A 72,089-nucleotide genomic window follows, 5' to 3' on the forward strand; every position below is an offset into this window, starting at 1 on the left:
AAATACGTAGGAGAATGTTTGACGTGTTCTAAGGTCAAAGCGGAGCATCAGAAACCATCAGGTCTACTTCAACAACCCGAAATCCCGGAATGAAAATGGGAAAACATTACCATGGATTTCATCACTAAATTGCCAAGGACTGCAAGTGGTTTTGATACTATTTGGGTAATAGTTGATCGTCTCACCAAATCAGCACACTTCCTGCCAATAAGAGAAGATGACAAGATGTAGAAGTTAGCACGACTGTATTTGAAGGAAGTCGTCTCCAGACATGGAATACCAATCTCTAATATCTCTGATACGGATGGCAGATTTATTTCAAGATTCTGGCAGACATTACAGCAAGCATTAGGAACTCGTCTAGACATGAGTACTGCCTATCATCCACAAACTGATGGGCAGAGCGAAAGGACGATACAAACGCTTGAAGACATGCTACGAGCATGTGTTATTGATTTCGGAAACAGTTGAGATCGACACCTTCAGTTAGCAGAATTTTCCTACAATAACAGCTACCATTCAAGCATTGAGATGGTGCCGTTTGAAGCACTTTATGGTAGAAAGTGCAGGTCTCCGATTTGTTGGAGTGAAGTGGGGGATAGACAGATTACGGGTCCGGAGATAATACAAGAAACTACTGATAAGATCATCCAAATTCAACAACGGTTGAAAACCGCCCAAAGTCGACAAAAGAGCTACGCTGACATTAAAAGAAAAGATATAGAATTCGAAATTTGAGAGATGGTCATGCTTAAAGTTGCACCTTGGAAATGTGTTGTTCGATTTAGTAAACGAGAGAAATTAAATCCAAGGTATATTGGACCATTCAAGATTATTGATCGTGTCGGACCAGTAGCTTACCGACTTGAGTTACCTCAACAACTCGCGGCTGTACATATCACTTTCCACGTCTCGAATTTGAAGAAATGTTTTGCTAAAGAAGATCTCACTATTCCGTTAGACGAAATCCAAATCAACGGAAAAACTTCAATTCATCGAAGAACCCGTCGAAATAATGGATCGTGAGGTTAAAAGACTTAAGCAAAACAAGATACCAATTGTTAAGGTTCGATGGAATGCTCGTAGGGGACCCGAGTTCACCTGGGAGCGTAAAGATTAGATGAAGAAGAAATACCCGCACCTATTTCCAGAAGATTCGTCAACACCTTCAACAGCTTAAAATTTTGGGACGGAATTTATTTAACGGGTAGGTACTGTAGTGACCCGAACTTTTCCATGTTTATATATTTATATATTAAATGAAATTGATATTTACATGATTAAATGTTTCCAACATGTTAAGCAATCAAACTTTTTAAGATTTGATTAATTGAAATAGGTTTCATATAGACAATTGACTACCCAAATTGACCGGCGATTTACGAACGTTACAAATTCGTAAAAACTACATGATGTTATATATATAGACATATATATGGTTAACATGAGATTATGATAAGTAAGTATCTCACTAACTATATTAACAATGAGTGATATACATAAAAATGAGTTTATTGAATTAAGAAACTCGAAACGATATATATAACGATTATCGTTATAACAACGTCTTACTAAATACATATGAATCATATTAAGATATTGTTACACTATGTTTAAATATGATAAATGATAAGTAAACATATCATTAAGTGTATTAACAATGAACTACATATGTAAAAACAAGACTACTAACTTAAGGGTTTCAAAACGAGACATATATGTAACGATTATCGTTGTAACGACATTTAAATGTGTGTGTATATATATATATATATATATATATATATATATATATATATATATATATATATATATATATATATATATATATATCATATTAAGATATATTAATACATCATATTATCATGATAATATAATAATTTAACATATCATTAGATATAATAAACAATGGTTTAACAACATTTAACAAGATCGTTAACTTAAAGGTTTCAAAACAACATTTACATGTAACGACTAACGATGACTTAACGACTCAGTTGAAATGTATATACATGTAGTGTTTTAATATGTATTCATACACTTTTGAAAGACTTCAAGACACTTATCAAAGTACTTCTACTTAACAAAAATGCTTACAATTACATCCTCATTCATTTTCACCAACAATTCTACTCGTATGCACTCGTATTTGTACTCGTACAATATACAGCTTCTAAACGCATTTACTATTGGTATATAGAATCCAATGATCAGCTCTTAGCAGACCATGTGAGTCACCTACCCAGATGGGGACCATCATTTAACATCTAGCATGAAATATCTCACAAAATTACAAACTAATGAACCTATATGTCAAGCCCTTCATTCACGTGAATGTGCACACATACAAACACATTTTGATCACAACTTTCATGCATCAAACAACTCTCTCTCAAGTGTTCTTTCATTTTTCTAAGTGTTCTTCATCATCTTCATCAAAATCTAGCTCAATCTAGTTCATAAATCCATACATAAACCAAGTTACAAAACAACTACTCAAGAACACACCAACAACACTTCCAAGTTTGCTAGCTTACTTCCAATCTTGCAAATCCATTTTGAGTGATCATCCAACCTCAAGAAATCCTTTGTATTTACAGTAAGATATCTTTCTAATACAAGGTAATACTAATATTCAAACTTTGATTCAATTTCTATAACTATAACAATCTTATTTTGACTAGAAATCTTACTTGAACTTGTTTTCGTGTCATGATTCTACTTCAAGAACTTTCAAGCCATCCAAGAATCCTTTGAAGCTAGATCTATTTTTCTCATTTCCAGTAGGTTTATCCACAAAACTTGAGGTATTAATGATGTTCATAACATCATTCGAATCATATATATAAAACTATCTTATTCGAAGGTTTAAACTTGTAATCACTAGAACATAGTTTAGTTAATTCTAAACTTGTTCACAAACAAAAGTTAATCCTTCTAAATTGACTTTTAAAATCAACTAGACACATGTTCTATATCTATATGATATGCTAACTTAATGATTTAAAACCTGAAAACACGAAAAACACCGTAAAACCGGACATACGCCGTTGTAGTAACACCGCGGGCTGTTTTGGGTTAGTTAATTAAAAACTATGATAAACTTTGATTTAAAAGCTATTCTATTGGGAAAATGATTTTTCTTATGAACATGAAACTATATCCAAAAATCATGGTTAAACTCAAAGTGGAAGTATGTTTTCCAAAATGGTCATCTAGACGTCATTCTTTCGACTGAAATGACTACCTTTACAAAAACGACTTGTAACCTGTATTTACAACTATAAACTTATACTTTTTATGTTTAGATTCATAAACTTAAGTTCATTATGAAACCGTAGCAACTTGAATCACTCAAAACGGATTTAAAACGAAGAAGTTATGGGTAAAACAAGATTGGATAATTTTGCTTGTTGTAGCTACATGAAATTGGTAACAAATCTATACAAATCCTAACTTAATTAACTTATATTGTATTATACATGTATTCTAACATATATTATGTAATCTTGGGATACCATAGACACGAATACAATGTTTTGACATATCATATCGACCCATATATATATATATATATATATATATATATATATATATATATATATATATATATATATATATATATATATATATATATATATATATATATATCGGAACAACCATAGACACTCTATATGCAGTAATGTTGGAGTTAGCTATACAGGGTTGAGGTTGATTCCAAAATATTATATATACTTTGAGTTGTGATCTAGCCTGAGACTTGTATACACGAGGTCGTGGATTGATTCGAGATAAAATATATTGCTTTATTTCTGTACATCTAACTGTGGACAACTAGTTGTAGGTTACTAACGAGGACTGCTGACTTAACACACTCAAATCATTAAAACGCAATAAAAAATGTTGTAATTATATTTTGATCATACTTTGATATATATGTACATATTTGTTATAGGTTCGTGAATCAACCCGTGGCCAAGTCTTACTTCCCGACGAAGTAAAAATCTGTGAAAGTGAGTTATAGTCCCACTTTTAAAATCTAATATTTTTGGGATGAGAATACATGCAGCTTTATAAATGTTTTACAAAATAGACACAAGTACATGAAACTACTTTCTATGGTTGAATGATCGAAGACGAATATGCCCCTTTTTGCTTGGTAACCTAAGAATTAGTAAACCAGTCTACTAATTGACGCGAATCCTAAAGATAGATCTATTGGGCCCAACAAAACCCATCCGTTGTAGCGGATGCTTTAGTACTTCGAGTTTTTATATCATGTTCGATGGATGTCCCGGAATGATGGGGATATTCTTATATGCATCTTGTTAATGTCGGTTACCAGGTGTTCACCATATGAATGATTTTTATCTCTATGTATGGGATGATGTTTATGAAAAATGAAAATATGAAATTTTGTGGTCTATTATTACGATTGATAAATATATAGGTTAAACCTATAACTCACCAACATTTTTGTTGACGTTTTAAGCATGTTTATTCTCAGGTAATTGTTAAGAGCTTCCGCTGTTGCATACTAAATTAAGGACAAGATTTGGAGTCCATGTTTTATATAATATTGTTTGAAAACTGCATTCGAAGACATATGTTGTTGTGTAATATTATTGTAAACCATTATGTAATGGTCGTGTGAAAACGCTATATTTTTTATTATCATTTTTAAACCTTTAACGATAAATTAAAGGTTATGCTTTGTTTTAAAATCGAATACAGTCTTTGAAAAACGTCTCATATAGAGGTCAAAACCTCGCAACGAAATCAATTAATATGGAACGTTTATAATCAATAATGAACGGGACATTTCAAATCGAACACATGACCTCTCGGTTAACCAACACACCACCAAACCATTTCGCTGTCACTAACTTTTCTGAATTAAATCACAACTTAATTCTATTAATCCTTCACTTTGTTTTCATCTTCTTCTTCTAATATCAAAATCCATAACTATTCATCGTCATCAACAATGGGTTTTGTGATGGTGGGGCTGTAAAACAGAAAAACAAGCAGCGGTGATGGTGATCTTCGAGCTGTTTTTCCGACTGAAACAGAAATGTAATAGCAGCAGCAAAAAGCTTCGATGTGTTGGGTGTTGTTGGTCGAAGAGAAACAGACTAAACAGGTAAACGTTGGTGTTGAGATCACAACAGAAACCGGAAGTAATAGAAATAGAAACATCAGCTTTCCTGTTATCGAATAAGCACAGAATAGTTGCAGTTTAAAGATGGGGTTGATGTCGTGATCGATTGGTTGTTATTACAGGTGGCGGTTTTGGTGTTGATTTTCAAACAAGAATGAGAGAGAGAAAGAGATGGAGGCGTGTAGTGGTTTATGATGGCATGAAGATGGTGGCTCGATGGAGATAGTCTCGGTGGTGGTAGTCTATGGTTGAAGAAAGAAAAAAAAATAGGATGGTGTTGGTCGATGGTTTCCAAGATGGTGGAAGTGAGGGTAGCGGTGGATTGTGTGGTGGTCGTGGAGAAGAAATGGTGGCGGGTGTGAGGAAGAAGAAAGGGATACAAGTGATGGGTGTTTGTTGGTTCGTGTAGGTGTAAGTATGCATATATCTCAAGCATATATATGCATATATGTATAAATGAGATGGTGGAGACAACCAAAAGCAAAAACAGTAATACTTTAACATTCTCGTGACATTTAATTGTTGGTATACTACCGACAGTTTTCCCCCGAAAATTATATCGTGTCCATTGCTAAACAGTTAACGTATAAAAGTGTTCTTAAAAATCCCAAATTTTTAAATTTAGTTCATTTATTTATTTTGGTCATTAAATATTTGAAACCTGATCAAAAAGGTTCGTCTAATATTTATTTGTAGTTTCAAGTAATATGTACTGGGTATTAAAATTTAAACTAAAAAAGTAAAAATATTTCTATCAAATCTAAAATCTTCGTAATCGATTTACAGTTCAACTTTCATTTTAAATCTTCATGAACTCGTATTAGATCTATATGAACACTAACGAAATGCCAATCAAGTATTACTATTTATTATTTAAGCTCGAAATCATTTATTTTTTAATATATCCTCTTTCTATATATAAACAGCTTTCAATAACAATTTCAACTACTAAAATAAATATATTATATATTTTTAAACAAATAGATTTAATTTAATTTTATATATGTACAAGCAGTATTTATATACATATTTATATATATTTATATATCAATATATTTATAATAATAGTTTTTATTACATCGCATATTATTTTACATATTTATTTCCAAAAATTAAATCCTATTTTATTTCAAATAATATTTCAAATTATTTTACATTATTAATTCCAATTAGTTAAGGTGTATTTTATTTATTTAAAAATATTACACATACTTTTATATTTTTATTTACACACAATTGTTCGTGAATCGTCGGGAATAGTCGGAGGACAAATGAATTCATGTAAACAGTTCCAAAATTTTGAGACTCAACTTTACAGACTTTGCTTATCGTGTCGAATTCATATAAAAATTAAGTTTAAATTTGGTCGAAAATTTCCGGGTCGTCATACTCTGATGATTGGTTTTGGCATGGAAATATAGGTTTCGATATCAAAGTCTGTTGCGTGATCGTCCCATAGGGTTAGCTGTATCGTGTCATCGCTGAAGATATAAAGAAAGCGGTTAGGTTTTGCTGATGTTTGGCGTCTTGGGCCAACTGGTAAAATGGCTCAAAACTGGCTGTAGCAAGACATAGCCTTTTTCCATTTTCAAATATTCTGCAATCACCAATTAGGTTAAAGGGAATCAAAATTATTGATTACGAAAAAAATTATCTGACATACTACTATAATATCTTTGTAAGCAAAAAAATTTAGGCTCTAGTGAAAATTTGAATACATGTAACAGAGCTCTTGACATGCTCAACCAAATTGACTATATTAGTTATATTTATATATTTTTACATGCTCGACCCATTACCATTAAGTAACAATTCATACGGCACGTTGTCATAAAAATGGGTTGTAATGCCATGTTGTGTTAGCTTGTAACTGGTAAAGAAACCAACAAATAAACACAAAATACCTCCCCACGTTTTATGAAGAGTGCCCGTGAATTCAAAATGGTCTCCATGATAGACCTTAACTCGCTCTGTGAATAAGTAGCAGAGCAATAGCTGCAAACACACTGATAATCAATAAGGTATTGATAAATATGTGTGACACCTACAAAAATAAAAATATAGCAGAATAATACAGTTGATAAAATTGAAAAATATTCCAATCATTTGATATTTTTGATATCAACATACATACAAAAACACAATGAAAAAAGAATACATAATTACCTTTTATTCGCGACGTTGAGGGGTTAGCAAGAACTCGTGGATGATCATTTGTCGATTTTGTGGAATTCGTAATATTCACGCTACGATTACAAACCAGAGATACTACACATGCATGTAATAACATAAAACTTCCCCATAGCATTTTTAATACAACACATCAAGTATCTTAATTTGAAGGAAAATCAATCAGTTAATCATAAGAATATGAGTCCTCGTCCTTGCCTAACTTAAAAGATTACATATATTACAATTGCAATTACTTAAGTCATAAAAGTTTACTTATTTATTCAATCTTGGCCATATACTACATAGATAGCATTAGCTAACTGATGGAGTTAATAATCCTCATATTTAGTGTTTGACTATTTCAATTTTCATAGTTGTCATTTTATCCATAAAGAAACTATGAAGGTTTTTAAGAGGTGAATTGCATCACAATCTAAAATTCTCACACCTTTTTCCTATTTGATACCATCTTGTTTGTTGTTTATCTGCTATCATTGTATGTGACATAGTTATAATTTTGTATGATTATATATGTGAAATTAGTTGCAACCAAATTCTGTTAATTTTCAGATTATAATGAATCAATGTTACATCTAATTGTATAAAATGCAAGTAACATAGAATGATCAATCCAAAGTAATCTTTGAAAATGAAAAAATAAAATAAAAATAAAAGAACGTGCTTACGTTATTGGATGACATGTTGTATCAGACTAACCTTTAGATTGATTTCTAGATGCAAGGAAAGGAGCAATTTTCCAAATCGCCCAGTATAAGCATTGTGGCTCTTTCTTTTCATTATTCAGTATAAAGCCCCTAAAGCCCCCACACCATAGAGACTCACGTATCAACTATCGTGGTTCTAATGACACTGCATATACAACTTCAAGATTTAAGATAAAGCTATTAAATGACTGTTTTTTGTTAAACGTGAGTTAGCTGAAATCTTTACAGTGGAAAATAACTATATTTAAAAAAGTTATCTGTATGTCAACAACAAAGAATCTAAAGGGCTCAAATTTAAAGTAGACTCTCAATCAAAATCAGAAGCCGCCAAAGGGGGGAAAACAAAATTACGAACAACAAATCTATACAATAATACACCTTCATCTTTTTTTCTCTGCAGCGGTAAAGCATACAAACACCTGCTTTCAACTCCATAAAACTTAACAGACTACAAATGTGAAGCATTTTAGACTATTTATTTAATATGTAGTGAAGCATTTAGTCAAACGGTAGGAGTGCAATAGGAGTATAAACTTCCATTTGTGGGTAAAAATCATTAATTGTTTACAAAAACAAAAACCTACACTAACCTTAGTAGCGATTGATCATTTGGCAGTCGATCCGCTGTAGCTCAAGCAGCAATCGTTCACCGTCGTCGTTCACCAGCAGGGCCGGCCCTAGGGTGGGGCTAGAGGGCGACCGCACCCGGGCATCACATTTTAAGAGGCATCAAATCTGAAATTCAAGTTTTTTTTAAGTACGGTTGAGTTTTTTTTATAAGTTCAGTGGAGAAAGGAGAGGAAGAAAAAAAAAAGGTTAAAAGTTGAAAAGAGAAAAAATCTTTTGTTCCTTGATATTGTAAACTTTTTTTTACTTTGTCAGGTGTGTTAATTTTATTAAAATTCAATATATCGTACAACAGATATAGCGAATTGTACAATCACTTATGAATTTTGAAATTCTACTATAGCAATAGATGTGCCATAATAATGTGAATTCATAAAATAAGTTTACTGATTTCTTAATATAATACTCCATAATACCACTTATTTTTATAACTTCCTTAATTTAATTATTTCTACAAGGAACAAAAGTTCTTTTTTGAAAGTCATATTTTATTGTGACACAAATTTTGGTATAATATAAAAATGAATCTTTTTAAGATGTCAATTTTTGAAAAAATGTTTAAGAATAAAAATGTAAACTTGATATTTTTCTTTTATAATTTACGCATTAATTAAATCACATATGAAAACAAAAAGACACTATAAATATTTTTAACTAGACTCGAAGTCATCACTTTTATTGTAGTTTATCTCTTCAAATTGTCACACTAAATTTATTTAAAAAAAATTAACGTAAAAATGAGTTATATAAGTTGATTAGCTTTCGAACACTTGTTTTATAAATAGAGTAGGGGGCATTATTTGATCGATTCGCCCCGGGCAACAGAACACTCAGGACCGGCCCTGTTCACCAGCTGTTCAAACAGGCGTCATCCACCGCCAGTTCTAGCATCGGGCGTCCAATTAGATCTACAAACGACATTAGCTAGTGCTATTTTTCTGTTCATCTTATTCTCCAAAACAAAAACCAATCATGAACTGAAGCTCATCGATCTGAATTTTAGATCAATAATATCGGGAATTCTATCGGAGTTGGGTTTGTGTTTGGGGTTTATTGATGGTAAGCGATTAAATCAAGAAGGAAGGGAAACTCGCCAGAAGTTTCTGCCCTGAACCATCGTTGGAGGTTAAAAAAATTAAAAAAAAAACAGCTACAGTATAACCGTGGTTGGGAGTGAGTTTAGCCAATGGGATTGCAGAAAATAAATATTACGGTAATTAGTGTATATATAAATGAAAACACTGTTCATCAACTCAATTTTGACTTTTTCAACCCATTTTTACGTTTTTTAAAATTAAATAAATACAAATTGTTTTCTAACTAATAATATAGTAGATGCATTGGTGGTTTGTCTAGGCATGAAGAGCTGTAGGTTCTTATTTTGAGACTATTATATGTAGCATCTTTTCTTTTCCTCCTTTCTTCAAAGGATAATGTCATCCAACAAAGGGTTGATCTAAAATGATAATTTGACTCAGCTGGGCTGGCCCAATTACATATTTGATATAAATGAAAAATATATGAATTTGAATGAGCCGCAATTATTTTGCCGGAAGTAACAGTTCTTTTGGTGTTTAGAATATGCGTAATGGAGGGGGTCTTCTTAATCTTTTCTGGTCGAGAATGTCGAGAAGCAGTGTTTCACCTTTACCTTTCGGTATTTCTTTTGATGTCCCTCTCGGCGTCTCATCACAAACGTAATAACTTTATTTCTTTTACTTTTCTTTTTGATTGAAAAATATATTTGTGTACGTACTTTAACTTTTGAACACTTAAACCAGCTATTCCACTATCGACCCCCTGTTGGCTGCATATTAATTCACAATTTGATTCCTGCCATGAAGTTCCATCTATTTGTCAGTAAAAAAATATTAATTCGAATTGAACCATGACTACTATTCTTATTGTTGTGACGTCTGAGTGGGTTTAAAAGATTTTATTGGGCCATTATTGATTGTTAGATGGGCCTGATAGATTCACGGCCCATTTAGCTAATTATAATTATCAACTGCGGCTTGTTCCCCAAGACTACATAGATTTAGATTCCTTTCTTCTTCGATCCATTTCTCCTAGGGTTCATCCAAAATCTGTAAAGCACTACTACTTCAACGATTTTTCACGCTCGTTCTCAAATTGAATACAAAATGGTACGTTTGTAACATGTTCCTCTATAATTTTGAACTCCGATTGTAATTCAAGCCACCTGTTGATTTAATGTCTTTAATTGTGTGTTATTTTACAGGAAGGAGAAAGCAGCTTGGACGCTCAAATTGAGTCGTTGTTGAATATTGAGAAGCAGATGAGACTTAATGGCGATGTTGCCGGTACAAAAAAAGCAGCGATTGATATCATTCAACTGTGTTTTGAAAAACGTGCTTGGAAGACGTTAAATGATCAGATTGTTGTGTTGTCTAAACGCCGTGGTCAATTGAAACAGGTGAATTTTATTCTCAATTTTTTTTTATTAAATTTATAGTGAAATATTTTTCAATTTTTTGGTACATGTGTTTCAATTTTGTTTAATATTGTTATTGTGTTGGTTCCACGCTCTATGCAGAAAAATTATTAGACTCTTAGGTGCTGTTTGTTTTTTAAGATGTTTTTACCTGGACCACGTCTGTAAAGAAGATGGTCTGAAGGTCTTATGCTGAATATTTAAGATTGTTTGTTTTTGTGTCTGCAAAATAACTTAATCATGTCTGCAGCAGTTAGAAGTACATTTCTAAGTCTGCGATGTTGCAGACAGAATAAGACATTATTTTATCTTATGTCTTCAGGAAAACAAACAGTAAAAATGGTTGCGGGCGCGCAGATATAAGACTTAATAAGATCTGCAGACTGAAAAACAAACGACACCTTAGTAGTTGAAACTGTCTATGGTTCTTTAGATTATAGAATTTGAATCCGGTCACATATAACTTGCTTGAATTGAGCTAATACTTGTTGGTTACTATGGATGTATGTTTAGCTGGAAGAAATTGCTTAATGCATTCTTAAAAGTCCTAATCTCAGCACTGAACAATGATAATCTCAATTTTAATTGAGCTGTTTTACAGCTTTATATAAAAGCCTTCGCATCGGAAAAATATTAGTTGTACCGAGTAAACATGAAAGAAAGATATAGGGGTTAACAACTTCCAACCTTTAGCTAAGTAGATTGAAACAACTAGACGTACTTTGTGTTCTATAAGGTTCAAATGCTCGCTTGTTTAGTTACTTATTCTTTGTATCTTTCCCTTTGTTTGGATGTGAAAAGAAACACGTTAGTGTTTTACATATGCCATTTTATTTTCTGGGAACCCGTTCTTAAACAAACTGCAAGGCCTTGTATTTTTTATTTTTAAGCCTGTTACTCTGATAGAGTAATCAATTACTAGTCTATTCTGATATTCCTTGCAGTACTTTTATTCACTGGCTAAGTAGATATATAAGGAAAGGAAGAAGAAAATAAAGTGTTTAAGTACACTATTATATTTTTAACCAGATTAATCGTTTATGTGATAATGAGCTTTGACATGGGATGTTTTCCGCTTCTATGTTTTTTCTTTTTTGTTTCAGTGTTTGTATATTACATATTACATATTTAACCTGTTTTAGATGCTAATACTTTAAAAATATGCTTTGTGCTGTTATATCAAAACCTAAGGTTGTCACTGCTGTGGTGCAACAAGCAATGCAATATATTGAGGAGACTCCAGATATTGAAACTAAGATTGAACTCATTCAAACACTTAACAGTGTATCTGCTGGAAAGGTAAGTTTTTTTGGTATAGATTTGACTGTACTTGTTGACCTGTGCTTATACATTAGCTTTCTGATCCATCTTTATTTCTTTAGATCTATGTTGAGATCGAGAGAGCTCGATTGGTTAAGAGGCTAGCTAAGATTAAGGAGGAACAGGGTCAGATAGCTGAAGCTGCTGATCTGATGCAGGAGAGTGCGGTCAGTTATTTGTATCCTCTGTACTAATATTCAGTAATATTATATTATTTTTTATTTACTTATTACTTATATCTGATTTGTATGTAACAGGTGGAAACTTTTGGTGCCATGGCAAAAACTGAGAAAATTGCTTTCATTCTTGAACAAGTAGGTGTTATTAACTTTTTGAGTAGTATTATTTGGAACGAAACTGATGCATTAAAGATGATTATGTGCAGGTCCGTTTGTGTTTAGACCGACAAGATTATGTGCGTGCACAGATACTTTCAAGAAGGATTAGTCCAAGAGTTTTTGATGCTGATACGACAAAGGAAAAGAAAAAGCCAAAAGAAGGAGAGAGCATTGTTGAAGATGCCCCTGCCGATATACCGTCATTACCCGAATTGAAGCGAATTTACTATGAACACATGATTCGGTATTTTACCTTATATCATTCCTTTTCAATATCTGCAAATACACAGGTTTTGACCAGCATCGTATCATGTGAAATATTCTTATGGTTATGACGCCGTTTTGCCATATAATTTGAAGTTTCTTAATTCTTATGTAATTGGTCTGCACGAGTTAGATTTCCTTTTCTGAAAGTTGAATTTTTTCAGCCAAAACACAATCTGATTCTGATGATAGGATAGCAACATTGGAATTCATCACCTGTAAATTGATTACCTTGTTTGTGACCTGTGTGAAAATGATAACCTGCCATTTATATGTGGGTGTGATACCTCCATTAGGCAATCTCCTAATCAAATTTGACAAAAATAATGTACGAAGTTCATCTTTTTTGTGTATGTCCTTGTACTCTGAAAATGAATGTCAAAGGAGGGCTAAAAGTAGAATTTTTTTGTCATTATAATGCATGCATTCAACACATGCCTTGTCATAACCCACAATCGTTAAGTTTAACACTATTTTTAATTACTTATTGATTTGTGCAGATACTACTCACACAGCAATGAGTATCTTGAAATAGCTCGGTGTTACAAATCAATATACGAGATCCCTTCTGTCAAAGAGGACCCTGCTAAGTGGATACCCGTAAGCAATCTTTTTTCCTTTTCTGTTTATTATTATAGTTGGAATCAAGATATTCTAAAATTGTTTTTAATGATAGTAATAAAGCATATTTATTCTTTGCATAGGTATTGAGAAAAATTTGCTGGTATTTAGTACTGGCACCACATGATCCTATGCAGTCAAGCCTTTTAAACTCTACCTTGGATGATAAGAATCTATCCGAAATTCCTCATTTCAGGTATTATTTCTACTGTAATACTATTTTTTAACCTCGTTTCAAAATGCAACCTTAAAACATTTTAATGAATCTGTGTTTTTCTACAAGGTCACTTTTAAAACAACTGATCACAATGGAGGTCGTTCAGTGGACCGCCTTATGGAACACGTTCAAAGATGAGTTCGAGAACGAAAAGAACATGCTCGGTGGCTCCTTAGGAGACAAAGCCGCTGAGGATCTAAAAGAGAGAGTTATAGAGCATAATATCCTTGTTGTCTCGAAGTACTATGCACGGATAACAGTAAAACGTCTGGCTGAGCTTCTTTGTCTTACTGTTGAGGTCTGTGTTCTACATAGTGTAATTAGAAACATATAAACATACATTGCATACTCACACATATAATTTGTTGGTATTTCAGGAAGCTGAACAACATTTGTCTGATATGGTGGTATCAAAGGCACTGGTTGCAAAGGTAGACAGACCAATGGGTGTTGTCTGCTTTCAGTCGGCCAAAGATAGCAATGACATCTTGAACTCGTGGGCCTCAAACTTGGAGAAACTACTTGACCTTGTTGAAAAAAGCTGCCATCAAATTCACAAGGAAACTATGGTTCACAAAGCTGCTTTGAAAGCATTATAATAGTGTTGTTACCACTCTCTGTACTATTTTCTTGTTCACTTATAGTTGCTAGTGTAACTTGAATGGCTTGCATGTGTTTTCGGCATCAAAGACAGAAGCATTTATATGCTACTTTTGTTCCCTTTGATTTGTTTCAGATTGGTTAAAAATTTCTAATGTGTATTATTGTTACAGTATCCTGCAGTCTTCTTTTAATCATCGTTTTGATAACTTCATATAGGGACACACTAATGATTTCGAGCTTAATGTCTTTCAAGGCGATTTCTTTTTCATCTCTCCGCTTATCATTAGCTCGAAGAGTTGGTTGTTAGGGTTGTGATATCTCATCTTTATGTAATTGGAACAGCAAATTAAAATAACAGCAAATTAAAATAACAGCATCAAAAGTGTCTGACTGTTCTAACAGGCGCTCATCTGAAAATGTATCAAATATAATTGGTGCACGTTTGTAGGCGGAAATAGGAACCTTTTTTTACATCATCAACATCAATTTTTATGGCACATGATTATGTTAGCTTCTGGTAATGTCAAACTTGCTTGATAACTCGAATACTTCATCTTAATGATCCATGAACGACAAATCTTATCATCTGAGTGTTAGTCAAATAGGTTTAACTTTCTACAGTTATCCAATTATAAAACAATATATGGACGTATTCAGTTTCGATAGTTATGGAATTATAAAACATTATATGGACGTTTTAAAACGTACTTTTAACTATGTGAAAGAACTAATAAAATGAAATATACTAACAAATTTGATTAGTTTGATTTTGGTTAATAACTCAACTCAATCCAACTCAACAATACAATGAATACCCTTAACTTGTACGATACAAGTTAAGTGGATAAATTCAATATAATAATCTCTTTATTTCGTTTCAATGATTGATGATCATAGAGTCCTTTAATCCCTTCGCCGTTATGTATAAACATGTTATTCTATTTGTAAAGATATTTTAGAGGGTGCGTTTAATGAAATAAATGACTATGCGGTTAATGGTTCAATAGTTCAAAATCTGAATAATTCAAAGGTTCATATTGAACTAGGTCCTAAACGATAATAACGTGCTTAATTATCATTATGGATAATGTGAATGAATGTACTAAAAATAAAAGAATATAATCACTTAACATCATATGTGCATTCAATGAATTATCGGTATTTTCTCGACTGTCGACACTGTTATTTTTTTCTTTTTTTTTGTGCATTTTAGGTTTTCCTTTGTTAGCGTGTTTAGACATTATATGTCTCATAGCAAAGTGTGTCTCCACCATGTTTGTGAGATTGTTTGCATTAGGTTTCTTTGTTATGTCGTTTGTTAGCCTTGCTTTGGTTTTCCTGGTGTATGTTTGCACTTGTTGATTTTCCGAATTCCTTTTGTGTGTTAATCACGGAGTACTTTTATTCGGAAAAAGAAAACTCTGAAATGAAACCCAAGAGAATACTGGGCCTAGATTTGGGCTTTTAACCCAATATAATTTCAAACCCTAGACACTATAAGTTGTCAGAAACAAATACGCTTTGCCGAAACCCTAATCTACGCCTCTTCTGTGTTTTACAAGCTCCATTTTCTGCAGCTCGTCACCATGGTAACCTCCTATAATATCTCATTTCTATTTTTCGCTAATTTATATTTTTCTGTTATTTATTTTGACTGATGCGATCATAATTGATTTTGAAATTTCTAATTCCGTTAATGTATATCTTCCTAGTTATAAAATTTAGTTGTGTTTGTGTAATTGAGAGTGATGAATTGGAAATCTGTCTACTCGCGTGTTTATATTAGGTCATCTGTTAGTTGACAAATTGTAGATGAAATCTATGGTGCTAAAAACAATTAAATTTTTTTAATTTCAAAATTGACAAGTTGTTGTTAGTATTTTCACATTTGAGTTAATATAAACACATTAAAACAATACATTTTTACATTCTAGTCACCATTTAACACTTTAAAACTAATTAACCTAATTGTTGAGCTTTGTAAATATTGTGCTTTACAAATGAAAAGTAGATTTTTATAAAGTTGCAGTGAAGTTATAAGCCCGTAGTTGAGAAATTTGCATTATAATTTATATTTTGAGCTCTAGTAATCTCTTGTTTTACCTGTTTATCCAGATCTGACATGATACATAACTGTATGTGGGCTGTGTAGATTAGCGATAGGTCTCTTATGACCATTAGGTAATGACATGTATTCTAACGTTATGCTTGAGCTTGCAAATAAGTATTAGGTTTGTAGGTTATTACATGAGATGGACTTGAAGATGGTTGAAGATTATTGATATTTCTGTTATGACGATTAAGTGTTAACATGTAGTTTGACTTTAAGCTTGAGCTTGGAATTATGTATTAGATGTATGTTCTGAATGTTCGTTTATACTATGGCTAATACTTTGTTTAACTTGAATATGCTTATCTTGTATGTGTGAATCATAACATGCAATTTATTACTGTACCTCTTACCTCATGGTTATGGTGTGTAGGTTAACGTTCCTAAGACGAAGAAGACATACTGCAAGAACAAAGAGTGCAAGAAACACACTTTGCACAAGGTTACACAGTATAAGAAAGGAAAAGATAGCTTGGCTGCTCAGGGAAAGCGTCGTTATGATCGAAAACAGTCGGGTTATGGTGGACAAACTAAACCCGTGTTTCACAAAAAGGTGCGAGCGTACATCATCTTTCTTTATTTATCTAGTTAAACTTTTTGCTTTTTTATTTGAATATTTGAAGTCTCATTTTTGCTGTGTTAATAATATTCCACCAATGATCAGGCAAAAACCACCAAGAAAATTGTGCTGAGGTTGCAATGCCAAAGTTGCAAACATATGTCCCAACACCCAATTAAGGTTTGCTCTTGATTCATACTTTTGTACACGTGTATATTACTATACGTCTATACACATAGCTGTAATTGATGTGTTGTTAATCTTAATCTTTCAGAGGTGCAAGCATTTTGAGATCGGTGGAGACAAGAAGGGCAAGGGAACTTCTCTTTTCTAAGCAGTTATGATTTGAATTATGAGTGTTCTCTGTTTAAGGTTTACAATGAAAACATGCATCAACTTTGCAGATTCTGCTTTTACTTCTTTTTTTGCTGAACATGATACTCTTACAAGTAATGCAAATCTTTGTCTGAGTTTGTTTCAATTTTTATGTGTTTTTTTTTTCACATTAAACATGGTTGGTGCACGTTTTTGTGTAAGATTAAGCTCAAATGTTCTTTTGAAGAACATAATATACAAGCTCTACTTTTTCAATTGGTTCCCTTTTTTATCAGCAAATTTTTTTTTTTGACCTCAGTTACATTAAGTAGCAAAGTAAGTGGACAGACTATAGATATCCTATCCGGATCTGATCTGTTTGAAAAATCCAGACCTGGACATAACGAAAACCGGACACGACAAAATCTGAAGCCGGATATTGGATCCGATCGGATCTCATTTTTTTCAAACGCGTTGTGTTGCTCGTATTATAAATTTGGGAATTCAAGATTGTTTAAGTTTTTATGGTCGATTAAAAATTAAATTTAGAAGATTATTACAGTAGTAACGTTTTATCGTACGAGCGACATCATAGCTATAAAGTTTCGTTAAAAATTGTAATGACGCTTGGTTATATCTTTATTTTGATAATAATATACTAGATTGAATTTTACTTGTAAAATGTTCGAAAATATTTCACGACAAAAAGATTTGTTAATCGGTTTTAACGTTGTTTACCCTCGCTTCGCGCCGGGGGTTCGGTTTTCAATGTATTTTATTGCGTTTAGTTTAACGATAATGTCGTTGAAGCGCAACTCGAGTCGAACTAAAAGTTATAACCCGTCAAAGATTTAAATGTTATTTTAAATTAACAATATAGGTGCATCTCTGCGGGTGGAGAAAAATATAAAGGAAACCAAAAAAGAAAAAAAGAAAAAAAAATTGTTACAACGGGTAGAGAAAAATATAAAGGAAACAATCGGTACTATTCATATTTTTTGCCTAATAGATATTTGCTGCTCCTAATTATAAAGAAACCATCGGTACTATTCATATTTTTTGTCTAATAGATATTTGATGCGGGTGAAGAAAAATATAAAGGAAACCAAAAAAGAAAAAAAATGGAAAAAAAACTGTTACAAAAAAAAAAAAAAAATTGCTACAGTACCGTGAATGGTACTGTTCACGTGAATAGTACTGTTGGTTGCACACCGATCAACAATGGTTGTACATCGGTCACTATTCCCGTGAACAGTATTGTTCACGTGAATAGTACTGTTCACGGGAATAGTGAACGGTGTGCAACCATTGTTGACCGGTGTACAACCATTGTTGCGCGGTGTACAAGTGATTAAAGCGTGCGAATAGTGCTATTCATAAATTTTGTCTGTTAGTATATATGTAAATAATAGACTACTTAGAAATAGATATTTCGAACCAAAAATTGAAGACCGTAATGGGATGACATGGAATCATAAACTAGTTTTGTAAGAGGCAACGATAAAATTATCGGGTGCTTATTATCCAACTAGTGTACTAGTTTTACACCAATTTTATATAATGACGAAAAAAATATGTGAATTTGCGAACTCAAATAATATTATTTTTAGACAAGCCATTTTCATATAAGAGAAAAAAACTAAAAAAATATATTTGGGACCTATACAGAAGGTTTTTTTATGTGTTAGAAGGCCCCGAGACCTCAATATAAGTCATTTTAAACTAGTACGTGAAACCCTCAAGTGAGTTGAGAAATTATAAAATTGCAAACTTTGCACTACACATGGAGAGCGATCAATTTCACAACATTGACGTTTTAAATTGGTGGCAATCTAAAGAAACATATTCAATATTGTCTGTTGTAGTCTGTGACTTATTTGTCGTTCAAGCTACAACCGTAACTTTCGAATCGGTCTTTTCTTTTCGTGGTCGAGTTATATGAGATAGAAGGTCAAGACTTACTCCCAAGTCGTGCAAGTATGTTTATGCTTGAAGGATTATTTGGACGCGGGAGATAGGATACAAAATCAAACGTCAATAGAATGTCAGATAATGACGTTGAAGAATGTATAGAGATGGAAGAAAATGAAGCCAGATTATCACATACATCAACCGAAGAGAATACCGAGATCGAATTGGAAGAAAGTGAGTATGAAGCCAATTTGTCGGATGAATATGTAGCAATTTACCAACAAACTCTGCTCAAGTTAATGACCTCGTATTTGAAGAATACGAACGAAGGCAAAACGCTTCTCGACAAAACATCTCATTGACGACTAATGTATAACGGGTGATGACAATGCCGAAGCTCGGTATACTTTATTCGTAATACATTTGTAGGTGATGGTCATGCCAAAGCTCGAAATGTATTAACTTTTGTATTATAATTATATGGTCCGAATAGAAGTGTTGTTATATATATATATATATATATATATATATATATATATATATATATATATATATATATATATATATATATATATAGAGAGAGAGAGAGAGAGAGAGAGAGAGTGTGTGTGAGATTTAATCAAGAGGGAAGCACTTTTTTGGCGGGAAGTAATTTTTTTTCCGTTTTTTTCGAATTTTTTTTTTCAGGCATCAAGATCACATGAAAATCTGAACATTTAAAAAGGACACTTTGTGATAATGTTATTATTTTTACGGTAAAACGCTCGAAGAAAAAAATAAAACATTCAATGCATTGAATTTTTCGATTCTGAGTTTTTTTTAAGAGGTTAGAAATTAGGGGGTTAAAAATTAGAGTTTAGCTATTAGGGTTTAGAAATTAGGGTTTTGGGTTTATAAATTAGAGTTTAGATTGAATATTTTAACATGAACGGTTTAGAGTTTAGGGTTTAGGGACTAAACCCAAAACACTACACCATAAACCCTAAATTGGGCTAAATTTCGAAAAAAAAACACTTCACACATGAAATGTCTCGTTCATATCGATTATAAACATTCCATATTAATTGATTTCGTTGCAAGATTTTGACCTCTATATGAGACGTTTTTTCAAAGACTGCATATAGAATATCCCCATCATTCCGGGACTCCCTTCGGACATGATAAAATCGAAGTACTAAAGCAGTTCAAATTCTCTGACTGGGGCTTGTTAGTGCCCATAGATCTATCTTTAGGATTCGCGTCAATTAGGGTGTCTGTTCCCTAATTCTTAGATTACCAGACTAAAAAGGGGCATATTCGGTTTAATAAATTCAACCATAGAATGTAGTTTCACGTACTTGTGTCTATTTTGTAAAACATGTATAAAACTGCATGTATTCTCATCCCAAAAAATATTAGATTTTAAAAGTGAGACTATAACTCACTTTCACAGATTTTTACTTCGTCGGGAAGTAAGACTTGGCCACGGGTTGATTCACGAACCTATAACAAATGTATACATATATATCAAAGTATGATCGAAATATATTCACAACATTTTTTTATTACGTTTTAACGATTTAAGTTTGTTAAGTTAGCAGTCCAACGTTAGTAATCTACAACTAGTTGTCCACAGTTAGATGTACAGAAATAAATCAATATATAGTATCTCGAATCAATCTACGACCCAGTGTATACAAGTCTCAGGCTAGATCACAACTCAAAGTATATATATTATTTTGGGATCAACCTCAACCTTGTATAGCTAACTCGAGCATTACTGCATATAGAGTGTCTATGGTTGTTCCCAAATAATATATATAGATGGGTCGATATGATATGTCAAAACATTGTATACGTGTCTATGGTATCCCAAGATTACATAATATATGTTAGAATACATGTATAATACAATATAAGTTAGTTAAGTTATGATTTGTATAGATATTTTACAAATTTCACGTAGCTACAACAAGCAAAATTATCCAATCTTGTTTTACCCATAACTTCTTCGTTTTAAATCCGTTTTGAGTGATTCAAGTTGCTATGGTTTCATAATGAGCTGAAATTTATGAAACCAAATAAAAAAAGTATAAGTTTATAGTCCGAAATACAGGTTACAAGTCAATATTGTAAGAGGTAGTCATTTCAGTCGAAAGAACGACGTCTTGATGACCATTTTTGAAAAACATACTTCCACTTTGAGTTTAACCATGATTTTTGGATATAGTTTCATGTTAATAAGAAAAATCATGTTCCCAGAAGAACAACTTTTAAATCAAAGTTTATCATAGTTTTTAATTATCAAACCCAAAACAGTCCGCGGTTTTATTACGACGGCGTATGTCCGGTTTTACGGTGTTCATCGTGTTTTCAGGTTTTAAATCATTAAGTTAGCATATCATATAGATATATAACATGTGTTTAGTTAATTTTAAAAGTAAAGTTAGAAGGATTAACTTTGTTTGCGAACAAGTTTAGAATTAACTAAACTATGTTCTAATGATTACAAGTTTAAATCTTCGAATAAGATAGTTATATATATATGAATCGAATGATGTTACGAACATCATTACTACCTCAAGTTTAGTAGGTAAACCTACTGAAAGTGACAAAAATTGATCTAGCTTCAAATGATCTTGGATGGCTTGAAAGTTCTTGAAGTAGAATCATGACACGAAAACAAGTTCAAGTAAGATTATCACTCGAATTAAGATTGTTATAGTTATAAAAATTGGATCAAAGTTTGAATATGAGTATTATCTTGATTTAGAAAGATAACCTACTGTAAATAACAAAGATTTTTTGAGATTGGATGATCACTTGAAATGGAATTGCAAGATTGGAAGTAAGCTAGTAACCTTGAAAGTGTTCTTGATATGTTCTTGAGTAGTTGTTTGTAAGTTGATCTATGTATGGATTTTTGAGCTAGATTGAGCTAGATTTTAATGAAGATGATGAAGAACACTTAGAACACTAAGAGAGTAATTGAGAGAGAGTAATTTGATGCATAAAAGTTGAGATGGAAATGTGTTTGGAGTAGTTCATTGTTAATACACTTATTGATATAATTAATTATCATTTTACCATGTTAAATATAGTGTAACAATATCTTAATATGATACATATGTATTTAGTAAGACGTTGTTATAACGATAATCGTTATATATATATCGTTTCGAGTTTCTTAACTTAGTAGTCTCATTTTTATGTATATAACTTATTGTTAATATACCTAGTGAGATACTTACTTATCATAATATCATGTTAACTATATATATATATATATATATATATATATATATATATATATATATATATATATATATATATATATATATATATATATATATATATATATATATATGTATGTATATATATATATATATATATATATATATATGTATGTATGTATATATATATATATATGTATATATATATATATGTATATATATATATATATGTATATATATATATGTATATATATATATATATATATATATATATATATATGTATATATATATATATATATATATATATATATATATATATATATATAGTTTTTTTCAAGTTTTAACGTTAGTGAATCGCCGGTCAACTTGGGTGGTCAATTGTCTATATGAAACCTATTTCAATTAATCAAGTCTTAACAAGTTTGATTGCTTAACATGTTGGAAACATTTAATCATGTAAATATAGTTTTCATTTAATATATAATCATGGAAAAATTCGGGTCACTACAACACAAGATGAAAACAAAACGATACAAATAAACTCAGAATCAAAACATTCACTGCATTGAATGTTTTCATTTTTTTTCTTCGGGCGTTTTACCGCCAAAATAATAATATTCGTCACAAAGTGTCTTTTTTAAATGTTCATATTTTTACCTAATTTTGATGTCTGAATTTTTTTTTTTGAAAAAAAACCAAAATTTAAAAAAAAAAATTAGTTCCCCCCAATTCCCCCAAAAAAAGTGCTTCCCTCTTGATGATGACCCTGTATATATATATATATATATATATATATATATATATATATATATATATATATATATATATATATATATATATATATATATATATATATATATACACCTAGTGAGATACTTACTGTGACGCCCCGTACTAAATCATCATGTACGGACCATCAACAACAGGATCATTACAAGGTTAAGTACTATATGCGTTTTCAAAACAGAGTTTACATTCATAAATAAAAGTAACGTCATAACATACGTCAATTGTTTTACAATCAAAAGTATGCTTCGCTAAGTAGAAGCATTAAATAAGTGTACGTGACCATAATGGTCGTTACATAACATAAGTTCATAAGTAAAAAGTTTGAATGCAACATAAGTAGTCATGCGATAACAACTCTAGGCAGCGGGTTCTACAGCACGACTAGTAAGATAGCGGAAGCGACTTCAAGCACCTGAGAAAATACATGCTTAAAAGGTCAACACAAAGGTTGGTGAGCTATAGTTTAAGTATAACAGTAATGTAAGTAGGCCACGAGATTTCAGTGCTACAACGAGCGTTTCAAAAGTATGTAAAAGTATATGCTTAACCGTGGGCACCCGGTAACTAACTTAACGTTTAATGTACCCCCTTAAAGTGCACTTGGCAAGTGCGTATAACCTCGAAGTATTAAACACTCGTTAAATGCTAGCGCTACTAGCCCGAGTGGGGATGTCAAACCCTATGGATCCATATCTAAGATTCGCGTTCACGGTTCAAAAACCAATGATTAAACGTTACCGAGCTAAAGGGAATGTTTCTGCCGTTATATAACCCACACATATATAAACTTTAAGTACTCGTGCCTAGTATGTAAAACATAAAATCCGCATGTATTCTCAGTTCCCAAAATAAGTTAAAGTAAAAAGGGAATGCTATAACTCACAATGATTAGTAGTAATGGAAAGGTAGTAGTCGGAAAGTGGTGTGCAAGTAACGGTCCGAAGTCCTCAACCTAAGTCAAATAGCACTAAGTCAATAAGTCGTCTCAAAAGGTTTACAAGTACATAATTAAGGTCATAAGGGTCATCATCAATCATCATTAAACAAAAGGTAACAAGTAAGACTCGTTTATGAAAGTCGTTTAAAACAAAGGCTGACTTCGGTCAGTCACCACGGCCTCTACCCTTACTGAATTAAGGTGAGACCAGTGGTCATGGCTCCGTCTATGAGTCCCTTAAGTGTGGTAAAATTTACAGAAGCAAACTCGTCTTGGTTTGACCGTGGCGACGGTCTAAGTGCGAGTAGGTCAGAAATTTCTGCACAACGTTAAAGGACATGGTAACGATCGGAGGGCCATAAATCCTAAACCGTAACTCGGATTAAGACGAGTCCTATATGAAAAGTTATCTACTCGAAAAGTTCTATCTAAAAATCAAGGTTAGAACAGCCCAGGTCTACTGGTCTGTTCCAGAAATAGCTGAACAGAAACTTTTGGACAGAAACAGTGGGTTTTGGAGAGTTCCGGTTGTCTCGGTGCTTGATGTTCATCACGGTTCTCATCCTTGATGCGTATAGCTTCAAGTGTACAACTCGTTGATGTGTTAACATCATTTTGACCAAGGTTTGTCCATCATAACTCAAGTGCAAGTGTTGTAAGTGTTTTGATGAACCAAAGTTACATCAAAGTCTTGGATTTAACACCTACATGAAATGTAAAGGTAATATAGAACTACAAACTTGAATGTAAACTAACTAATCAAGATCTTAAGATGTAGAACATAGTTCTTAGTTAGATCTTGAAGATCCAAGACCCAAAGGTCTAGATCTAAAGTCATTAAGTTAAACCCTAAGTAATCAACACTTGCATCTTTACTTTCGTGAAACCATAAGTTACAAAACTTAGATTTTCAACTAGTAAAGTGTATGTAAGCTTTCAAGCTTTTGTTTATGACAAAATAAGTAGACCATAAGCTATAGAACTTAGATCCATCACAAGTATATGAAGTTATAACTAAGGAGTTACACTTCCATGTTCTTGAAACTTTAAGGTTAACTTTTAGTTCCAAGAATTATGAGATCAAAGTTAACTAGTAACATTTGACCAATAATAACCAACAAACATGAATTTAAAGTGCATGAAATGAAGAATTAAACTAAGTAAACAAGTAACAAATTCATGGTGTTCATACTTTAAAGATTCAAACCAAAGTTTGATCTTTAAGAAAGTAAACTTTTAAGTTTACAAACATGATTTACAAGTATGATTTACAACACATGAACTTTAAATCTTTGAAACAATAAATGTAGAATCATAAACTAGTGAGTTTATGTTCTTAAGTGTTCTTGTAAAACAAGATGAAATGAAGAATCAAACTAAAGAGTTTGAATCTTGATAACAAGTAAGTAAGTAACAACAATAACTACAAGTAAGTAAACAATTAATCAAGACAAGTAATTTTAAACAAAAGAATGATGATGATGAAGGGTGGCCACGGTTTGGGACAAGGAAGAAAGAAGAAAAATAGTTCAAGTCACTTACAATCTAGAGAGAATTGAGAGAAACTTTGCAAGTAAGATGAAGTGTGTGTGTGAGGAATGAATGAAAGCAAGTGTAAGTAAATAAAAAAAGATTTTGAGCTCTCTCCTAGCCATGAAAGGCCACGGCATTTGCAGCCCCAAGAGGGATGGGTGAGTTGTTTCATGGTTATTAGCATGTAAAGCTTCAAAAGGTGGATATAAGGTGTGTTTTTATGGGAACTAGTTGTAAGTGCCATGTAACTTGATTCTATAAGGGTTTAATCCATTTAGTTAAGATGTAAGTAATACTTACATGAATCATGGGCTAGTTAAATCCAATAAGGTGTAGGGTGGGCTCTTAAAGTCCACTAACCATTAATCAAGGCCCAAGTTCAAGTAATTAATAAGTAAAAGTCCAATAACACTAATAAAGGCCCAAGTAACTAACTAACCATTATAGTTAACCTAAATGATTAATAAAATTAATCATGAATGTAAATAATACTTGAAAATATTATTCGTGCAAGTTCCGGGTGTCACCAAGACGTTTCGGGCATTTAAAGTTCAAGTACGGGCAATTAAAGCAACATGTAAAAGTAATAACATACATTCGTTTAATCAAGCGCATTAATAATAATAATTATTAATAAATAACGTTGGAAAAACCAGGGTCGTTACATTACCCACCTGTTAAAGAAAATTTCGTCCCGAAATTTAAGCTGAAGTAGATGAAGGAGTCGGGAAAAGATGAGGATACTTTCGCATCATTTGATCCTCTCGCTCCCAAGTAAACTCAGGTCCTCGTTTGGCATTCCATCGTACTCGTACAATCGGAATCTTGTTGCGTTTTAAAGTTTTGATCTCACGATCCATAATCTCAACAGGTTCCTCCACAAAGTGGAGTTTGTCATCAATAGTAAGTTCTTCCAATGGTATGATGAGTTCGGGTGCAGCAAGACACTTCTTCAAGTTTGACACATGGAAGGTAGGGTGAACTGAGCTCAATTGTGCTGGAAGATCAAGACGATAAGCAACGGGTCCAACACGTTCCAAAATTTCAAATGGACCAATGTACCGCGGGTTTAACTTTCCGCGTTTCCCAAAACGAATCACACCCTTCCAAGGTGCAACCTTCAACATAACACGATCACCAACGTTGAATTCAAAGTCTTTACGTTTAAGATCAGCATAACTCTTTTGGCGATCACGGGCTACCTTGAGTCTGTTTTGAATCTGAGCAATCTTTTCCGAGGTTTCATGGACTATCTCGGGCCCGGTGAGTTGCACTTCACCTAGCTCGGCCCAACAAATAGGAGATCGGCACTTACGACCATACAATGCTTCAAAAGGTGCAGCATTAATGCTTGAGTGATAACTGTTGTTGTACGAGAATTCGGCGAGTGGCAAATGCCTTTCCCAGGCCTTTCCAAAATCAATGACACATGCACGCAGCATGTCCTCCAAGGTCTGAATCGTTCGTTCACTTTGCCCGTCAGTCTGAGGATGATAAGCAGTACTCATGTCAAGACGAGTTCCCATGGCTTCTTGCAAAGAACGCCAAAATCTGGAAGCAAAACGGGGATCGCGATCGGAGATGATTGATATAGGTACACCATGACGAGATACAACCTCTTTGATGTACAGCTGAGCAAGTCTTTCCATTGTATCAGTTTCCTTCATCGCTAGGAAGTGTGCAGATTTGGTGAGGCGGTCAACAATAACCCAAATAGTATCGCATCCGCCCACCGTCTTCGGCAGCTTAGTAATGAAATCCATTGTGATCCTTTCCCACTTCCATTGTGGGATTTCCGGCTGTTGAAGTAACCCAGAAGGTCTCTGATGTTCGGCCTTAACTTTCGAACAAGTCAAACACTTCCCAACATAAGTTGCAACGTCCTTCTTAAGATTCGGCCACCAATACTGTTCTTTAAGGTCGTGGTACATTTTACCTGCACCGGGGTGAATCGAATATCTCGATTTGTGTGCTTCATCAAGTATCAGGCTTCGTAGATCTCCATAGTAAGGTACCCAAATTCTTCCGGCATAACATCGGAGTCCAGACTCTCTAACCTCGAATCGAGAGACAAGTATGTTCAAATGCTCGTGAGATATGTTCTCCTCCTTGAGAGCCTCAACTTGGGCTACTCTGATCTGGTTGTTGAGGTTCGAATGGATGGTGATGTTCAGAGCCCTAACACGGAGAGGTGCCGTCCTCTCCTTTCGGCTTAAAGCGTCAGCTACAACATTGGCCTTGCCAGGGTGATAACGGAGTTCACAATCGTAGTCGTTGAGCGTCTCGATCCATCGACGCTGTCTCATATTTAGTTGCTTCTGATCAAAGATGTGCTGGAGACTCTTGTGGTCGGTGAAGATAGTGCTCTTAGTTCCATACAGATAATGTCTCCACAATTTGAGTGCAAAGACAACGGCTCCAAGTTCAAGATCATGTGTAGTGTAGTTCCGCTCGTGAATCTTCAATTGGCGGGAGGCATAGGCAATAACCTTTGATCGTTGCATCAATACACAACCAAAACCACTCTTCGATGCATCGCAATAAACAACAAAGTCGTCACTGCCTTCAGGAAGTGATAGGATAGGTGCGGAGGTTAACTTCTTCTTCAAAGTTTGGAATGCTGATTCGTGTGTGGGTTCCCAAATGAACTTCTTGCCCTTGTGAGTCAGTGCGGTCAAAGGACGCGCAATCAGAGAAAATCCTTCGATAAACCTTCGATAATAACCGGCGAGACCTAGAAATTGGCGAATATGCGTTGGAGTAGTGGGGGTCTCCCACTTGCTGATGGCTTCAATCTTGGCGGGATCAACTTTGATACCCTGGTCGCTCACAACATGACCCAAAAACTGTACTTCCTTCAACCAAAATTCGCACTTGGAGAATTTGGCGTAAAGTTGCTCTTGTCTTAAGAGTTCAAGCACAAGCCGAAGGTGTTGCTCATGTTCTTCTTCGCTCTTAGAGTAGATGAGGATATCATCTATGAAGACGATAACAAACTTATCCAAGTAAGGCTTGCAGACACGATTCATGAGATCCATGAACACGGCAGGGGCATTTGTCAAACCGAATGGCATCACGAGGAACTCATAATGACCATAACGGGTCCTGAATGCAGTTTTCATCACGTCACTTTCCTTCACCCTCAGCTGGTGATATCCGGATCGTAAATCGATCTTTGAATAAACGCTCGATCCTTGTAGTTGATCAAAAAGGTCATCAATTCGTGGAAGAGGATATCGATTCTTGATAGTCAATTTGTTGAGTTCACGGTAGTCGATACACATACGGAAGGATCCATCCTTCTTCTTTACAAACAACACAGGTGCGCCCCAAGGTGAGAAGCTTGGTTGGATAAACCCTCGATCTAATAGCTCTTGTAGTTGACTCTGTAATTCTTGCATCTCGGAGGGTGCGAGTCTATAAGGTGCGCGAGCTACAGGTGCAGCTCCTGGCACTAAGTCAATCTGAAACTCTACTGCCCTCGGTGGCGGTAATCCAGGCAGTTCTTCGGGAAAGACATCGGAAAACTCGTTCACAATACGCACATCGTTCACGTTCTTCACCTCAGTTTCTACCGCTTTCACATGTGCTAGGACAGCAAAGCGTCCCTTCTTCATAATCTTTTGTGCTTTCACGCAACTAATGAGGTTCAACTTCGAGGTACATCTCTCTCCATAGATAACCAGTGGTTCGCCATCTCCTTGTGGTATGCGAAGTGCTTTATCTCCACAGATAACATCGGCCTTTATCTTGCTCAACCAATCCATACCGACGATCGCGTCAAAACTTCCCAGTTTGATGGGTATCAAATCAATTTCGAAATCTGCACCAGCTATGTTGATAATAGCTCCACGACTAATATGGTCAACCTTTTCAAGTTTTCCATTTGCGACCTCGACAAGCATACTTTCCTTCAAAGGAACTAACGACCAATCTAACTTATCACAAAAATGTCTACACACATAGCTCCTATCGGCACCAGTATCAAATAGGACAGAAGCTAAAAGATTGTTGATCTTGAATATACCTGTCACCAAGTCGGGGTTGTCGCGAGCGTCCCTTGCATTAACATTGAAGGCTCTAGCACGCGGTGGTCCGCCATCCTTACGCTTGTTAGGACACTCGTTTCTGAAATGGCCCGTCTTTCCACATTCATAACACTTCTTAGGCCCATTGTTGTTGTGGTTTGGCTTTACATTCAAAGTGGTAACCTTGCAATCCTTGCCAACATGTCCAGATCGTTGGCACTTCTCACAGATAACATTGCAATACCCAGTGTGGTGCTTGTAGCACCTATTGCATTGTGGTAAGGTTCCTTTGTATTTCGGATTGGTGCGGTTGTTGTTGTTGGGGTTGGTGTTGTTGTTGTGCATGTTGTTGTTTTGCCTGAACCCTTCATGTCGTTTTGCCGGGTTTTGATCATAGTTCCTTCCCCTGTTGTTGTTGTGGTTGTTGTCCCATTTCTTCTTTTCACCGCTAACAGTTTCAAACTTAGCCTTCTCCGGCTCGTCAAGGATGATTTGATTCAAGAGAGTATGCGCCATGCGCATTGCTTCGGGAACACTTGGTGGCTTGGATGAGGTAACATTACCCTTGATGGACTTAGGAAGTCCCGAGAAGTATTTCTCCAAACGCTTAAATTCGGGGGTGACCATGGTTGGACACATAAGAGCCAATTCCAAAAACCTACGGTTGTAGCTGTTAAGGTCGTTCCCTACAGTTTTCAATTGCATAAATTCGATTTCCATCTTTTGAATCTCGGTTCTCGGACAGTATTCCTCGATCATAGCACATTTAAATTCTTCCCAAGGCGTAGCATACGCCTCATCAATTCCTTTCGCTTGGGCCATGGTATTCCACCATGTGAGCGCGCCATCAGACAGCGTGCAAGATGCAAATTTCGTTTTGTTAGCCTCAGAACAATTGCTAACCCTGAATACCGATTCCAACTTTTCGAACCATCTGGTGAGACCGACGGGTCCCTCAGTGCCACTGAAGTAGTGTGGCTTGCAGTTTTGAAATTCCTTGTAAGTACACCCATCTCGAACGACAGGTGGATTGACAGGCGGTGGTGGTGGAACTTGGGGTTGTCTTTCAGCTAGTGCAGCAGCGACTCGCTCGTTAATCATCTCCTCGATTTGTGCCGCGGTGGGGATAGATCTCCCGTTGGCCATGATGTTCTATACAAACATTTTGACTCAAGTCAAAATCCATTATGCAAATAATAATAATATAGTATATAACAACCAACATGAAAACAGCACAACACATGTTGATTAGGTAATGCAAGCATATATAAGTACCACAAAACCATGATATGATAACGTAAATAGAACACTTGCGCAAGAAGTAAGCAACACAAATTTCATTCATTAATGATAATAAGTTCATACATTACAATAAGTTCGTACATTACATAAGTGAAATATGAAATTACAAAAGAAATTACAATACAGAATCTAGTACAAAGTCCTACGGCGATGGTGGGTACAAGATGTCCAAAACATGAGTCATCTGCTCCTCGAGCTCAGTAACTCGAGTCTGGAGAATCTCAATCTCCCGCCTCATTTCCTCATTAGAGGAAGATGGTGGGGCAGGTGGTGCTGGCGGTGCAGGTGGAGCCGGTGGTGCTGAAGTGGATGGTCCGGCTCTGGGTGGAGACGGTAATATCAGTGGGTCGGCGGGGTACGGCACCAGCCGTTTACGAGCAGTGATCCTACGACGCCGACCATAAGCGTCAGTGACAGTACGACCAGGAATTATGCCAGCGAAGCGATACCGCTTCTTCGGTGGGGTAGAAGGTGCCTGAATCGGTCGGTCAGCGGGATCCTCCTCATCACTAGAGTCGTCAGATGAGGTGTCGTCTGAATAAGCATCGGTGGAAGAACCGTCGTCTGAATCATGCGGTGGTGGTGCGGGTGGCTCAACATATCCGAAAGCGGCCAACATCTGTCGGTGTCGGCCTGGCGTGATCACGGCTAAGCGGCCGTCGGCAGTGCGTCGGCAAGGTGTGCGAAAGTGATTACGGAAGGGTCCTTCCCCGAACTCCGGGGGGATCTCCATGCCACCAATGCGAGCCAGTTGCCTCAGGGGTCTGGAAGAAGACGCCGGGATAGGCACACTAGAGCTAGCTCCAGAACTAGAGGCGCCGGGGTCGCCAGTGGGTGTCGGGGCCGGAATGTCAGCAGCAGCAGCAGCAGCAACAGGTGCAGCAGTGGGTGGAACAACGGGGCCTGAGCCGCTCGGGATGTCAGTAGGTGGAACGTCCGACATCTGAACAAGGAAAAATAAATTTTCCATGTCAGTATGTCATAAAGCAAGCAAATAATAGGCCAACAGTTTAAATCATGTATAACAATAAGTAGCATGGCAATATCAGTAATCGTACGAAACTAGCATGCAATCGAAAGCAAGTAATAGCATGCAGTAGTGAAATCACGTAGTAGCATACGGCATATAGCAGTAACAGTAAGCAGCAGCATGCAGTAAGTTCAGCGGAAACAAGTAAACTAACAAGTTGTAGATTAGCCCTATTAGTGAATCCTACTCGGGTCGGTCTTAGACTCACTAATGCATCCTAATTCCCTACAACCAATGCTCTGATACCAAATGTGACGCCCCGTACTAAATCATCATGTACGGACCATCAACAACAGGATCATTACAAGGTTAAGTACTATATGCGTTTTCAAAACAGAGTTTACATTCATAAATAAAAGTAACGTCATAACATACGTCAATTGTTTTACAATCAAAAGTATGCTTCGCTAAGTAGAAGCATTAAATAAGTGTACGTGACCATAATGGTCGTTACATAACATAAGTTCATAAGTAAAAAGTTTGAATGCAACATAAGTAGTCATGCGATAACAACTCTAGGCAGCGGGTTCTACAGCACGACTAGTAAGATAGCGGAAGCGACTTCAAGCACCTGAGAAAATACATGCTTAAAAGGTCAACACAAAGGTTGGTGAGCTATAGTTTAAGTATAACAGTAATGTAAGTAGGCCACGAGATTTCAGTGCTACAACGAGCGTTTCAAAAGTATGTAAAAGTATATGCTTAACCGTGGGCACCCGGTAACTAACTTAACGTTTAATGTACCCCCTTAAAGTGCACTTGGCAAGTGCGTATAACCTCGAAGTATTAAACACTCGTTAAATGCTAGCGCTACTAGCCCGAGTGGGGATGTCAAACCCTATGGATCCATATCTAAGATTCGCGTTCACGGTTCAAAAACCAATGATTAAACGTTACCGAGCTAAAGGGAATGTTTCTGCCGTTATATAACCCACACATATATAAACTTTAAGTACTCGTGCCTAGTATGTAAAACATAAAATCCGCATGTATTCTCAGTTCCCAAAATAAGTTAAAGTAAAAAGGGAATGCTATAACTCACAATGATTAGTAGTAATGGAAAGGTAGTAGTCGGAAAGTGGTGTGCAAGTAACGGTCCGAAGTCCTCAACCTAAGTCAAATAGCACTAAGTCAATAAGTCGTCTCAAAAGGTTTACAAGTACATAATTAAGGTCATAAGGGTCATCATCAATCATCATTAAACAAAAGGTAACAAGTAAGACTCGTTTATGAAAGTCGTTTAAAACAAAGGCTGACTTCGGTCAGTCACCACGGCCTCTACCCTTACTGAATTAAGGTGAGACCAGTGGTCATGGCTCCGTCTATGAGTCCCTTAAGTGTGGTAAAATTTACAGAAGCAAACTCGTCTTGGTTTGACCGTGGCGACGGTCTAAGTGCGAGTAGGTCAGAAATTTCTGCACAACGTTAAAGGACATGGTAACGATCGGAGGGCCATAAATCCTAAACCGTAACTCGGATTAAGACGAGTCCTATATGAAAAGTTATCTACTCGAAAAGTTCTATCTAAAAATCAAGGTTAGAACAGCCCAGGTCTACTGGTCTGTTCCAGAAATAGCTGAACAGAAACTTTTGGACAGAAACAGTGGGTTTTGGAGAGTTCCGGTTGTCTCGGTGCTTGATGTTCATCACGGTTCTCATCCTTGATGCGTATAGCTTCAAGTGTACAACTCGTTGATGTGTTAACATCATTTTGACCAAGGTTTGTCCATCATAACTCAAGTGCAAGTGTTGTAAGTGTTTTGATGAACCAAAGTTACATCAAAGTCTTGGATTTAACACCTACATGAAATGTAAAGGTAATATAGAACTACAAACTTGAATGTAAACTAACTAATCAAGATCTTAAGATGTAGAACATAGTTCTTAGTTAGATCTTGAAGATCCAAGACCCAAAGGTCTAGATCTAAAGTCATTAAGTTAAACCCTAAGTAATCAACACTTGCATCTTTACTTTCGTGAAACCATAAGTTACAAAACTTAGATTTTCAACTAGTAAAGTGTATGTAAGCTTTCAAGCTTTTGTTTATGACAAAATAAGTAGACCATAAGCTATAGAACTTAGATCCATCACAAGTATATGAAGTTATAACTAAGGAGTTACACTTCCATGTTCTTGAAACTTTAAGGTTAACTTTTAGTTCCAAGAATTATGAGATCAAAGTTAACTAGTAACATTTGACCAATAATAACCAACAAACATGAATTTAAAGTGCATGAAATGAAGAATTAAACTAAGTAAACAAGTAACAAATTCATGGTGTTCATACTTTAAAGATTCAAACCAAAGTTTGATCTTTAAGAAAGTAAACTTTTAAGTTTACAAACATGATTTACAAGTATGATTTACAACACATGAACTTTAAATCTTTGAAACAATAAATGTAGAATCATAAACTAGTGAGTTTATGTTCTTAAGTGTTCTTGTAAAACAAGATGAAATGAAGAATCAAACTAAAGAGTTTGAATCTTGATAACAAGTAAGTAAGTAACAACAATAACTACAAGTAAGTAAACAATTAATCAAGACAAGTAATTTTAAACAAAAGAATGATGATGATGAAGGGTGGCCACGGTTTGGGACAAGGAAGAAAGAAGAAAAATAGTTCAAGTCACTTACAATCTAGAGAGAATTGAGAGAAACTTTGCAAGTAAGATGAAGTGTGTGTGTGAGGAATGAATGAAAGCAAGTGTAAGTAAATAAAAAAAGATTTTGAGCTCTCTCCTAGCCATGAAAGGCCACGGCATTTGCAGCCCCAAGAGGGATGGGTGAGTTGTTTCATGGTTATTAGCATGTAAAGCTTCAAAAGGTGGATATAAGGTGTGTTTTTATGGGAACTAGTTGTAAGTGCCATGTAACTTGATTCTATAAGGGTTTAATCCATTTAGTTAAGATGTAAGTAATACTTACATGAATCATGGGCTAGTTAAATCCAATAAGGTGTAGGGTGGGCTCTTAAAGTCCACTAACCATTAATCAAGGCCCAAGTTCAAGTAATTAATAAGTAAAAGTCCAATAACACTAATAAAGGCCCAAGTAACTAACTAACCATTATAGTTAACCTAAATGATTAATAAAATTAATCATGAATGTAAATAATACTTGAAAATATTATTCGTGCAAGTTCCGGGTGTCACCAAGACGTTTCGGGCATTTAAAGTTCAAGTACGGGCAATTAAAGCAACATGTAAAAGTAATAACATACATTCGTTTAATCAAGCGCATTAATAATAATAATTATTAATAAATAACGTTGGAAAAACCAGGGTCGTTACACTTACTTATCATAATATCATGTTAACTATATATATATATATATATATATATATATATATATATATATATATATATATCATCATATAGTTTTTTTTTCAAGTTTTAACATTCGTGAATCGCCGGTCAATTTGGGTGGTCAATTGTCTATATGAAACCTATTTCAATTAATCAAGTCTTAACAAGTTTGATTGCTTAACATGTTGGAAACATTTAATCATGTAAATATAGTTTTCATTTAATATATAATCATGGAAAAATTCGGGTCACTACAACACAAGATGAAAACAAAACGATACAAATAAACTCAGAATCAAAACATTCACTGCATTGAATGTTTTCATTTTTTTTTTCTTCGGGCGTTTTACCGCCAAAATAATAATATTCGTCACAAAGTGTCTTTTTTAAATGTTCATATTTTTACCTAATTTTGATGTCTGAATTTTTTTTTTGAAAAAAACCAAAATTAAAAAAAAAAAATTAGTTCCCCCCAATTCCCCCAAAAAAAAGTGCTTCCCTCTTGATGATGACCATGTATATATATATATATATATATATATATATATATATATATACCTAGTGAGATACTTACTTATCATAATATCATGTTAACTATATATATATATATATATATATATATATATATATATATATATATATATATATATATATATATATATATATATATATATATATATATATATATATATATATATATATATATATATATATATATATCATATAGTTTTTTTCAAGTTTTAACGTTCGTGAATCGTCGGTCAACTTGGGTGGTCAATTGTCTATATGAAACCTATTTCAATTAATCAAGTCTTAACAAGTTTGATTGCTTAACATGTTGGAAACATTTAATCATGTAAATATAGTTTTCATTTAATATATAATCATGGAAAAATTCGGGTCACTACAACACAAGATGAAAACAAAACGATACAAATAAATTCAGAATCAAAACATTCACTGCATTGAATGTTTTCATTTTTTTTCTTCGGGCGTTTTACAGCCAAAATAATAATATTCGTCACAAAGTGTCTTTTTTAAATGTTCATATTTTTACCTAATTTTGATGCCTGATTTTTTTTTTGAAAAAAACCAAAATTTAAAAAAAAAAAAATTAGTTCCTCCCAATTCTCCCCAAAAAAGTGTTTCCCTCTTGATGATGACCATGTATATATATATATATATATATATATATATATATATATATATATATATATATATATATATATATATATATAGGGGCAGGATCAATGGGGATGTAACCAATCGGGGGGAAGAGGGGGGAAGCAAAATTTTTTTTTTTTCCGAATTTTTTGGAATTTTTTTTCCGGCATCAAGATCACACGAAAATATGAACATGTAGAAGAGACACTTCGTGATGAATGTTATTATTTAGGAGGAAAAACGATCGACAAAAATAACATTCAAGATAATATTGTTCGTGAAGAATATGATCGTTTTTTTTCCATGTTTTGTGAAGTAAAATTTAGCCCGATTTAGAGTTTAGGGTTTAGGGTTTGGTGTTTTGGATTTATTCCATAAACCCAAAACACCAAACCCTAAGCTCTAAACCCTAAACTCTAAACCGTTCGTGTTAAAAACTCAATCTAAATCCTAAATCTAAACCCTAAACCCTAAATTTCTAAACCCTAATATCTAAACCCTATAAACCCTAATATCTAAACCCTAATATTTAAACCTCAATAGCTAAAACCTCAACATATGCTCGAAAAACACGATAATTGTTATATATTATTTCTTCGAGCTTTTTCCCGCCAAAATAAAAATATTTTTCACAAAGTGTCTCAACTAAATGTTCATATTTTCATCACATCTATAATGTTCGTGAACAAAGTTTTTTCAAAAAACGAAAAAAAAAAGTTTTTGCTTCCCTCCGATTGGTTACTTCCCTCTTGATCCTACCAATATATATATATATATATATATATATATATATATATATATATATATATATATATATATATATATATATATATATATATATATATATATATATATATATATATATATATATATATATATATATATATATATATGTATTGATCATAGTTATAAATTAAGATGTTATTTATATTAGTTATTGTATTAAGCGTTTTAACTTTTGTGTATATATTGATCATATTACTGTTGTTCAAATGTTAAAAAATTGAACTGGTAAAAGTATAACCAATAAAATCGAATCCTAGTCCAGAAAAAATCGAAAAAACCCGTCGAGAACCGAAAAATAACCGTTTCAGAAAAAAAATATTCCGAAAAAACCGACACCAAGAACCGGAACCGTATCCTGAACCGAATCTGAAAAACCCGAACAACAAAATCTGTTTTTTTTTCCGGATCCTTGACTCATTGAGATAACTAAACTCCATTTAGCTACATGTACATATAATTATATTTTAATCACACAAGCAAATACAAAAATAAAAATAAAAATTAAAAAAAAAAAAAAAAAAACTAGCCACTCAAACATACAAACCATACAAAGTGAAACTACAATCAAATAACTTGAGCAAATAAAATAAATCATTGCAATGATAAAACTAAATGTACCATTTGCTAGTTAAATCAAGATCCACAGGACCACAAGATGAGAAATAACAAACCACGGGATTTGAAGGATGAACCCTCCACTTTCGTCAGCCTCCACCGACCCAAGAAGAATAATTATTGTTAATAAGACTAAATCCTAATGAAACTTAAACTAATTGATAATCCCCTATGAAAACAAATGGAAGGCTATAGAGATATCGCAAACTAATTAATAATCCCATATGAAAACAAATGGAAGGCTATAGAGATATCGCAATTTTAAACGTATGTAATAAGATATACAGTTGTATAAATTAGTATTTAATAAACATTCATATTAATACTTATCAATGTGTAATACAATTACAATGAAAAAAATTCCTTTTTAGTGATAGCTTTTAGATAGAAATCATTAGTATTGAATACTCACACATAAATTATGAGTCCGTCTGTTGAAATCGTTTTAGCTTTAGTTGACATATAATCAATAAAACATCAAAAATGAGCCCGTAAAAAGTTGCTTTAAAATTGATCGTTAAAAATAATTTATATATACATCTCTAATTATATATGCATCTATTACACACTACTTTCATTATATAAAAATCTCAAACGAAAAACTTAACTATGCTACAGAGCATACATTAATAAAACTCATAATCTCATAAGAATGAGAATTGTATTCATCACACTTTTACATATCATTAGATATCCTTTAATCATTACCAATAGTAGATTGTAATAATGGAGTCATGGGTTATACAGAATGTAATTTTTTTTTTTTTTTTTAATAATCGAGGAACCCCTACTATGAACGAGCATATTGATCCCCGCAGCGGATAAAACTCGGGACATCGGGAACCCAGGTGAAAGGACCCGTTCATATACAATATAAACGATTCACAATAGTTAATTACATTGCGAGGTATTTGACCTCTATATGATACATTTTACAAACATTGCATTCGTTTTTAAAAGACAAACTTTCTTTACATCGAAAATTGACAGGCATGCATACCATTTCATAATATCCACTATCCAACTATAAATTGATTTAATAATAATCTTTGATGAACTCAATGACTCGAATGCAACGTTCTTCGAAATATGCTATGAAAGACTCCAAATAATATCTTTAAAATGAGCAAATGCACAGCGGAAGATTTCTTTAACATCTGAGAATAAACATGCTTTAAAGTGTCAACCAAAAGGTTGGTGAGTTCATAAGTTTATCGTAAACAATAAAATTTATCATTTTGATAGACCACAAGATTTAAATCATGCATGGTACAAATGGGCCCGAATCCTATACCCACCTGTAATGTACATGCGATATCTTTTAAATACATTACACCTTTCTCGTGTACGAAACCATTTTAACAAATCTTTGTAACCGTACACATATCTCGTGTACAAAATATCATACACATAACCTGTGTATAAAATCATTCTCTCGATATATAACATTCACTTCAATTGGTGGCCATTATCATGTCCACATAATTCAATGGTGGCAATTATCATGTCTACATAATTCAATGGTGGCAATTATCATGTTCACATAATTCAATGGTGGCAATTATCATGTCCACATAATTCAATAATAATCCGCAGAACTTCTGTCTGCATAATAATTCATTCGAGGAATGTTTTGCTTGTGTCTATCTCGTCAAACATTTATAAAAGCATTTCATGTATTCGCAGTTCAAAATATATTTCAAAAGCATTTAATAAAGCAATTGTAAAAACAGCGCATGTATTCTCAGTCCCAAAAATGTAAAGAGTAAAAGGGAGCAAATGAACTCACCGTACTGTATTTCGTAGTAAAAATGCATATAACGTCATTGAACAAGTGCAAGGTTGGCCTCGGATTCACGAACCTAAATTAATTATATATATTTATGTGTTGGTCAATATTTGTCTAACAAATTATGTCAAGTCATAGTGTACCACAATCCTAATGCTCGAGACTAATATGCAAAAGTCAACAAAAGTAAATTTGACTCAAAATAATTTCCAAAAATCTATACATGATTAATATATAGTTTAAATATCGTCGTTTTATATTTTTAAAATATTTTTAAAAGATTTATTAGAGTAAATAATATAATTTATTTATTAATAAATAAAATTTTATATTAAATTTATATAATAAAATATACTTTTATATATATTAAGTAATAAAATTTATAGGGTTCATTTAATATCATAAAGATAATATGATAGGTATTATTAAAGTAAGTTATTACACGTAGTAAAATATGTTTGTATCACATATTTATTTGATAAAATAATATCTATAATGATAGTAAGTATAAGTTGTATTATTTTGTAATAATAATTATTATTATAAAAATATCAATATTTATAATTACTAAGATGACATTATGATAAAACGATAATTCTAATTATGATATCTTTAATATTTACGATAATTTTTAATATTATCTTTAAAATAATAATTCTATTTAAAATAATAATAATAATGATATTTTATAGTAACAATGACATTTCTATTAAAATGATAATTTTTGTTAAAATGATAGTTTTAATACTAACGATACTTTTAATAATAATAGTAATGATAAAAATAATAAGAACGATAATTTTTATCTAAATAAATATCTTATAATATTTTAATTTCATCATGATACTCTTACCCATTATTTCCTAATCGTTTCGTTTAATAGATTTTAATCGTCTTTTATATCGTGTTCATAATAATGATAATAATAGTAATCAAAATAATTAGGTGTTACACATATTTGTTTTAATTACACTAATATTAATAATGATAGTTACTATAACATTATTAACAATAATACTAATAATTATCTTAATGATAATATAGTAATAATAATAATAACAATAACAATAACCATTTTTAAATAATGATATATATATTAATAATGATAATAATAATAATACCAATAATAATAATAATAATAATAATAATTGGATAATAATAATAATACTAATTATAACTTTAACGATAATAACGATAGTAATAATAAAAAAAAATAACAATTTTTAATGATAAATCCCTTTTATTGATAAAGATAATAATAATGATAATAATAAGATAAAACTAGAACGACGATAAAAACGACGATAATAATAATCATTTTTAATAAAAATATCGAAAATTCAATTGATTATAACTTCTAATCCGTTCATCGAAACCATTCGATATCTAAAGGAAAAGTTCTTAATTTTTCGCTAGCTTTCCAAGGACATGCATATCTTATACCTTATCTCAACCGCAAGTATAACTAATTCAAGATTCAACATAACCTGTCTAAGGGCAATATCAAAAGTACAAGCATGCATAATCCTAAATACTCGAGCACTAGTCAGGGATACACTATTAGTATGTAAAGGTTAAATTATGAGTACTCACGTATCAATATTGAGATTCAATATTGCAGGAAAGGTACGTAGACGCAACGGAAATGATAAACACTATATTGACCTCGCGAGCATACCCATGAACCATACTCAATCACCTCCATAGCTATAACCCATAATTTCCTTAATCCTATCCTACTCGAAAAATAATTTCGAAACCACTCGGACAGCACTCCGTCGTAATATTTTATGTATACTAATAATATCTTGAAATAATACGGAGTAAATATATATATGTAAATCGATTGAGAGAGTTTAGAGAAAAATATTTTCAAGTTTCTATGAAATAATGAAACCTATTGAATTCTATTTATAATAGATTTTTGAATTATTAAAGTGAATTATTAAAGTATGAATTATTAAAGTGAATTATTAAAGTATGAATTATTAAAGTGAATTATTAAAGTATGAATTATTAAAGTGAATTATTAAAGTATGAATTATTAAAGTGAATTATTAAAGTTAAAGTAAAGTAAAAATAAAGTAAAGGTAAAGTTTAAGTATAGTAAAAGTATAAAACTATGTACGTATAATACGCGTATAAATATATATAATATTAATTTAAATCGTTATATATATTTAATAAAATAAAATATAAATATCGTTATCTTTATCATACTAGTTAAGTAATGAGTTGTCAAAAGTGGTTCTAGATATTTATAAAAGTTATATACGTTTTAATAATAAAGTTCTTTTTAAACTGAAAACGTTTTTGTACGTTTGAAACTAAATAGATCAATCGAGTCTTTATGAGATTCAATCTTCCACTATCCTTTGTCTAGTTCTCAATGATTGACAATTTGTTCTTATTTATAAATCACTTTACCATTTTCCGAATATTGTTAAAATGGAAAGATTTCTCAAATCAACGTGGGCCTTTCAACAGAGACTTGTAATCATAATTCAATATATCTGATAATTCAATCATTTGATCTTATCTTCTAATTCCATTGATAAACATTTTGAAACAGATACAATCATATAAAGTATTTAATCTAATATTTTGTTTACGTTTCAAGTTATAATATATATACACATATACATATATAATCATATTCGTTTAATGGTTCGTGAATCGTTGGAACTTGGTCGAGGTTGAATGAATGTATGAACATAGTTTAAATTTCTTGAAATTTAACTTAACAAATATTGTTTATCATGTCGGAAACATATAAAGATTAAAGTTTAAATTTGATTGGAAATTTCCGGGTTGTCACAGTACCTACCCGTTAAAGAAATTTCGTCCCGAAATTTGAGTGGAAAGGTCGTGAATGATAATAAGTATATTTTCATGATGCATACGGGCTGAAAATTAGAGTTTTATCATCAGCGAATAATTTGGATAAACAATCCATTTATATGAAGAGTACGAATGAAGCTAACATAGAAGAGTGAAATGAGTAAGTGTAGATTCATCGTATCATTTGACGTAGATATGATTGATTCCCAGATTTCAAGTGATTTGAAGAAAATCTTCTTAATAAGATTTGACTCTCCGGTAATCAAGGGAATTAGGATCCGCTTTAAATGCGATCGTCCATTTTAATTGTTCTGTCGGAGATTTTCTTATAAATTCACCTCCTTCGTTTCTTACAACTCACACCTTCTGTTGATGCATTTTATGCAAGTCCCTAGACATCTACCCACGTCCATTGCATGTACAACAGTTTACAGGCCACCATGATTGCTCGTTATTATACTATCCGTGTTTGTATGTGGTTACAGGAACTGCAGGAACGAGATTTAGATGTTTGACTATGTTAGACTTAGTCAGACGTACGAGTGAAGCCTCACTAGTACGGCTGACAGGCTCATACGCACTGTTGATGCTGAGCTAAGTCACAATTATAACCTAAATGAGAAGACACGAGTGAGTGATCACCCGTACGGCTGATGAAGCCAACTCGTACTTGTGATGAATGAATCGTATGGGTGAGTCAACAGCAGGGGTATATAAAGTCTTATGTTCTTCATTTTAGGTTAAGCCTCTCATTTGTTACACACACTCAGATCTAGTGAGCTCCTCCAATTCTCTCTCAGTCCAAATCACCCAGGTGGTGAATAATAGCTCTAGGTGTTGATCTAATCACACTTGATTTAGTTGTGGTTTGACTAAATTAATCAAAAAAAAAAAAAAAAAAAAAACTTAACCTATTCACTAGAGGGTTTGATTCACTTATTCTGCCATTGTGTGAGTTAAATCTGTTGATTTCTAAGTTCCTAGTCATGTTTCATCACCTTCTATTCTTTCCCCCTCAACTCATATTTTAAAGTATTCATCAATATGCTCCATACAGTTCTGATTCTCGATATACTTCTAACTTTCATATCGGTCATTCTTCTTTTTCATCTACCGCCGGAAGAATCTATTTACTTCTACTATACTCTTGGGTTTATAGTGTTTCTAGTTCTCCCGTGTCTTTATATTGCTATATGCATCGATATATATGGTTTATAATTTCTGGTTTGTCGTTGAGCTTTATATGTTCCCTTATATTTCAAAGTCTCTGCTTCTGTATTCTATAATCATTATCATTCACAGTTAATGCTCTCTTTTATTTGCTGCAATTTATACCCCAATTTCTATTTCGGAGTTTTGTCCTTTTGTTTCTTCTTCTTGCGATTAAGCACCGCTTGTAATGGTCCAGAATTCACAGATATGAATTTCGGAATGAACATTGTTAATGTTCTAGGAAGAAAATTGTGATGGCACGATCTTGACTTGTCAAATTACTAGAATACCTTGGAAAAGGCCGAATCATCAAGAAATATTTTCTTGATATTTTAGAGGTTAAATAGAATACAAGAGTCGTATAACATAGCACATGATGATGTTATGATCTGTGAATCATCACGTTCTATTTAGAAACTCAGCATGACTTACTGTAATATAATCACGTTGATCAAGTGTCATTATATTATACTAATTCATGCTTCAGTTGCCAACACTACTTCAAAATATTCCTATTTTAAACTTGAATGTTTCAGAATTTAGAAACTAAAATAGTTTCTTTTATGATGTAATACAGATAACGCGAAGAGGTAAATAATTTCAAATAAGAAAAATTAAGAAAATATCTTCAGAAATATGGAGAATATTTATAATGAAAGATATGATGATATTTTAGAATTTCTAATATCAGAGGATGATGAAGAATATTGTCCGCAGGGGTTTAGAGTCAGGAGCAAGGTATTCGTTAATGACTTCAGCAGGTACTGAATCATTTGGATCCTTTGAAGTCAGGTTCAGTCTTTATAATTTGTCCACAGCCTCCTTCCTACTTTGCTCAATCCGTTTTCCAGTTCCAAAACTTCTCTTTTTCTGCGCTTTGCCAGCACACTTCATCATTATCATCCAGCTTTTACCGTTTAAAGTCGTTTATAGTTTTTGCTGCTTCATCAGCATTTTTTCCATTTTCGGAGAACCAATTCGTAGTTCGGAGTGTTTTTCAGAAACTTCACATTCAAATTAAGTCCAGAAGATAGGCGCTATATATACACATATAACTGTTGGCGTAGACATGCTGCGAGATTTCAAAATACTGATTGCTAATTCCCAATGATTCGTATGACAATTCTCATTACAAGATGCGAATGAGTAAATGATGGGGTTTCAATAAATAATTACAATGACTTTTTGGAGAGGCTAAAGTCAAAGGGTAATGAAGTTGTTGGTACATCTGCTAATAATGTGGTGGAATGTAAAATGTTCCCTGGTAACGATGGTGTATATTTCAAGGTTATAATAAGGTTAGTCTGACTGAAAAGTCGAAGTTGACTTGCTGGAGCTGTGACAAAACTGGCTACTTTGAATAGGAGGCGCAAAGTTATTTTTGCTAATAAATGCCAAAGAATCTGACGCGGACACGTTGTTTAAACTTTTACTTTGGTTTCAAGAGTTTTTCGGGTACATAACTGTGGGTAACATGTGGTTGGATCATCATCTCGATTGCTCATCATTCGAAGTGTCTTCAGAAATTTTCGAAGGGTTTGAACACAGATTGTAATCGTTAACATACATTTGATGTTCTAACACAGTTTTGAAGTCAAAATATAGCTTATGAAAGATGTAAGGATCTAAGAGTGGTGATTTTTGGTCATATCTCGAGTTGAATTTTGAGATTTCAAAATCAGAATATGTAATTAAATTTTGAATGAGTATGGTTGTTTTGATTTCTATAAAAGAATGTATATTGTTGTGAAAGTAGGGAGTATAATGGATGATTTGCTGAATCAGATTCGAAGAATGTAACATATTATTTGTGAATTTATATATCTCTCGGGTATTACCTACCCGTTAAAAAAAATTTCACAATTAATATTTTGTACAAAAGAATTTTATTACAGTCTTTATGAAAATATATATATGTATATTTTCTTCAGATGTAACATAGATTTAATGAGTTAATGTTAAATTAAACTCATTTGATTTACGGTTGAAACAAGAATTGAATAATCCCTAAAGGCTTTAAAAAATACATAACTTTTACGCAGTATTTCTTTAATGACATTGAAATTATGAATCAATACTTTGTTATTTGTTGATGTATAATGTTCGGTTCGTGGAATTCTTGTGAATTTTGCAAAGTACGAATGATGTTATCTGAAAAGTTTCGGGTACATCGATGATGAAAGTGTAAAATCAAATATATACTTGATTTATTATGAATTGGAATTTGTTGAATTGCAACAGAGATTGTAGTTAACGCTGGTTAAGTTGCAGCCGAAGGACGTACATTATTGCATATTTGTAATATGAATTAACCGAGTAGTTAAGATTCACACACAATAGCTTAGCACGAAAAGATTTATTTCAATATATATATATATATATATATATATATATATATATATATATATATATATATATATATATATATATATATATATATATATATAATATACATATAATTTCTTCAGATGGAATGAGTTAATTCTTCATAACTCTTTGATACCATATACACGTTATTCATTCGTAATGATGTCCACAGTGATTCTTGAACTGACGGAGTTTGTGATGTTATCTGTGTTGTTGATTCGGATGTTGACTGTACTGACGATGCTGGTAACGCTGACGGTACTGTTGATGCTGTTGGTAAAGCAAGTTTAGCTTGTTAATCACACACCATTTTTGTCAGGGTTTCTACTCTTCCTTCTATCATTTTGGTTCGCTTAACTGATTTATGGTTAGGGCTAGATTAGATAATCTCTAAGACTTTAGAGATTACATAATCGCCGCGGAATGTTTCTCCAATGAAGTTATGAATTAATACTTCATCAGTTATTGTTGTTGGTACTCCTTGGTATCTATGGTGCGTATGACGTTGATGCTTGTGGGACAGATTGTGAAGTTGAGGTTTACGACGCGGTTGTGGTTGGAGGTGGTAATGGTACTGTTGGCGTTGATGATGGTGGTACTGGTTATGCTGCTGATGCTGCTGCTGGTGTTTGTAATCTCTGCACCATATTCTCCAAACCACTACCCGAGCGCGAAGCTCGTTGACTTCTTCTATTACACCGGAGTGATTGTCGGTTCGGACGAGTGGATAAATAAAATCTAAAATTTGATGTAATATATAATCGTGACGAGATACTCTGGAAATGAGCGAGAAAATGGTGTTTCGGACAGGTTCGCCGGTAAGCGCTTCAGGTTCTTCGTCAAGAGGGCAATGTGGTGGATGGAAGGGATCACCTTCTTCTTATCTCCAATGATTGAGGAGGCTACGAACCCATCCCCAATTCATCCAGAATAGGTGATGACTGATTGGTTGATCTATTCCGGTCACACTGCTTTCAGAGCTTGAATGGGATTCCATTTCGGAATCTGAGTGACTTGAACTGATGACGAATTCCATTTCGTACGATTGGATAAAGGATTTTTTTTCAATATGAAATGATTTTGGCTAACGGATGGTATTCTAATTACATAGAATATATATATATATATATATATATATATATATATATATATATATATATATATATATATATATATATATATATATATATATATATATATATATATATATATATATATATATATATATATATATATATATATATATATATATATTTCAAAAGATTTCGTAGATTACGGAGGACTTTGCGGGATATGTCAGGAAAAGTTTAAAGTAACAGATACGATAAGATATGATTTAGCAGATATGCTAAGATATGAATTTTTGTCTATACACTATTCATGCAATCAATACAGCAAGACGTGTCTTAGACTAAAAATGATAAGCAGGTAATTTTCTGAGGAAGATAAGTAGTTAATTTTTGACATAAAATGATAAGCAAAACTTTTGACATGTAGGCACGGTCGAAGTCCAGACTCACTAATGCATCCTATCGACTTATCAGTTAGACACACTAATGCAGACCTGGTTCGCTAAGACCACCGCTCTGATACCAACTGAAAGGACCCGTTCATATACAATATAAACGATTCACAATAGTTGATTACATTGCGAGGTATTTGACCTCTATATGATACATTTTACAAACATTGCATTCGTTTTTAAAAGACAAACTTTCTTTACATCGAAAATTGACAGGCATGCATACCATTTCATAATATCCACTATCCAACTATAAATTGATTTAATAATAATCTTTGATGAACTCAATGACTCGAATGCAACGTTCTTCGAAATATGCTATGAAAGACTCCAAGTAATATCTTTAAAATGAGCAAATGCACAGCGGAAGATTTCTTTAACACCTGAGAATAAACATGCTTTAAAGTGTCAACCAAAAGATTGGTGAGTTCATAAGTTTATCGTAAACAATAAAATTTATCATTTTGATAGACCACAAGATTTAAATCATGCATGGTACAAATGGGCCCGAATCCTATACCCACCTGTAATGTACATGCGATATCTTTTAAATACAGTACACCTTTCTCGTGTACGAAACCATTTTAATAAATCTTTGTAACCGTACACATATCTCGTGTACAAAATATCATACACATAACCTGTGTATAAAATCATTCTCTCGATATATAACATTCACTTCAATTGGTGGCCATTATCATGTCCACATAATTCAATGGTGGCAATTATCATGTCCACATAATTCAATGGTGGCAATTATCATGTCCACATAATTCAATGGTGGCAATTATCATGTCCACATAATTCAATAATAATCCGCAGAACTTCTGTCTGCATAATAATTCATTCGAGGAATGTTTTGCTTGTGTCTATCTCGTCAAACATTTATAAAAGCATTTCATGTATTCGCAGTTCAAAATATATTTCAAAAGCATTTAATAAATCAATTGTAAAAACAGCTCATGTATTCTCAGTTCCAAAAATGTAAAGAGTAAAAGGGAGCAAATGAACTCACCGTACTGTATTTCGTAGTAAAAATACATATAACGTCATTGAACAAGTGCAAGGTTGGCCTCGGATTCACGAATCTAAATTAATTATATATATTTATGTGTTGGTCAATATTTGTCTAACAAATTATGTCAAGTCATAGTGTACCACAATCCTAATGCTCGAGACTAATATGCAAAAGTCAACAAAAGTAAATTTGACTCAAAATAATTTCCAAAAATCTATACATGATTAATATATAGTTTAAATATTGTCGTTTTATATTTTTAAAATATTTTTAAAAGATTTATTAGAGTAAATAATATAATTTATTTATTAATAAATAAAATTTTATATTAAATTTATATAATAAAATATACTTTTATATATATTAAGTAATAAAATTTATAGGGTTCATTTAATATCATAAAGATAATATGATAGGTATTATTAAAGTAAGTTATTACACGTAGTAAAATATGTTTGTATCACATATTAATTTGATAAAATAATATCTATAATGATAGTAAGTATAAGTTGTATTATTTTGTAATAATAATTATTATTATAAAAATATCAATATTTATAATTACTAAGATGACATTATGATAAAACGATAATTCTAATTATGATATCTTTAATATTTACGATAATTTTTAATATTATCTTTAAAATAATAATTCTATTTAAAATAATAATAATAATGATATTTTATAGTAACAATGACATTTCTATTAAAATGATAATTTTTGTTAAAATGATAGTTTTAATACTAACGATACTTTTAATAATAATAGTAATGATAAAAATAATAAGAACGATAATTTTTATCTAAATCAATATCTTATAATATTTTAATTTTATCATGATACTCTTACCCATTATTTCCTAATCATTTCATTTAATAGATTTTAATCGTCTTTTATATCGTGTTCATAATAATGATAATAATAGTAATCAAAATAATTAGGTGTTACAAATATTTGTTTTAATTACACTAATATTAATAATGATAGTTACTATAACATTATTAACAATAATACTAATAATTATCTTAATGATAATATAGTAATAATAATAATAACAATCACAATAACCATTTTTAAATAATGATATATATATTAATAATGATAATAATAATAATAATACCAATAATAATTATAATAATAATAATTGGATAATAATAATAATACTAATTATAACTTTAACGATAATAACGATAGTAATAATAAAAAAAATAACAATTTTTAATGATAAATCCCTTTTATTGATAAAGATAATAATAATGATAATAATAAGATAAAACAAGAACGACGATAAAAACGACGATAATAATAATCATTTTTAATAAAAATATCGAAAATTCAATTGATTATAACTTCTAATCCGTTCATCGAAACCATTCGATATCTAAAGGAAAAGTTCTTAATTTTTCGCTAGCTTTCCAAGGACATGCATATCTTATACCTTATCTCAACCTCAAGTGTAACTAATTCAAGATTCAACATAACCTGTCTAAGGGCAATATCAAAAGTACAAGCATGCGTAATCCTAAATACTCGAGCACTAGTCTAGGATACACTATTAGTATGTAAAAGTTAAATTATGAGTACTCACGTATCAATATTGAGATTCAATATTGCAGGAAAGGTACGTAGACGCAACGGAAATGATAAACACTATATTGACCTCGAGAGCATACCCATGAACCATACTCAATCACCTCCATAGCTATAACCCATAATTTCCTTAATCCTATCCTACTCGAAAAATAATTTCGAAACCACTCGGACAGCACTCCGTCGTAATATTTTATGTATACTAATAATATCTTGAAATAATACGGAGTAAATATAAATATGTAAATCGATTGAGAGAGTTTAGAGAAAAATATTTTCAAGTTTCTATGAAATAATGAAACCTATTGAATTCTATTTATAATAGATTTTTGAATTATTAAAGTGAATTATTAAAGTATGAATTATTAAAGTGAATTATTAAAGTATGAATTATTAAAGTGAATTATTAAAGTATGAATTATTAAAGTGAATTATTAAAGTATGAATTATTAAAGTTAAAGTAAAGTAAAAATAAAGTAAAGGTAAAGTTTAAGTATAGTAAAAGTATAAAACTATGTACGTATAATACGCGTATAAATATATATAATATTAATTTAAATCGTTATATATATTTAATAAAATAAAATATAAATATCGTTATCTTTATCATACTAGTTAAGTAATGAGTTGTCAAAAGTGGTTCTAGATATTTATAAAAGTTATATACGTTTTAATAATAAAGTTCTTTTTAAACTAAAAACGTTTTTGTACGTTTGAAACTAAATAGATCAATCGAGTCTTTATGAGATTCAATCTTCCACTATCCTTTGTCTAGTTCTTAATGATTGACAATTTGTTCTTATTTATAAATCACTTTACCATTTTTCGAATATTGTTAAAATGGAAAGATTTCTCAAATCAACGTGGGCCTTTCAACAGAGACTTGTAATCACAATTCAATATATCTGATAATTCAATCATTTGATCTTATCTTCTAATTCCATTGATAAACATTTTGAAACAGATACAATCATATAAAGTATTTAATCTAATATTTTGTTTACATTTCCAGTTATAATATATATACACATATACATATATAATCATATTCGTTTAATGGTTCGTGAATCGTTGGAACTTGGTCGAGGTTGAATGAATGTATGAACATAGTTTAAAATTCTTGAAATTTAACTTAACAAATATTGTTTATCGTGTCGGAAACATATAAAGATTAAAGTTTAAATTTGGTTGGAAATTTCCGGGTTGTCACACCAGGTGTCACCCTAATGTCAGGAAAAGCACTCTCTAGTCAAAGGTCACTATTAAGTTCGTCCATTTTGCCAGCGGCTGGATTCGATCCCGTGATCTCTCGCTTCATTGGGGACTTGATGGCCATCCACGCTATGGCTGGATGGTTAATGTTATTTATATTTGGTTTGTAAGGAGTATGATTGTATGATTTTTTGCATTTAAAAAAAATGATCACTGTTTAATTTTTATTTATATTAATTTTTTTTTTAAAAGGTAAAACTCACACACATACCTAATACTAACATTGTAACGACCCTGAATTTTCCAACGTTTAATTAATAATTTTTATTATTAATGCTTGTGTTTTGATAAACGTGTTCTTATACGTGTTACTTGTTACCGTATTTAACTTTTCATGGCCTGACTTATCTTTGTGACGCACGTACTTTTCGCGAATAATATTTTAGAATATTATTTACATTCATGATTAATTATTATTAGTCATTTTTAATTAACTAAGGTTACTAGTTAATTACATGGGCTTATTTATTTAATTTGTTACATACTTGGTCTTTTATTAATGGACTCATGATTAATGGACTCATGATTAATGGACTTAGAAGCCCACCCTACTCTCTTAATGGATTAATTAGGAGCCCATTTTGCTACAAGTATTTCATTTAGTCTTAAACTAGCTTAGTTGGTGAATGAAAGACTAGTTACAAGTATCCTTACAACACTTTTCCACACTATTTAACCTTATTACCAATTTGAGCCAAATACATGCAAGTGACTAGTGGGCATTCTCCTCTTTTGGCACCCCATGGAGCCGTCGGCTTTGATGGGTAAAAGGGAGGTTCCCTTTTTTTTTTTTTTTGTGATACATACTCACTAGTTTACTTCACTTCTCACTCACACACTTACTTGCATCTCATTTTCTCTCATTTTTCTCTCAAGACTTGTAAGTAACAAGCTTACTTTTCTCTTCTTTTTCTTCATAAAAACCGAAACCATACATACATCATCATCATCATCATTTGCTTGTTTTAATACTTGTTCTTTGTTGTTGCTTAACTTACTAGTTGTTTGTTGTTTACTTACTAATAGTTAAGAATCAAACTTGTTAGTTTATTCTTCATATCATCTTGTTCATACAAGAACATACAAGAACCTAAACTTTCTAGTTTATGGTTCTACACTTAATGTTTTAAAAAGATTGAAAGTTCATGAGTTAAAATCATACTCGTATTCATGTTTGTAAACTTAAGGTTTACTTTCTTAAAGATCAAAGCCTTGGCTTAAATCTTTAAAGTATGAACAACCATGAACTTGTTACTTGTAGATTTAACTTATTTCTTCATTTTATGTACTTTAAAGTTGTGATGTTGTTAGTTTGGTCAAGTATTACTAGTTAATCTTGATCTCATATTTCTTGAAACTAAAAGTTAACTTTATAAGTTCAAGAACATAGAAGTATAACTTTCTAGTTATAACTTTATATAACTAGTGAAATGACCCGTGGAATCACGGGTTTGTTTAAACGAAACAGTTTAATGATATATTTTAGGAATTAAGTGAACGTAAATGTCAAAGTCATTTAGTTTAATGACCCGTGGAATCACATAGTCCGACTAAGAAACTCGTAAGCTGAACATTTCATCAAACACCTAAAATGCATATTAAACAATCCACATCCAATCATAAGAGATAATATTGACTGTCGTTTTATTTTAAAAGTGTAAATTAAAATATAAATTTAAAAGGGGTTCCTTTTGCCTAGCTTTTATATCTTCTTGTACGCAATTAAAATTAATTAATTAAAATAATTCAAAATTATTTAATTTTAATAGTTATTAATAAGATTTGATAATAATAATTAATTAATAAGATTTAATTTTAGTTTAAAATTATTTAGATTAATAACATTACTCACCATGTTTAGATTTTTTTCTTTTTATTTTTAATTTTTTCTTAACAAAGAAATTAGCCTAATAATGACATCATGATTATAGGATTTTAATATTAACTATAGATACATTCAGTTCATAAATAAGATGAGCACAAGCTAAATTTAGTGGCCAAGTAGGTTTCTTTAGAAATTGGTTAATATGTTTTAATGAAGTTGTATATAACCATACACATAGCGTTAACTCAACTAAGAAAATAGATTGATGATTTATAGTTTTAAAATACTTTTTAAAAGATGGTGAAATCTTACATTTTGCTAAAATAGATCATCTTACATTTTGCAAAGATAAGTGTGTGAGATAAACATGAAAATCAATGGATGATATTATATGATAATGCCTATGAAGTTATGTTTGTTAAGATCTGTACCTTACTCTAGAGACTCGAATGTGAAAGAGACGATGGATTTGGGTTATTCACCCCACCAGCCTACTTAATACATACCAAGTAAACAGTTAATGGGTCAAACACAGTTTAGTTGCACAAAATCACACAGATTGAGATAGTTTTGTACATCTTTTTTTTTTTCTTTCTGAAAAGCAAATAGTTTAAAACTGTACATCTAACTGAAGTAAGTAAAGACATGCTGCTAAAACTTGAACAAAACCTTATTAAACCTTTTAGCTCTCATTATATGTCCAATTTTGTCCTACTCAAATACATAAAATATTAAAGCAGCAATAACATAATACAACTATTTACATCAGCAAACATCATAATCTGATCTTTAAGTCAACATTATAATTGAAATAAGACATTCACATGATATTGAAAGAGGGATTGAAAACATCCGAGACCTTCAACCTTCACAATGAAACGTCTGAAAATGAATGATACAAATGTGAAAATTATTATAATAAAACATCTGACACCTTCAACCTTCACCTAATACATATTACAAAACACCTCCATAAAAGTTTTATCTTTTAAAATGACAAATTCATGCTGTTACATATAAATGTGTTGATAAAAAGGTTGAACTTTAAGGAAAATATGTAAGATGTATATGACTGAAGGCAAATATGTTCTAATATGAAATGTTCTATTATGAAAGGTTATAATTTTGATAACAACAAAAGGTTATATGCTTGCCCGTTGATATGATACAGTAGCAATGTAATTATGTATATGTATTGCCACTTCAGTTGTACTATAATTCCTACCAAAAACTACTCGAAACAAATATAAATTGCAAACAACACTTAGCAAAGTAAACAACACTTACCAAGAACTACTTTCATTCACTTACCAAGAACTACTTTCATTATTTTTGTAATAAACCTAAGAAGTTAAAATCATGATTGAAATAAGCACAAAGGAAATGGGAAACACCTCATTGACTACAATTTAGATTCAACATACTATTGTATCTTCTTTCAGAATTTTCACGAACACCTTATGTGCATAAAAACTTAGAACCAAATGTAATGAATCTAGCTCCCTTTTGAAATGTCCCGTTCTTATTGATTAAAAACGTTCCATATTAATTGATTTCGTTGCGAGGTTTTGACCTCTATATGAGACGTTTTTCAAAGACTGCATTCATTTTTAAAACAAACCATAACCTTTATTTCATAAATAAAGGTTTAAAAAGCTTTACGTAGATTATCAAATAATGATAATCTAAAATATCCTGTTTACACACGACCATTTCATAATGGTTTACAATACAAATATGTTACATCGAAATCAGTTTCTTGAATGCAGTTTTTACACAATATCATACAAACATGGACTCCAAATCTTGTCCTTATTTTAGTATGCAACAGCGGAAGCTCTTAATATTCACCTGAGAATAAACATGCTTTAAACGTCAACAAAAATGTTGGTGAGTTATAGGTTTAACCTATATATATCAAATCGTAACAATAGACCACAAGATTTCATATTTCAATACACATCCCATACATAGAGATAAAAATCATTCATATGGTGAACACCTGGTAACCGACATTAACAAGATGCATATATAAGAATATCCCCATCATTCCGGGACACCCTTCGGATATGATATAAATTTCGAAGTACTAAAGCATCCGGTACTTTGGATGGGGTTTGTTAGGCCCAATAGATCTATCTTTAGGATTCGCGTCAATTAGGGTGTCTGTTCCCTAATTCTTAGATTACCAGACTTAATAAAAAGGGGCATATTCGATTTCGATAATTCAACCATAGAATGTAGTTTCACGTACTTGTGTCTATTTTGTAAATCATTTATAAAACCTGCATGTATTCTCATCCCAAAAATATTAGATTTTAAAAGTGGGACTATAACTCACTTTCACAGATTTTTACTTCGTCGGGAAGTAAGACTTGGCCACTGGTTGATTCACGAACCTATAACAATATATACATATATATCAAAGTATGTTCAAAATATATTTACAACACTTTTAATATATTTTGATGTTTTAAGTTTATTAAGTCAGCTGTCCTCGTTAGTAACCTACAACTAGTTGTCCACAGTTAGATGTACAGAAATAAATCGACAAATATTATCTTGAATCAATCCACGACCCAGTGTATACGTATCTCAGTATTGATCACAACTCAAACTATATATATTTTGGAATCAACCTCAACCCTGTATAGCTAACTCCAACATTCACATATAGAGTGTCTATGGTTGTTCCGAAATATATATAGATGTGTCGACATGATAGGTCGAAACATTGTATACGTGTCTATGGTATCTCAAGATTACATAATATACAATACAAGTTGATTAAGTTATGGTTGGAATAGATTTGTTACCAATTTTCACGTAGCTAAAATGAGAAAAATTATCCAATCTTGTTTTACCCATAACTTCTTCATTTTAAATCCGTTTTGAGTGAATCAAATTGCTATGGTTTCATATTGAACTCTATTTTATGAATCTAAACAGAAAAGTATAGGTTTATAGTCGGAAAAATAAGTTACAAGTCATTTTTGTAAAGGTAGTCATTTCAGTCGAAAGAACGACGTCTAGATGACCATTTTAGAAAACATACTTCCACTTTAAGTTTAATCATAATTTTTGGATATAGTTTCATGTTCATAATAAAAATCATTTTCTCAGAATAACAACTTTAAAATCAAAGTTTATCATAGTTTTTAATTAACTAACCCAAAACAGCCCGCGGTGTTACTACGACGGCGTAAATCCGGTTTTACGGTGTTTTTCGTGTTTCCAGGTTTTAAATCATTAAGTTAGCATATCATATAGATATAGAACATGTGTTTAGTTGATTTTAAAAGTCAAGTTAGAAGGATTAACTTTTGTTTGCGAACAAGTTTAGAATTAACTAAACTATGTTCTAGTGATTACAAATTTAAACCTTCGAATAAGATAGCTTTATATGTATGAATCGAATGATGTTATGAACATCATTACTACCTTAAGTTCCTTGGATAAACCTACTGGAAAAGAGAAAAATGGATCTAGCTTCAATGGATCCTTGGATGGCTCGAAGTTCTTGAAGCAGAATCATGACACGAAAACAAGTTCAAGTAAGATCATCACTTGAAATAAGATTGTTATAGTTATAGAAATTGAACCAAAGTTTGAATATGATTATTACCTTGTATTAGAATGATAACCTACTGTAAGAAACAAAGATTTCTTGAGGTTGGATGATCACCTTACAAAATTGGAAGTGAGCTAGCAAACTTGAAAGTATTCTTGATTTTATGAAACTAGAACTTTTGGAATTTATGAAGAACACTTAGAACTTGAAGATAGAACTTGAGAGAGATCAATTAGATGAAGAAAATTGAAGAATGAAAGTGTTTGTAGGTGTTTTTGGTCGTTGGTGTATGGATTAGATATAAAGGATATGTAATTTTGTTTTCATGTAAATAAGTCATGAATGATTACTCATATTTTTGTAATTTTATGAGATATTTCATGCTAGTTGCCAAATGATGGTTCCCACATGTGTTAGGTGACTCACATGGGCTGCTAAGAGCTGATCATTGGAGTGTATATACCAATAGTACATACATCTAAAAGTTGTGTATTGTACGAGTACGAATACGGGTGCATACGAGTAGAATTGTTGATGAAACTGAACGAGGATGTAATTGTAAGCATTTTTGTTAAGTAGAAGTATTTTGATAAGTGTATTGAAGTCTTTCAAAAGTGTATAAATACATATTAAAACACTACATGTATATACATTTTAACTGAGTCGTTAAGTCATCGTTAGTCGTTACATGTAAGTGTTGTTTTGAAACCTTTAGGTTAACGATCTTGTTAAATGTTGTTAACCCAATGTTTATAATATCAAATGAGATTTTAAATTATTATATTATCATGATATTATCATGTATGAATATCTCTTAATATGATATATATACATTAAATGTCTTTACAACGATAATCGTTACATATATGTCTCGTTTAAAAATCATTAAGTTAGTAGTCTTGTTTTTACATATGTAGTTCATTGTTAATATACTTAATGATATGTTTACTTATCATAGTATCATGTTAACTATATATATATCCATATATATGTCATCATATAGTTTTTACAAGTTTTAACGTTCGTGAATCACCGGTCAACTTGGGTGGTCAATTGTCTATATGAAACATATTTCAATTAATCAAGTCTTAACAAGTTTGATTGCTTAACATGTTGGAAACATTTAATCATGTAAATATCAATCTCAATTAATATATATAAACATGGAAAAGTTCGGGTCACTACAGTACCTACCCGTTAAATAAATTTCGTCCCGAAATTTTAAGCTGTTGAAGGTGTTGACGAATCTTCTGGAAATAGATGCGGGTATTTCTTCTTCATCTGATCTTCACGCTCCCAGGTGAACTCAGGTCCTCTACGAGCATTCCATCGAACCTTAACAATTGGTATCTTGTTTTGCTTAAGTCTTTTAACCTCACGATCCATTATTTCGACGGGTTCTTCGATGAATTGAAGTTTTTCGTTGATTTGGATTTCATCTAATGGAATAGTGAGATCTTCTTTAGCAAAACATTTCTTTAAATTCGAGACGTGGAAAGTGTTATGTACAGCCGCGAGTTGTTGAGGTAACTCTAGTCGGTAAGCTACTGGTCCGATACGATCAATAATCTTGAATGGTCCAATATACCTTGGATTTAATTTCCCTCGTTTACCAAATCGAACAACGCCTTTCCAAGGTGCAACTTTAAGCATGACCATCTCTCCAATTTCAAATTCTATATCTTTTCTTTTAATGTCAGCGTAGCTCTTTTGTCGACTTTGGGCGGTTTTCAACCGTTGTTGAATTTGGATGATCTTCTTGGTAGTTTCTTGTATAATCTCCGGACCCGTAATCTGTCTATCCCCCACTTCACTCCAACAAATTGGAGACCTGCACTTTCTACCATAAAGTGCTTCAAACGGCGCCATCTCAATGCTTGAATGGTAGCTGTTGTTGTAGGAAAATTCTGCTAACGGTAGATGTCGATCCCAACTGTTTCCGAAATCAATAACACATGCTCGTAGCATGTCTTCAAGCGTTTGTATCGTCCTTTCGCTCTGCCCATCAGTTTGTGGATGATAGGCAGTACTCATGTCTAGACGAGTTCCTAATGCTTGCTGTAATGTCTGCCAGAATCTTGAAATAAATCTGCCATCCCTATCAGAGATAATAGAGATTGGTATTCCATGTCTGGAGATGACTTCCTTCAAATACAGTCGTGCTAACTTCTCCATCTTGTCATCTTCTCTTATTGGCAAGAAGTGTGCTGATTTGGTGAGACGGTCAACTATTACCCAAATAGTATCAAAACCACTTGCAGTCCTTGGCAATTTAGTGATGAAATCCATGGTAATGTTTTCCCATTTCCATTCCGGGATTTCGGGTTGTTGAAGTAGACCTGATGGTTTCTGATGCTCAGCTTTGACCTTAGAACACGTCAAACATTCTCCTACATATTTAGCAACATCGGCTTTCATACCCGGCCACCAAAAATGTTTCTTGAGATCCTTGTACATCTTTCCCGTTCCAGGATGTATTGAGTATCTGGTTTTATGAGCTTCTCTAAGTACCATTTCTCTCATATCTCCAAATTTTGGTACCCAAATCCTTTCAGCCCTATACCGGGTTCCGTCTTCCCGAATATTAAGATGCTTCTCCGATCCTTTGGGTATTTCATCCTTTAAATTTCCCTCCTTTAAAACTCCTTGTTGCGCCTCCTTTATTTGAGTAGTAATGTTATTATGAATCATTATATTCATAGATTTTACTCGAATGGGTTCTCTGTCCTTCCTGCTCAAGGCATCGGCTACCACATTTGCCTTCCCCGGGTGGTAACGAATCTCAAAGTCGTAATCATTCAATAATTCAATCCACCTACGCTGCCTCATATTCAGTTGTTTCTGATTAAATATGTGTTGAAGACTTTTGTGGTCGGTATATATAATACTTTTGACCCCATATAAGTAGTGCCTCCAAGTCTTTAATGCAAAAACAACCGCGCCTAATTCCAAATCATGCGTCGTATAATTTTGTTCGTGAATCTTCAATTGTCTAGACGCATAAGCAATCACCTTCGTTCGTTGCATTAATACACAACCGAGACCTTGCTTTGATGCATCACAATAAATCACAAAATCATCATTCCCTTCAGGCAATGACAATATAGGTGCCGTAGTTAGCTTTTTCTTTAATAACTGAAACGCTTTCTCTTGTTCATCATTCCATTCAAATTTCTTCCCTTTATGCGTTAATGCAGTCAAGGGTTTTGCTATTCTGGAAAAGTCTTGGATGAACCTTCTGTAGTAACCAGCTAGTCCTAAAAACTGGCGTATGTGTTTCGGAGTTTTCGGGGTTTCCCACTTTTCAACAGTTTCTATCTTTGCCGGATCCACCTTAATACCTTCTTTGTTCACTATGTGACCGAGGAATTGAACTTCTTCCAACCAAAATGCACACTTTGAAAACTTAGCGTACAATTCTTCCTTCCTCAATACTTCTAACACCTTTCTCAAATGTTCACCGTGTTCTTGGTCATTCTTTGAGTAAATAAGTATGTCATCAATGAAAACAATGACAAACTTGTCAAGGTATGGTCCACACACTCGGTTCATAAGGTCCATGAACACAGCTGGTGCATTAGTTAAACCAAACGGCATGACCATAAACTCGTAATGACCGTAACGTGTTCTGAAAGCATTCTTTGGAATATCATCTTCTTTCACCCGCATTTGATGATACCCGGAACGTAAGTCAATCTTTGAATAAACAGACGAGCCTTGTAGTTGATCAAATAAGTCATCGATTCTCGGTAGTGGGTAGCGGTTCTTGATGGTAAGTTTGTTCAACTCTCGGTAGTCGATACACAACCTGAATGTACCATCTTTCTTCTTGACAAAAAAAACAGGAGCTCCCCACGGTGATGTGCTTGGTCGAATGAAACCACGCTCTAAAAGTTCTTGTAATTGGCTTTGTAGTTCTTTCATCTCGCTGGGTGCGAGTCTGTAAGGAGCACGAGCTATTGGTGCAGCTCCTGGTACAAGATCTATTTGAAATTCAACGGATCGATGTGGGGGTAATCCCGGTAATTCTTTCGGAAATACATCAGGAAATTCTTTTGCGACGGGAACATCATTGATGCTCTTTTCTTCAGTTTGTACTTTCTCGACGTGTGCTAGAACAGCATAGCAACCTTTTCTTATTAGTTTTTGTGCCTTCAAATTACTAATAAGATGTAGCTTCGTGTTGCCCTTTTCTCCGTACACCATTAAGGGTTTTCCTTTTTCTCGTATAATGCGAATTGCATTTTTGTAACAAACGATCTCCGCTTTCACTTCTTTCAACCAGTCCATACCGATTATCACATCAAAACTCCCTAACTCTACTGGTATCAAATCAATCTTAAATGTTTCGCTAACCAGTTTAATTTCTCGATTCCGACATATATTATCTACTGAAATTAATTTACCATTTGCTAATTCGAGTAAAAATTTACTATCCAAAGGCGTCAATGGACAACTTAATTTAGCACAAAAATCTCTACTCATATAGCTTCTATCCGCACCCGAATCAAATAAAACGTAAGCAGATTTATTGTCAATAAGAAACGTACCCGTAACAAGCTCCGGGTCTTCCTGTGCCTCTACCGCATTAATATTGAAAACTCTTCCACGGCCTTGTCCATTCGTGTTCTCCTGGTTCGGGCAATTTCTAATAATGTGGCCCGGTTTTCCACATTTATAACAAACTACATTGGCATAACTTGCTCCGACACTACTTGCTCCGCCATTACTCGTTCCGACACCATTTGTTCCTTTCGTTCTATTAACCCCTGGTCCGTAGACCTCACACTTCGCCGCGCTATGACCATTTCTTTTACACTTGTTGCAAAATTTGGTGCAGAACCCCGAGTGATTCTTTTCACACCTTTGGCATAGCTGCTTTTGATTGTTGTTGTTATTGCGGTTATTATTGTTGTTGGGATGATTGTTGTAGTTGCTGTTGTTGTTGTTGTTGTTGTTGGGCCGTTTGTTGTAGTTGCGATTGATGTTGCGATTGTTGGGATAATTGTTGCGATTATTGTTGTAATTGCTGTTGTTGTTGTATTGGTGATTCTTATCACCGTTTTCCTCCCACTTTCTTTTGACTTGCTTCACATTGGCCTCTTCAGCAGTCTGTTCTTTAATTCTTTCTTCAATTTGGTTCACGAGTTTGTGAGCCATTCTACATGCCTGTTGTATGGAGGCGGGCTCGTGTGAACTTATATCTTCTTGGATTCTTTCCGGTAATCCTTTCACAAACGCGTCGATCTTCTCTTCCTCATCTTCGAATGCTCCCGGACACAATAGGCACAATTCTGTGAATCGTCTTTCGTACGTGGTAATATCAAATCCTTGGGTTCGTAACCCTCTAAGTTCTGTCTTGAGCTTATTGACCTCGGTTCTGGGACGGTACTTCTCGTTCATCAAGTGCTTGAATGCTGACCACGGTAGTGCGTACGCATCGTCTTGTCCCACTTGCTCTAGATAGGTATTCCACCATGTTAACGCAGAACCTGTGAAGGTATGCGTAGCGTACTTTACTTTGTCCTCTTCAGTACACTTACTTATGGCAAACACCGATTCGACCTTCTCGGTCCACCGTTTTAATCCGATCGGTCCTTCGGTTCCATCAAATTCCAAAGGTTTGCAGGCAGTGAATTCTTTGTAGGTGCATCCTACACGATTTCCTGTACTGCTAGATCCAAGGTTATTGTTGGTATGTAGCGCAGCCTGTACTGCGGCTATGTTTGAAGCTAGAAAAGTACGGAATTCCTCTTCATTCATATTCACGGTGTGTCGAGTAGTCGGTGCCATTTCCTTCAAAATAGTTAAATGGAACAAGTTAATCATACAGAATATTAAGAGTAGTTAATGGTATTTCGTAGCATAATATGAACTCATTTATAAAAGCTTTTTCTTTATATTAGCGTTTTATAAGTTTAAATTCGGGTAGTACCTACCCGTTAAGTTCATACTTAGTAGCTAATATACAATTCAACTACTACAATTCTATATGAAAAACTGATTATAATAATATTTCACGTTCAAACTTTTATACAATATTTTACAAACTTACAATACCGCTTATTTTACATAAAGCATGAAATATAGCACATAATAACTTTGATACAAGATAGTTGTGAAGATAATTCTAGCTAGTACACAAGTCGTTCAGCAAAGGCAATAAAGACACGTAATTCATACGTCCAGAAACAAGTCATGCATTCTGGTTTTACTAGGACTACTTCCCATCCTTGGTCTTGTGCAACATAACCGTTATGGCCGTTGATAAGACAGCGTGTTGTAAAGTCGTCAAAGGGACGAGGGTTACGTAATGTCCAACAGTCCCGTAATAATCTAAAAACCTCATTTCTTACCCCAATTACCGACTCCGTCACTTGTGGAAACGTTTTGTTTAATAGTTGTAGCCCGATGTTCTTGTTCTCACTTTGGTGAGAAGCGAACATTACTAATCCGTAAGCATAACATGCTTCTTTATGTTGCATGTTAGCCGCTTTTTCTAAATCACGAAGTCCAATATTCGGATATATTGAGTCAAAATAATTTCTTAACCCGTTGCGTAAAATAGCATTTGGGTTCCCCGCAATATATGCGTCAAAGTAAACACATCGTAACTTATGGGTTTCCCAATGTGATATCCCCCATCTTTCAAACGAAAGTCTCTTATAAACCAAGACATTCTTGGAACGTTCTTCGAATGTCTTACAAACTGATCTCGCCTTAAATAGTTGTGCCGAGGAATTTTGGCCGACTCTAGACAAGATTTCATCAATCATGTCTCCAGGTAGGTCTCTTAAAATATTGGGTTGTCTATCCATTTTGTGTTTTTAAACTGTAAAATAGACAAGAGTTAGATTCATAAAAAAATACTTATTAATACAAGCAATTTTTACATATATCATAAAGCATAAGAACACTATATTACATATATTACACCACACGAATACAACTATCTTATTCCGACTCGCTCGTTTCTTCTTCTTCGGTTTTGGTTCGTTTTGCCAAGTTTCTAGGGATATATGATGTTCCCCTAATACGAGCCGTCGTTGTCCACATTGGTTTAGAAAAACCTGGTGGTTTAGAGGTTCCCGGGTCATTGTTACAACTTAAGGACTTCGGGCGTTGACGATACATATAAAGTTCATCGGGGTTGGAATTAGATTTCTCTATTTTTATGCCCTTTCCCTTATTATTTTCTTTTGCCTTTTTAAATTCAGTTGGGGTAATTTCTATAACATCATCGGAATTCTCGTCGGAATCCGATTCATCGGAGAATTGGTAATCCTCCCAATATTTTGCTTCCTTGGCGGAAACACCATTGACCATAATTAACCTTGGTCGGTTGGTTGAGGATTTTCTTTTACTTAACCGTTTTATTATTTCCCCCACCGGTTCTATTTCTTCATCCGGTTCCGATTCTTCTTCCGGTTCCGACTCTTCTTCCGGTTCCTCTTTGGGAACTTGTGAATCAGTCCACGAATCATTCCAATTTACATTTGACTCTTCATTATTATTAGGTGAGTCAATGGGACTTGTTCTAGAGGTAGACATCTATCACATAATATCAAACGCATTAAGAGATTAATATATCACATAATATTCACATGTTAAAAATATATAGTTTCCAACAAAATTTGTTAAGCAATCATTTTTCAAGTAAACACGGTCGAAGTCCAGACTCACTAATGCATCCTAACAAACTCGATAAGACACACTAATGCAAAATTCTGGTTCTCTAAGACCAACGCTCGGATACCAACTGAAATGTCCCGTTCTTATTGATTAAAAACGTTCCATATTAATTGATTTCGTTGCGAGGTTTTGACCTCTATATGAGACGTTTTTCAAAGACTGCATTCATTTTTAAAACAAACCATAACCTTTATTTCATAAATAAAGGTTTAAAAAGCTTTACGTAGATTATCAAATAATGATAATCTAAAATATCCTGTTTACACACGACCATTTCATAATGGTTTACAATACAAATATGTTACATCGAAATCAGTTTCTTGAATGCAGTTTTTACACAATATCATACAAACATGGACTCCAAATCTTGTCCTTATTTTAGTATGCAACAGCGGAAGCTCTTAATATTCACCTGAGAATAAACATGCTTTAAACGTCAACAAAAATGTTGGTGAGTTATAGGTTTAACCTATATATATCAAATCGTAACAATAGACCACAAGATTTCATATTTCAATACACATCCCATACATAGAGATAAAAATCATTCATATGGTGAACACCTGGTAACCGACATTAACAAGATGCATATATAAGAATATCCCCATCATTCCGGGACACCCTTCGGATATGATATAAATTTCGAAGTACTAAAGCATCCGGTACTTTGGATGGGGTTTGTTAGGCCCAATAGATCTATCTTTAGGATTCGCGTCAATTAGGGTGTCTGTTCCCTAATTCTTAGATTACCAGACTTAATAAAAAGGGGCATATTCGATTTCGATAATTCAACCATAGAATGTAGTTTCACGTACTTGTATCTATTTTGTAAATCATTTATAAAACCTGCATGTATTCTCATCCCAAAAATATTAGATTTTAAAAGTGGGACTATAACTCACTTTCACAGATTTTTACTTCGTCGGGAAGTAAAACTTGGCCACTGGTTGATTCACGAACCTATAACAATATATACATATATATCAAAGTATGTTCAAAATATATTTACAACACTTTTAATATATTTTGATGTTTTAAGTTTATTAAGTCAGTTGTCCTCGTTAGTAACCTACAACTAGTTGTCCACAGTTAGATGTATAGAAATAAATCGACAAATATTATCTTGAATCAATCCACGACCCAGTGTATACGTATCTCAGTATTGATCACAACTCAAACTATATATATTTTGGAATCAACCTCAACCCTGTATAGCTAACTCCAACATTCACATATAGAGTGTCTATGGTTGTTCCGAAATATATATAGATGTGTCGACATGATAGGTCGAAACATTGTATACGTGTCTATGGTATCTCAAGATTACATAATATACAATACAAGTTGATTAAGTTATGGTTGGAATAGATTTGTTACCAATTTTCACGTAGCTAAAATGAGAAAAATTATCCAATCTTGTTTTACCCATAACTTCTTCATTTTAAATCCGTTTTGAGTGAATCAAATTGCTATGGTTTCATATTGAACTCTATTTTATGAATCTAAACAGAAAAGTATAGGTTTATAGTCGGAAAAATAAGTTACAAGTCGTTTTTGTAAAGGTAGTCATTTCAGTCGAAAGAACGACGTCTAGATGACCATTTTAGAAAACATACTTCCACTTTAAGTTTAATCATAATTTTTGGATATAGTTTCATGTTCATAATAAAAATCATTTTCTCAGAATAACAACTTTAAAATCAAAGTTTATCATAGTTTTTAATTAACTAACCCAAAACAGCCCGCGGTGTTACTACGACGGCGTAAATCCGTTTTTACGGTGTTTTTCGTGTTTCCAGGTTTTAAATCATTAAGTTAGCATATCATATAGATATAGAACATGTGTTTAGTTGATTTTAAAAGTCAAGTTAGAAGGATTAACTTTTGTTTGCGAACAAGTTTAGAATTAACTAAACTATGTTCTAGTGATTACAAATTTAAACCTTCGAATAAGATAGCTTTATATGTATGAATCGAATGATGTTATGAACATCATTACTACCTTAAGTTCCTTGGATAAACCTACTGGAAAAGAGAAAAATGGATCTAGCTTCAATGGATCCTTGGATGGCTCGAAGTTCTTGAAGCAGAATCATGACACGAAAACAAGTTCAAGTAAGATCATCACTTGAAATAAGATTGTTATAGTTATAGAAATTGAACCAAAGTTTGAATATGATTATTACCTTGTATTAGAATGATAACCTACTGTAAGAAACAAAGATTTCTTGAGGTTGGATGATCACCTTACAAAATTGGAAGTGTGCTAGCAAACTTGAAAGTATTCTTGATTTTATGAAACTAGAACTTTTGGAATTTATGAAGAACACTTAGAACTTGAAGATAGAACTTGAGAGAGATCAATTAGATGAAGAAAATTGAAGAATGAAAGTGTTTGTAGGTGTTTTTGGTCGTTGGTGTATGGATTAGATATAAAGGATATGTAATTTTGTTTTCATGTAAATAAGTCATGAATGATTACTCATATTTTTGTAATTTTATGAGATATTTCATGCTAGTTGCCAAATGATGGTTCCCACATGTGTTAGGTGACTCACATGGGCTGCTAAGAGCTGATCATTGGAGTGTATATACCAATAGTACATACATCTAAAAGTTGTGTATTGTACGAGTACGAATACGGGTGCATACGAGTAGAATTGTTGATGAAACTGAACGAGGATGTAATTGTAAGTATTTTTGTTAAGTAGAAGTATTTTGATAAGTGTATTGAAGTCTTTCAAAAGTGTATAAATACATATTAAAACACTACATGTATATACATTTTAACTGAGTCGTTAAGTCATCGTTAGTCGTTACATGTAAGTGTTGTTTTGAAACCTTTAGGTTAACGATCTTGTTAAATGTTGTTAACCCAATGTTTATAATATCAAATGAGATTTTAAATTATTATATTATCATGATATTATCATGTATGAATATCTCTTAATATGATATATATACATTAAATGTCTTTACAACGATAATCGTTACATATATGTCTCGTTTAAAAATCATTAAGTTAGTAGTCTTGTTTTTACATATGTAGTTCATTGTTAATATACTTAATGATATGTTTACTTATCATAGTATCATGTTAACTATATATATATCCATATATATGTCATCATATAGTTTTTACAAGTTTTAACGTTCGTGAATCACCGGTCAACTTGGGTGGTCAATTGTCTATATGAAACATATTTCAATTAATCAAGTCTTAACAAGTTTGATTGCTTAACATGTTGGAAACATTTAATCATGTAAATATCAATCTCAATTAATATATATAAACATGGAAAAGTTCGGGTCACTACACCTTTCAATCCAGTTCATAAAGTTTACTTCAATATGAAATAATCAGCACACAAACACATTCGGAAAAAAAACGTAATAGAAATTTGTTTTCAAAGAAATTGACATGAACAGAATGGATCATACAGTCATCATCAAAAATCATAATTCATTAAGCAATTTGACCCAAGAACTAAAAGAAGCCAAATGATGTGCCAAGAATCTACACACAAAAAACATATAACATTAAACCCCGTCGCTAACAAAATCTTTTGAGTTTCACATCTAAATTATCGTTACTCCGTTTCTGACAATCCGTTACTCCGTTTCTGACCATCGATGTTCTACTCCGTTTCTGACCTATATATGAAAAATACTCTTGTTTCGGTACACCAACCTGATGATGAAACCAAAACGAATTTGTCCGAGAAATATTTGATGAGGTTGAAGATATAGCAGGTGAATGAGCATTTGAATGATAAATACTGTCTAAAAGATTAAATTCTTAATAATAGAGAAGTTGATTCAGAGGCGTGATGTAAACAGGTTAGAAAAAGGAGTGAATTTCTTGAACAGTGTAATATTTTGAGAAGTGCAAGGCGTGATTTTTAAGTAGGTACTCCGTATTTTATAAATTTGTAATTACTTAATTTGTTTTTTACTTCTTAAAATTATAATTTAATTATACATTTTAATGATGTCATTAGTTTTCCTAATTTACTGCCAGCTGTCCTAATCTTCTTTTTAATACTTCTTTGAAGCTGTTTTATGACATCATCACAATAGACAAATATAAGATAGTATAGATTATGTTGGATCTAAGTTTATATAACTTATGGTCTACTTATTTTGTTGTAAACAAGAGGTTACAAGCTTACATACACTTTATGAAATGTCTCGTTCTTATTGATTAAAAACGTTCCATATTAATTGATTTCGTTGCGAGGTTTTGACCTCTATATGAGACGTTTTTCAAAGACTGCATTCATTTTAAAACAAACCATAACCTTTATTTCATCAATAAAGGTTTAAAAAGCTTTACGTAGATTATCAAATAATGATAATCTAAAATATCCTGTTTACACACGACCATTACATAATGGTTTACAATACAAATATGTTACAACAAAATAAGTTTCTTGAATGCAGTTTTTACACAATATCATACAAGCATGGACTCCAAATCTCGTCCTTATTTAAGTATGCGACAGCGGAAGCTCTTAATAATCACCTGAGAATAAACATGCTTAAAACGTCAAAAAAAATGTTGGTGAGTTATAGGTTTAACCTATATATATCAAATCATAATAATAGACCACAAGATTTCATATTTCAATACACATCCCATACATAGAGATAAAAATCATTCATATGGTGAACACCTGGTAACCGACATTAACAAGATGCATATATAAGAATATCCCCATCATTCCGGGACACCCTTCGGATATGATATAAATTTCGAAGTACTAAAGCATCCAGTTCTTTGGATGGGGTTTGTTAGGCCCAATAGATCTATCTTTAGGATTCGCGTCAATTAGGGTGTCTGTTCCCTAATTCTTAGATTACCAGACTTAATAAAAAGGGGCATATTCGATTTCGATAATTCAACCATAGAATGTAGTTTCACGTACTTGTGTCTACTTTGTAAATCATTTATAAAACCTGCATGTATTCTCATCCCAAAAATATTAGATTTTAAAAGTGGGACTATAACTCACTTTCACAGATTTTTACTTCGTCGGGAAGTAAGACTTGACCACTGGTTGATTCACGAACCTATAACAATATATACATATATATCAAAGTATGTTCAAAATATATTTACAACACTTTTAATATATTTTGATGTTTTAAGGTTATTAAGTCAGCTGTCCTCGTTAGTAACCTACAACTAGTTGTCCACAGTTAGATGTACATAAATAAATTGATAAATATTATCTTGAATCAATCCACGACCCAGTGTATACGTATCTCAGTATTGATCACAACTCAAACTATATATATTTTGGAATCAACCTCAACCCTGTATAGCTAACTCCAACATTCACATATAGAGTGTCTATGGTTGTTCCGAAATATATATAGATGTGTCGACATGATAGGTCGAAACATTATATACGTGTCTATGGTATCTCAAGATTACATAATATACAATACAAGTTGATTAAGTTATGGTTGGAATAGATTTGTTACCAATTTTCACGTAGCTAAAATGAGAAAAATTATCCAATCTTGTTTTACCCATAACTTCTTCATTTTAAATCCGTTTTGAGTGAATCAAATTGCTATGGTTTCATATTGAACTCTATTTTATGTATCTAAATAGAAAAATTATAGGTTTATAGTCGGAAAAATAAGTTACAAGTCGTTTTTTTAAAGTTAGTCATTTCAGTCGAAAGAACGACGTCTAGATGACCATTTTAGAAAACATACTTCCACTTTGAGTTTAACCACAATTTTTGGATATAGTTTCATGTTCATAATAAAAATCATTTTCTCAGAATAACAACTTTTAAATCAAAGTTTATCATAGTTTTTAATTAACTAACCCAAAGCAGCCCGCGGTGTTACTACGACGGCGTAAATCCGGTTTTACTGTGTTTTTCGTGTTTCCAGGTTTTAAATCATTAAGTTAGCATATCATATAGATATAGAACATGTGTTTAGTTGATTTTAAAAGTCAAGTTAGAAGGATTAACTTTTGTTTGCGAACAAGTTTAGAATTAACTAAACTATGTTCTAGTGATTACAAGTTTAAACCTTCGAATAAGATAGCTTTATATGTATGAATTGAATGATGTTATGAACATCATTACTACCTTAAGTTTCTTGGATAAACCTACTGGAAAAGAGAAAAATGGATCTAGCTTCAACGGATCCTTGGATGGCTCGAAGTTCTTGAAGCAGAATCATGACACGAAAACAAGTTCAAGTAAGATCATCACTTGAAATAAGATTGTTATAGTTATAGAAATTGAACCAAAGTTTGAATATGATTATTACCTTGTATTAGAATGATAACCTACTGTAAGAAACAAAGATTTCTTGAGGTTGGATGATCACCTTACAAGATTGGAAGTGAGCTAGCAAACTTGAAAGTATTCTTGATTTTATGAAACTAGAACTTTTGGAATTTATGAAGAACACTTAGAACTTGAAGATAGAACTTGAGAGAGATCAATTAGATGAAGAAAATTGAAGAATGAAAGTGTTTGTAGGTGTTTTTGGTCGTTGGTGTATGGATTAGATATAAAGGATATGTAATTTTGTTTTCATGTAAATAAGTCATGAATGATTACTCATATTTTTATAATTTTATGAGATATTTCATGCTAGTTGCCAAATGATGGTTCCCAAATGTGTTAGGTGACTCACATGGGCTGCTAAGAGCTGATCATTGGAGTGTATATACCAATAGTACATACATCTAAAAGCTGTGTGTTGTACGAGTATGAATACGGGTGCATACGAGTAGAATTGTTGATGAAACTGAACGAGGATGTAATTGTAAGCATTTTTGTTAAGTAGAAGTATTTTGATAAGTGTCTTGAAGTCTTTCAAAAGTCTATGAATACATATTAAAACACTACATGTATATACATTTTAACTGAGTCGTTAAGTCATCGTTAGTCGTTACATGTAAATATTGTTTTGAAACCTTTAGGTTAACGATCTTGTTAAATGTTGTTAACCCAATGTTTATAATATCAAAAGAGATTTTAAATTATTATATTATCATGATATTATGATGTACGAATATCTCTTAATATGATATATATACATTAAATGTCGTTACAACGATAATCGTTACATATATGTCTCGTTTCAAAATCATTAAGTTAGTAGTCTTGTTTTTACATATGTAGTTCATTGTTAATATACTTAATGATATGTTTACTTATCATAATATCATGTTAACTATATATATATAACCATATATATGTCATCATATAGTTTTTACAAGTTTTAACGTTCGTGAATCACCGG

The 72,089-nt window shown here is 32.6% G+C and overlaps 2 protein-coding genes and 1 long non-coding RNA gene across 3 annotated transcripts; 2 read left to right on the forward strand and 1 right to left on the reverse strand.

The window, feature by feature from the left end:
• Window positions 1-6,378: 6,378 nt before the first annotated feature.
• On the reverse strand, window positions 6,379-8,723 carry LOC139852840 (uncharacterized). The gene is made up of 3 exons (XR_011761199.1): window positions 8,649-8,723; window positions 7,066-8,203; window positions 6,379-6,758 (listed from the first exon to the last, which is right to left on the reverse strand). It is a non-coding gene; the product is annotated as an uncharacterized lncRNA (long non-coding RNA).
• A 1,997-nt stretch (window positions 8,724-10,720) lies between these two features.
• Window positions 10,721-14,675, forward strand: LOC139852198 (26S proteasome non-ATPase regulatory subunit 12 homolog A-like). Its single transcript, XM_071841424.1, has 10 exons — window positions 10,721-10,832; window positions 10,928-11,122; window positions 12,332-12,439; window positions 12,523-12,627; window positions 12,718-12,774; window positions 12,846-13,042; window positions 13,563-13,662; window positions 13,767-13,879; window positions 13,967-14,198; window positions 14,278-14,675. Exons 1-10 carry the CDS (start codon window positions 10,830-10,832, stop codon window positions 14,497-14,499), a joined length of 1,332 nt encoding a protein of 443 aa, XP_071697525.1. The 5' UTR covers window positions 10,721-10,829; the 3' UTR covers window positions 14,500-14,675.
• Window positions 14,676-16,016: 1,341 nt separating this feature from the next.
• On the forward strand, window positions 16,017-17,697 carry LOC139854126 (large ribosomal subunit protein eL42). The gene is made up of 4 exons (XM_071843450.1): window positions 16,017-16,092; window positions 16,987-17,166; window positions 17,278-17,352; window positions 17,447-17,697. The coding sequence occupies exons 1-4, from the start codon at window positions 16,090-16,092 to the stop codon at window positions 17,504-17,506; spliced, it is 318 nt and encodes a 105-aa protein (XP_071699551.1). The 5' UTR covers window positions 16,017-16,089; the 3' UTR covers window positions 17,507-17,697.
• The last annotated feature ends 54,392 nt before the right edge of the window (window positions 17,698-72,089 follow it).

The sequence above is a fragment of the Rutidosis leptorrhynchoides genome, chromosome 6 (assembly GCF_046630445.1).
Source record: "Rutidosis leptorrhynchoides isolate AG116_Rl617_1_P2 chromosome 6, CSIRO_AGI_Rlap_v1, whole genome shotgun sequence".
In the NCBI taxonomy this organism is placed as follows: domain Eukaryota; kingdom Viridiplantae; phylum Streptophyta; class Magnoliopsida; order Asterales; family Asteraceae; genus Rutidosis; species Rutidosis leptorrhynchoides.

Excerpts from the sequence above, each read along its gene's own strand:
- LOC139854126 (XM_071843450.1), top strand. Across the intron at positions 17,167-17,277 it reads AACCCGTGTTTCACAAAAAG|GCAAAAACCACCAAGAAAAT; the intron begins GTGCGAGCGTAC and ends ACCAATGATCAG. Across the intron at positions 17,353-17,446 it reads TGTCCCAACACCCAATTAAG|AGGTGCAAGCATTTTGAGAT; the intron begins GTTTGCTCTTGA and ends TTAATCTTTCAG.
- LOC139852198 (XM_071841424.1), top strand. Across the intron at positions 12,775-12,845 it reads TTGCTTTCATTCTTGAACAA|GTCCGTTTGTGTTTAGACCG; the intron begins GTAGGTGTTATT and ends GATTATGTGCAG. Across the intron at positions 13,880-13,966 it reads TCCGAAATTCCTCATTTCAG|GTCACTTTTAAAACAACTGA; the intron begins GTATTATTTCTA and ends TTTTTCTACAAG.